A 72,089-nucleotide genomic window follows, 5' to 3' on the forward strand; every position below is an offset into this window, starting at 1 on the left:
CACATATGTATTTTCTATTAGTGAGTTAAAGGTAATGACTAAATTGGTTGCAAGTTGAAAATAACATGGACTAAATTAGCTGCTACCAAAATATAGAAACTAAATTGACTGTAACCTTAAAATGTAGGGGACCAAAATAAAGTTTTCACCTTTTAAATAACACTTGCATTTAGAGTTTATGCTTCTTTTGTTAAAAAGGAATATAACCTAAAGTAAAGTTTTAGACTAATAAGATTTTAATGATAATAAGTTGATAGAATGTAGGAACATATAGTAATTTTTGAAAAATATTTTCCAAATATAGCACAATTAAATTAATAAGATTTATCTATCTCAAAAAAAATTAATAAGATTTAGTATTGCATATAAATCATTAGCAACCACCCCCCCCCCCCCCTCCCACACACATATATATAAAGGTGTAAACATACTACCAAAATAATAGAAATTTGAATAAACCAAGCAATGACTATTATTCATTTATAAAATTGGAGTACATCCCAACTCTACCAAGTCCTCAAACAACAAACAAATTCCACTGAAAAGGAAATGCTTGACACTTTTCCAATGACATCTATATAATTTACATGATCAAATATATTTAGCATATACATTGAAACTATTTGAATATAGAGTTGATATAACCAAATTTGTAGGTGTCAATACCTATTAAGTGGACATTTTTGTCACATCGGTCACTCATATTTCAAATTTGTAAATTTTTTATTTAATCATGAATTAAATAATCAATCATTAATATATTTTTGATAAAAAAAAGAAGAAATCATTCAGTAATTTACTAATAATAAATAAATAAAAAATAAATAAAACAATTGTTAAAGTTCAAGCGTATGGTTGCATGTGCATCATTACTATTCGTCCAGCAACACCATATCCAGGCTCATAAATTATTTACTCTTCAGATTGAACACATGACACATCCCATAGTCACGTAACTCGGGCTTTAATCTTCAAATCCTAAGAAGAAGAGAAAAGTTCATTGGGTTTGTTGCAAATGGAGCCCAATGTGTCAGTGCTTAATATACAGTGCAAGGTTTATTAAACATTCATTTACTATTTTGATTAATTGTGCGTTTTGTTGTTGCAGGAGATGATGAGGCATCAATTAGACAATAACTAAAGTTCATAGGACAAACCAATAGGCATGGGTTACATGACTCGGATTTGGTGGGTGTTTTGTTTTTTTTTTTTTGGTCCATCTTTCTCTTACTTAACTGTAATATGGATCATGCTAACAAGTGTCTTTAGGGTATTGGTAAACATTAATTACTTTTTTTTCCCATAAAAACTTTCTTTAAATGGATTATTAACCAATGTCTTAAGGGCGTTCGTTAACATTTCCAAAAAAAAAAAAAAAATGTCATACTTAAATCATTATCGTAATTATATTTGTTGTTATAAATATTACAAGGAAAATACTAACGAATACTTTTAAAGTATTGGTTAATAATTCATTTAAAGAAAATTTTTATGAGAAAAAAAAATAATTAATGTTTTGACAGTTTTTTTCATTTTTCTTAAAAGTGATGTCAAAACTTTCCTAAAATGAATTGTTAACCAGTATCCTAAGGGCACTCGTTAGCATGACTATTTTCTTTTTCCTGTTTAGTTTGCACCTTAAACGTGGATCTCTATCTCTATTGTAATAATTATAATATTAAATATAATTTTGGTAATGATTTAAGTATGCCAAAGGTTTTTTTTCTATTCAGATGCACCTCAAACGTCCACATCTCTCTCTCTCTCTCTCTCTCTCTCTCTCTCTCTCTCTCTCTCCTTTAAACTTTTTGTGAATATTAAGTACAAAATGTTGGTGACAGACCTTTTTTTTTTTTTTTGAACAGACCATTAATTTAGAATCAATTCAAATAAATGATTTTATTCTATAATTAAATATATAACACAAGTTAGATGTGTTATATATGTCATGGACAAATTGCTATTTGCCATGTGGCATTATTTGTCCATATCATTCTAAATAGATTGAAAATTGTGTCAGTTGTTAGAGTTGTGTGCATCTATCAGTTGTGAGATCCAACTTTTATAACATAATAATAATACATTTGGAGAGAGGGAAAATGATAGCCTTGAGTGGAAAACTCTATCCATCCCATTTTATTTTTTCACCATTTTCACTCCAACCAAACAATAGAAAATCACATTTTCCTCTCCCATTTCCTTCCTCCATTATCCTGTCACTTTTCACCCAACCAAACATAGCATTTGTCACTTCTCAATTCAAATGAAATCCTTTTTAACAATTTTACAAGGACACAGTTTACAAAAGTTTTTGAAATTAGTAGAGTTGGGCTTGGCAAATCCTAAGGAAGACCCAAAAGAAGTTCTGGGCCTTTGGTATCACATTGGGCTTGGGAAATCCCAATAGAAGACACAAGACAGGGACAGAGATATCAAAGTGGGCTTGAAATTAGATTCTTTGGCCCATTATGGTTTCTTTCATTCATTTGAAAATTGAAACGCTTCTCAGTTATGATTTTTCCTCTCTCTTTAAAGGCTACTCTCTCTCATATTTGATTTCATTTCATTTATATGCTACCAGACTTCACCATTGATGTCATGTCAAAGAAAACGGAGTTGTTCTAACACCTGTACAAAAGTTGCTTCATTTCAACCACTACTTTTCTTATCTCTTCTTTCCATCATACAATATGAACTCTCACAAAGGAGAGAGAAAACAAATTAGGAAGGAGTAACGTAAACAATAGAAGAAAACAACAAACAATCACAACTGAATGTATCAATGCAAATGAAAAAAATGATATCACAATTAATGTAAAATCCTTTTTCTCAAAACACTGGAAAACACCAAAGCTTGTAAGACTAATCTTGTTTCTCCATTTTTCCCTTAACTTTGTGATTATTGAGCGTCATACACACTAGTACTGAGTCACTCTCTCACACTACAAGCCAAATATGTATACCTTCCTCAGCATAAAGTGCATAAAATTTGGACCTGAGTGTCAAAGAGTCTGAGACTGAGCGCTACTTAAGTGATAGAGAGAGAGAGAGACTTTGGAGACTTTGGCCTTTGGGGTAGGTATAGATTACTTGATCTGGTTGTGTCAATGGCTGGTAATTTTCCTGTGAATTATAATCCTTCTGACCCTTTTGCTAATGCAATGCAAATGGGAGGCATGTTTAACAACAACAACAATAATAACCAGGTTTTTGTGAACTACCCACCAGCTCCTCCAGCTGGTCCTGAAATGGAGAGTTCAAGTGCAAGTGCTTCTGCTTCAACATTTGCTGCCGTTAAGAGGAGACAACACTGTAGGCGATTTTTGAGAAATTCTATTGTGCAACCCCCATTTCATCAACCCATTCCTCAACCAACACCAATTCCCCGAGTAATTAAGTTTTCTTCCCTATTATGCTTTCTCTTCCGCTGCATGCATGTTTGTTTCAAGCCCTTTTAATTGTGTGTATTGTTTTGCTTTTGTGGCTTACGCTGTGAGCCAATCTCTATTTACAAATTGAGATCCCCCCTCCCACCCCCACCTTTTTCAGCTGTATAACCTCCTCTTTTTTGCAGCTTGTGTTCTCAGAAACATAAGGTTTTCATTGATGTCCTTTTTGTTTCTGTTTTCATAGTCAGTCTAAGTGATTTAAAATAATATGTGTTTCGAAAAAATTATTTGCAGTTATTATATACTAATAATTATCATTTATAACAGGAAAATTATTGTTTGTGTGAATAATAAATAATTTGAGCTAGGTTCATTACTGATAAGATGCTTTCATGGTGTGTAATTTCCTCTTTGATATAAAAAGCAACAACTTTATACATTTTCCCAATCTTTTCATTAATAAGTAAAGAGATTTTTATATATGGTACTTTTCACCTAGGAGTTAATTGACTATATACTGCTAATCTTTTTTCTTTTTCTTTTTTAAGAAAACTTATATATGGTGTCTAAATCTCTAGACAAAGAAAGTAGATCTCAAGTATGTTTATCTAGCGTTATGCATATATATATGCTTGTGAATTAATTGCTTGAGGATTTTAAGGAAGATTAACTAATTTTTCTATTTATATTATTTTTTCACCCTTGCTTTATCATTTTTTGAGTTTTTGATTGGTGTTCTTATTGCTTGATCTGTAATTAAAACTTAGAAGGATTACAAGGAGATTTACTTTATTTCTGAATACAAAGTTGCAAACACTCTTTTGATCTGAATATTCATAAAGTTTATAAGAACGATAATTTCCTGGCTGCGCAAGTAAAGTATATTTCATCTTAAATCTGATGATTATTTGCAAAATCACCGTACTCACAGGTTTGTGCAATGGAATCTACGACTATTTTCTTGTAAAAAGATTTCAAATTTTAGTTATGATTTCTTTTGATCTTATATTAATTTTGGCGCATAATTTGTGTTCAAATATTTGCAAATTAACTTAAGCCCCATGTCAATTACAACAAATGACATGTTTGGTAGACCAAAATAGACACTATAATGTAATAGTTATTCCTATGATTTAGTTATTCTTTAGTTTGGTTATGTTTTTATTATAAAGAATAGTCATTTTTTATGAATAGTTATTATTAAAAATAAAAAATAATTATTCATATTTAAAAGTGTTGTAATAACTATTCTTTAGTGGATGTAATAATTCCAAATAAATAAACTTTCAATGTACATATAACAATTATAAAAAAAATTTAAAAAATCATTAAAAAATAACTCACCTATCTCTCAAATTTAAAAAATATTATTATATGAGTAAGATATTTCTTAAAATAAATTTTAAGTTTTATTCTAACATTACAACTCAGCCAAATTTATGAATATGTTTAGTTATTCAATTACAACACATTTTATTTCCAATTATAAATATTATTATTCATGTTGTAATCCTCATACCAAACATATCCAATGATTTTGATACCTTCGTAACAATAGATTCCAACAAACTATGACGCAAAAAAACTCACGTGTGCAAGTACGAAAATGACGATTGATTACATTGTCGTTTTCGTGTTCCATGTTATTTGAGTCCATTTATTTTTTTTGGAAAGATATATTGATATTGTCAATTTAAACATGTCAACCAATTCTTTTGTATAAATTATGTTCAAACGTTCACAAATTATCTTACGCCCCGTGTCAATTGCGGCAAAGATTTTGACATCAACATAATAACAAATACCAACAAATTATGACACAAAAAATTCCTTGTTGAGAATATCACTTGATTATTTTGTCATTTTCATGTTCACACATCTAAATCCATTTTTATGGAGGGAAGAAAGTTTTTTCTTTTTCTCCAATATTATTTGTTATTGGATGTGTACAGATTTAACATCCTAGTATTGTGTTTCAGCAAATCGATCAATCAATTGTGAGGTTTCTCTTTGAGAAGACATTACGAAAAAGTGACGTGACAGTTGGACGCATTTTGATTCCTAAGGTTTGCATCTTCTCTTTAACTTGATACTGCTTTGCACTGTGATAAAAATTAGTTTGCTTTCACATCCACTCTTTGGAAATCGTTGATCCTAATTCTACATGGATGTTTCACCCTCAGAATGTAATCCGCAAGTATGAATATAAAAAATAACACCACCTAGCTATGAGATGCCTTGATTAACCTACATATTTTGTCACTTTGATCTTGAAATAGAAGTGGTAATCTGAGCAATGTTTGCTCAAACATCTTTCTCAAGAGGATTTAAGTGGTAGCTATAATTGAAAATAATATCATCATGACTCTTCTCCTTCTTCATTCAGATTGAAACTGAACTGTATATGCCTCGACTGGATTCAAGAAAGGGGATTATCATGAATTTGACTGATATGGACTATCAGCAAGTTTGGAGCTTCAGATTCAGGTTCGAGTTACTATACTTGCTATATCCTCGTACCAAAATTCACACGACAACAATGACTTTTACAAACCCCACAATATATAATTACAATCTTTAATAGCACCATCTATATGGAGGAATTATGAATTGAAAGTTTTAATTGTAATACTTGACCACCTTTATAACCTTGCTTGGTTTGTCCACAGGTTTTGGATCAATAATAGTAGCAGGATGTACTTATTTGAAAACACGAGTGAGCAATCTCTACTTTCACGTCATGATCAAAATTTTCTCCCTCTTATATTATATGTTACTCTTCTATTCTAAATGTGAAAATATGGTTGCCATCTCCCAGAGGACTTCATCAGGGACAAACACCTTGTTGTCGGAGACTCCATTATGATTTTCAAAGATGATCAGACCGGAAACCATGTGAGTTCGATATATACTTAATTAATTATGTGACAATTATCATTTTCTAAATTAGTCTGTCTCACAATTCACAACTAACCTGATCTCTTATACAATTTTTGTTTAGTTCATCCGCGGTATCAAGACTTTCATCCAACAAGATCTGTCTAATACAGCAAACAACACTGTGAATCAATATTTACCAGCTATGGATGAATATGTTTCTCCGCTTTATTATGAAAATACCATCATAAACAATGAAAACACCTTCCTCAATAACTACTCCGAACCTTTCTACGCTGGAGTGCAGCCAGAAATGCCAGACAGTCCAGAGCTTGAAACACCCTTTAATTGGCTTGACTTTATTAATTTCCCCGAATTTTGAAAGTCAAGTGGTTGATTGGCAGCAACAATTTATCTTCAGTACCACCCGTAGCTGCCTTTTAATGCAGAAGTTTATATCTATGTACTTCTTCGCAAATGATTTGCTTTTTGCTTTGTAACAAAAGACGTGTTGGTATGTAATTATAATCCTAAGGTCCAAGGATCTATATGTTTTTCTTATTTTAAAATACCGATATATAATTATATTTGTAAGAAACAAAGCATGAGCACCTCTAGCTCAATAACTTTTGTGGCCATTGGTTTGATCCCTATCTACATATGGACCATGGTAGATGAAAAAAAATCACAGGAAGCTTAACCAGTTAGAAAACTCATTTCCTTCTCCAAAAAAAAAAAAAAAAAAAAAAGAGGCAGATTTTTTTTTTTTTTTTTTTTTTTTTTAAATCGGATGGCTATAGTGGTATTTTTTAAGATAATAATAATTATAACCACCAAGCGTGGCCTAGTGGCTTGTCCACCACTGAGTAAGGCTTTGGGGTTCGACTGGGTTTGTTCCTCAGTTCGAGTCCCAACAATTGCAACACTTTGTAACTAGCAACAAGTTCCCACTACTAGCAGGGATTCGTCGAAATGCACAAAAGCTGGCCTGGAGACTCATGGGAAACCAAAAAACAACAACAACAACAACAACAATAATAATAATAATAAGGATTTACTAATGTGTGCCTTAGGTTAAATTTGTTATGTATAAGACAAAAATACCTTTCTTCGTCTTCTAACTCTTCTCAACTTTTTACACTATTTTCTCTCTGTCTCTAACGTCTGAAGCCTTCTCTCTCTTCTTCTCGTCTCACTCCTCCTTCTCTCTTTGGTCTCTCTAACATTTCAATCCTAGGAAAAAAAAAAGTCCACCAACACCACCGCAACCACCAGATCTGTAACCCACCCACCACCACTAGATCCGTCTCACCCCCTCTCTGCTATCTCGAATTTTCTCTCTCGTGTCAGCCATAGCCAAAGCCTTGTGCTCCACCACCATTTCTGTTAGCTGTGCTCACTGGCACCACCACCACCACCATTATAGCCATTGCGCTCTTCTTTCTCTCTTTACCTTTGGTTCTACTTTTCCTTCCTCTGCTTTGGGTTGTATCTGGGTTGCTTTGGTGACTAGGTTCAATTTGGAACGTGAAAAGCTTGATAATTTGGCTCGGGTTTGAAATTTGGGCATTTGGGTGGTGGTTTTTGTAGATCTAATAAAAAGAAAAAACTCAAAAAGTACAAATTGAGAAAATGTTTAGTTAAGGAAAGGAAGATGAAAGAACTTATATAGGTATTTTAGTCCTATTGTAAAATGCCCAATTTTTTATGCTTTACTGACACTTTAAGTGCTATGTTAAAGCATTCACACCCAGACTTGCAAATGCCATATGTTGGCATGTTTAGCATCAAAGCCTTAAAAATACCCCGTTACCCGAACTTATAAACCCAAAGAAATTTACAATTGTGCTACAGTATCTTTGCAAATTTGCAACGGTACTGTAGCACAATTGCAAACCAATTTAATACATTTTATTCCAAGCCTCTCTTCATCAATCTCTAATTCTTTATATCTCTTCTCTCTCTTAACAGTCTAAGCCTCTCTCTCTCTCATATCTCTCTCATAGTGGTGGTTTTTTTCTGGCGTGGGTCGTGGGTCCGATGTGGGTCTGGTGGCAGCATGGTCTGGTGGTGGCGTGGAGGTTTTTCTAGATTAGCGATTGGTGTGGTTGATGGGTCTCTCTCTCACGATGGTTGATGGATTTGTTGATGTGTCTCTCACAGCGATCGATGTGGCATGGAGGATCATGACCGGTGGTTAATCTTTTCAACCCCAAACTCTCAGCCTCTCTCTTCGATCTAGTGCCAAAATTCCTCTAAGCGGTGCAATGCTCACAGACCAGGTGGAGGTTGATCTCGTTGTGGCTGTGGTGGTGAACACTATATGCTGTGTTTGGTGGTGTTAAATCTTGTAGTGGTGGTGGGTCTTGCATTGGTGGGTATTTGTTGTGTTTATGGGTAAAGATCAAGTGGGTTTGTGGTGGTTTAGTGGTGGTGATTGTTGCAGATCAGTGGTAGGTTTCTTTGGAGGCAGGGGTTATTTTGGTATGGGTTTCTTTAAAGGCGTGGTTTAGGCGGTGAGTTTTTTTTTTGTGTGGGTCAGGTGGGTTGTGGCATGGAAATTGCTGTCCGATGTGGTGGAAATTGACGTGGAGCTGTGGTGGCTGTGGAGCTGTGATTGGATCTGATGGTGGCTCCGTTAATGGTTTTTTTCTGGGTTTGCTGGTATATGTGGGGTGTTTTGGTTTGGTTTGATGGTTTTTTTTTAACGTGTATTCACTGTGTTGTTATAGTTGTTTAGCGGTTGTTTGGCAGTTGTTTGGTGGTGAGAGCGAAATAGTAAAAAAAAGAATAAAAAATAATATTTAAATAAAGTAGCAAAAAATATAGAGTTAGGGATGTCGAGAGTGTTGTAAAATAATATAATATAAATGATAAAGTAGGTTTTGAGATGGTAAAATAGAATAATTTGAAGATTTCGAATGCGAATGCGAATGCTCTTACCATACTTTTTTGTTTTTTCTACTCCCAAAAAGCAACTTTACTTTATTATTATAAATAAATAAATAAATCTTAACGAGTGATATGTGTGTGTGTGTGTGTGTATTTTAGAATACTAAATATTTAATACATACGAGGATAGGAGAGAATGTCTTAAAGAAAGTAACTGTGGTGCATATTCAAAATAGTCTAACCTTTGGATACACAGCACAGGCTTTAAACCTCTTTAACTCACTCTCATTTTCCAATGATATATATAAATATAAATATATATATATATATATATATTGCCACAGTCATTAAAGGTTTGTCAACAAAAAAATTAGACAATTCTCTGGGTAAACAAATGACAAATTTCCTCCTCTCATATAAATATAGATCTTACTATGAATTTAATTAATACACCTAATTATTATGTGAGAGAAGATAGAGTAAGTCATTAACGTACACCAATTGCAATCATTTTCTTATATGATAACTGTCAATTGGGTATTGATGAAATAGAAATTCATCAATTATGCTTTCGTCCATAGTTGTCAGTATCGTACGATACGTATTTTCATCAATTATGCTTTCATCCATAATTGTCAGTATCGTACGGTACGCAATACATATCGTACAATTGTATCATATCATGTGTAAAAAGTTCCGTATTGTATCGGTGTCGTAAGTGCTCATGAATCGTACAATACAATGTGCGTATCGTATGAATCGTATTGTATCATAAAATTGTACGTTATCGTGTGTAAAAAGTTCCGTATTGTATCGGTGTCGTAAGTGCTCATGAATCGTACAATACAATGTGCGTAACGTATGAATCGTATTGTATCATAAAATTGTACGTATCGTTCGATACATAGAAAAATGCTTTAAAATGAGATTTTTTGTTAAAATTTGTACTTTTATTTGAATCTAACAAGTTGTTAGACTTGTTTTTAATACAAAATTATTAGTTTACTTAATTTGGCCTAATAAAATAACATATTCATAAGTTTTTTTCCTCTCTCCTTTTTCCATAAAATTTAAACCACAAAGTACACGCTTACACTTCACTTTAATATTTGCAAATTGATTTTCTATACTATGAATAATATATTAATTGACAATATAATTATTTTTTTATTTTTGTCATTATTGTTATAAGTCCAAGAAACTATGGGGCTGTTTAACGTTGTTCTAGTAACGTTGTTTGTATTTTTTGAAAATACATGTGGATGAAAAAGTATGTGAAAATACGTGTAATGTTATTTAAAAACTGAAAAGTGTTGCTCAAATAACCATACCAAACGGCCCCTAGAATGCCAAGAAGAATTTTTTTTTAATTATTAAAATAAAAAGAACAAGGAGAGATAATAAATGTTAATGACGATGAAGAAAATTTTAATGAAGAAATAAGTTTGCAAAATGATAAAAATGATGACAGCATTGACTTAGATGGGGTTTATTAGGCAATATGATGAAAAAAAATTATTATTTTTTGATCATTTGTAATATATTATCATTTTTAAATTTAAACCATTTGAATGTGTATGTTATAAACATAAGCAATTTCATGAGTCAATCTACAAAGAAAGATCACAAGTGGATAAAAAAGGGTGAACACCATTGTGGTATTGACTAAAGGCCCTCTGATGGTCAAGCTAAATTGTGATAATAATTTTCACTTGATAAAATCAAAGAGTTCAAATGGCTAAAAGTTGTAGATATCAAATTGTGTAACCTTCCATCTTGTAATCTCTAGATTGTATAGCTCTTCCCTTCATTATTAGAATGAATATTTGTATCTATGGGTCGGGAACCGTTGATAATAAATAGCAGACTCTTAATATTTTCAACGGTCATACGTCTATTGGGTCGTGCGTTACTCTTTAGCCTATCTAGCGTATTAAATGGCATTTATGACTTTGTCCATCCGTCTTATGGATGATGATGATAATTTTGTTCTCATCATGTATAAATAGAGATCAATCTTTCTAAGAAAGGACATGCACACATTATTAGAAAACTAGTTTCATTTCTTATCGATTAAACGGATATCTTCATGCTTGTAAGTGTGTTATCACCTCCCATGAATTATTAAGGAGTAGGTATCTGTTTATCACCACACACCTTCGATGCAATGGTCACTCCACAAGTATAAATGCTTGTATGGTGTGAGGGGCAAGGGCCGGGATTCAAGTCTTTAGGAGTGAACTTCACACACATATACACTTAGATTAAGATAAAGTAGAATTCTATCTTGTATCAAAAAAATAAGAATTTCTATTTTATTCCTCAAATCTTGGTTGTTTTTGTGCATTTAAGTCCTATTAAGTTAGGCAATGGCTGAGACCAATCCTTTTGGTGCGAAATACAGTCTCACATAGAGTTTCTTAGTGCGAACAAGGTGGGTATTTTAGTTTGTATTCCAAATAGGGATTATATCACTTCATCATTTAAGGCCGAGTTTGAAATTTGATTGTAACCCATCTTTCTCATCTTGGGAAATATCCCATAAAGGAAGGAATGGGTCTGGAGATCCCAGTGGTTGGCAGGGTTTCAATTACATTTCATTTGAGGTGTTAGATTGTTTCCCCACCAAGACTAGCTCAATTGCACTGAGCTGTGCTTCAGTCAATTCAGGGACGAATCTATATATTGATTAGGGGTGACCCCCCCCGGTTATTGATTAAAAGCCTTGAGGGAAGAGAGATTGGAGGTCAACCTCTAAGGCATCCTAGAAAGGAAAGTCAGCAAGAAGCTTTTAGAGAAACAGCACCAAAAGAAGAAACTATGAGAAACAAGGAAAAGACCAATCATCAGAATGGCTGGCACAACGTGGGCTCTGGTACCCAGGGGAGCAGATGAGGGGAATCAATGGTACCCCGAAACCATAGAGTGACACTATAAAAGGAAGAAGCAGCTATTATTGAAGAGGCATTTAGTAAGAGCAAAATCAGAACAGAATCATTGAGAAAACTCTATCAAAAACACAAAGAAAGTAGTAAAAGAAAGAGGAATATCACCCGGTATCCCGAAATAGCCACTATAGAACATACTTGGATTCAAAGGGATTCAAATCTTGCAAGTCTTAAAGGCTTAAATAGTCATCTAAGTCTGTAATTTTTGAGCTTATTTGGACATTGTAACACGACTTAGTGAGCACATTATAAATTACAACTAATGAAAGTAATGAATATTTCACAACGTTTTAAGAATCCTTAACATTTATTTTGTCTCTTGCTTTATTACATTGTCCCTTTACTATTTCTTACTGTTCAATACATATATTCTCGCTTGTTAGTATGTACATATTGTAGGATTCATGCTCTGTGCACCACTTGGTTTGTAAACAGCCTATTTAGTTGCGATAAACCAAGTCCAGTTCCTTTAAACTACAACTCAAAGGCCCAGGGTCTTGCTTTAGCTTGGGCCTGGACACTGTCCAAAAAAGACCCACACAGCCATTTAAAAGTTTTAAACAAAAATCCTTAGTGATAAAGTAGTAGAGTCAAAAGCCGGAGCCGCCGCAAACAGCTAGCAGCAGAGCTGCCTCCTTAACTCCAAGTCCTAACTCCGTCCTTGAGTCAATTTGCCACATTATTATTGTTTGCTAGGATGCCACCACATATGCATTTTATCCATCAATTTACAAATAACTCTCGACATCACACAAACTAATACTAGNCCCCCCCCCCCCCCCCAAAAAAAATATTTTTTAAAAAAATATTATTATATTAATAGATACTAATTTAGTAATTTTGTTCAATAAAATTACATTTTGCCCTCTTTAAAATTGCCATCAATTCTTTTAAGAGTAATGTTATAGTCACACACTTTTTTATAACATTTTTACAAACTATTGAGATAACAAATTCTTATTGGTTTGCATACTTGCATCACTTTTTTCTTAACAATAACCACTCACCACGTTAGCAATTTGTAAAAAAAAAAAATTGTAGTTTTAGCATTTTTCACCTTTTAAAGGCCATAAAAATTAATAGATTAAATCTAAAACAAAATATACAAGTCTAAAAAAATTAGCCCAACAACAAAAATTACCAATAATAAAGCTAAAACAAATTAAGCCCAATCAATCCATTTTACCCAAAACAAATGACTTGGCCGTTGTTGAGGTCTAAAAAATCATAACACCAAGACCCAAAATATCACAATGGGCGAACTCCATAGGAAGTAATATCAAAGTGGTTAAGCTCACCACAAGGGAAAAGGATGGTAAACCCAAAAGATTTGAAGCCCAAAACCCATGAAGGGGCAGGCCTTAGGGCCCATGAAATGAAGGGAGGAAAGAAAAAGGGCCCAGCCTATCCAGAATCAAAAAATTAAAGGGAGTTCACTGAAAGAACTGGGCCGAGATACCCAGAGGCTGCCAAGGCTTGGATCCTCGGGGCGTGCACCACAGCTAGGAGGAGATTGAGACAGTTCAAAAAGAAGGATAGATGCATTCTTCTCAATCGCCCTATGATGCAGAAAGGAATCGGAAGGCTTGGAAAGTAACAATTCATGAACAAGGGGCTCTCGACATCACACAAACTAATACTAGTTTATAGTATTCTTATCGACACTCATGTCATAAATAGAGCATTCGAGACTCTTAGGGTCCGTTTGGATATAATTGAAAACTGAAAACTGAAAACACTGTAGCAAAATAATTTTTAAATGTGTGAATAGTACTGTAGGGCCAATTTTTAATGAAAAAGTTGCTGAAAAGTGAAAATTGTAAGTCCATGAACAGTGCACAAATGCACTGTTCATGGACAAAAGTCAATAAGTGCGACTACTGTTCATTAAACAATAGCCGCACAGTAACTGTAAATAGTGAAAAATCAGCCTTTACGTCTTTGGGAACGCTGAAAAGTAAAAAAAAAAAAAAAGAGAAATGCAAACACGTTTCGCGCTTCCCAAACGCACACTAAGAAAGGAAAGCATTGAGGACATATTTAATTTGAAGTTTTGATGGCCTTAGTGAAAACATAACTCAGACCATGGATCACTCGAAATAAGTGGTGGTGGTAGAGATACTTTTTTCCGCTAATAAGTTAGACATGTTCATTGAAATATTCAATTTAAAATCTTCAAATTTCAATGTCAGAAATTTGGGTCACTTTAAAATAAATAAAATTATAAAAATTATTATAAAAAAAAAAAAAAAATGTATAGGAGAATACTTTAAAGACCCTGAATAGGATAGGAATAGAATAGGTGAGCCCAAACTGAGATTAAGCTTAAGCCCCAAAATTGTGTCTTTTTACTTTACATGGGCTTTAAAAATATCCTGATACCTGAGACGCCATCCAGTATCCCTCAAAAAGTCTCAAAAACATTCACGAAAAAAGCAAAGAGGCCTATAGGGATACCCAGAATATCTCATTTCTGATTCTCTACTTTCCTCCGTACCGTACACTGGTTTTCTGCTATTGCCATTTCTGATATCTTAACTTTCGGAACCCTAATCTTCCTTGTCAAAGCTTCACATAATTTATTTTACATTTAAAAAAAAAAAAAAAATGTAATGTGAATCCCTCTGTTTTTATTATCAATGGCGCTGGCTTCCCTTGGACTTGCATTGAGCTCACACCACACTATTCGTCTCCCTCTGGCTTTCTGTGTCCGAAAGGTTTTTTTTTTTTTTTTTTTTTGCACCCTTTGTTTATGGTTTCGATATTAAATGAGCTCACACCACACTATTCGTCTCCCTCTGGCTTTCTGTGTCCGAAAGGTTTTTTTTTTTTTTTTTTTTTGCACCCTTTGTTTATGGTTTCGATATTAAGATATATTTAAGTTTGAAACTGATCGAAATATTCAAGCAATGTGGTTAGTTATTTGTTGAAGTCCCACATTGGATTTTAATATAACATAATTGGACCCAAACTCGTAGGTTATATTAACTTCTCAATCAGGTGTTATCTCCCAGCAGAAACTGTAAAGTTTCTTATTTTTTATTTTTTTAGTACATCTTCAATGCAATTTGAATTATTCAACTTTAGCCACAATTCGCAGGTACGACATAGTGGGTCTGTTGCCGCGGTTGAATCGGTTGTTGAACCAGTGAGTCTAGTTAAGGAAGAGGGTGAGGGAGGTCATGTTCCAGTTACTAAACATGGAGGTAGTGATAATTTTATTGGTGCTAAGCTAATTGCTTTTTCTTTTTGTATATTTGAAAATAAGTTGTCTTGCTAAGTCCACAACTGATTGCTTTGAATTGTGTTGTGACAAAGTAGCTGGGAGAGATAGCAAGGGACATCAATGGAAGAAGTTGAGTTCTGAAGAACTTGGGATTTCAACAAAATTGATATCAAAGCCCACGAAGACCGTTCTAAATGGGCTACGGAGAAAAGGTTATCTAGTTTCCTTTTAACTGTTGAGCTTAGAATTGTGTGGTCTTTGTCTTTATGCATTAAGTTGATTGATTATGTTTGATAAATCTGAGAGAAAATTCTGTTTTCAAAGGGCTGTTCATAAGTCATAGTAATGCTATTGCTACATTTTTGCTGCATTTGTATTTTCTGAAGAATGTTTCTCACACAATAATATGACGGATTGAAGTGACCGTTACAATAGTTAAAGGAACAAAGATTGCTGTGTCTTTAGCTCTATGGCTTCAAAGTTCTATTGTTTTAGTTGCTGTTGGTGAGAAACAGTTTGATGCTTGTCGTAAATGAGCTTTAACTCAACTGGCCCCTCGTCTCCTAAGTTTTAGATGGAGTGTAAGGTCGTGGGTTCAGACCCATTAGGTGCATGTGTAACTTACCCATCAAAAAAATAAAAAAAAGGAACAGTTTGATGATTGTGGTTTTGAAACACGAGCATTTATGAAATGTGAATTGGTACAATATGTAAATTGTATGATTCGATTTTGAGTTTCAATATTCCTTTTTGTTGTTTCAACTGCATGAATTCTTTCTGTTGTATTTGATTGATTCTTTGCTGACCTTGTAGGGTATGAGGTTTACCTTGTTGGAGGTTGTGTACGAGATCTTATTCTGAAGAGAACTCCAAAAGATTTTGATGTCATAACTTCAGCAGGACTTAAAGAGGTCTTCTTGGTCTATGTTCATGTTCATATTTGTGGTATTTTTAACCCAGTTTTTTCATTTTTTTTGGTTAATTTTTTTACAAGTATACTTTTACCCCGGTGGTTAACAATATTACTTTTTAATTATTGATAATAAAGACACTAGATTATTGGTTTATTTTTTCATTTTTTTTAAAGGGGATTATTGGTTTCTATTCTAGTTAAACCAATGCCTGCTGTTTTCCACTTGGTAGTTCATAATCTTTGAGTGGTCAAGTTTTGAAGTAGTACTTTGTATTAATTTTATATTCATTTATTCACAGAGGTAACAACTTCTGTACTTTGCAAGAGACTCCATCTTCTCCATTATTGAAAAGTAGCCTAAACCCAAAGTTTTGACATTAATGTCACTTGGAAGTGAGGACACCCTTTGAATATCGTTAAAGCTATAGCTAATTGGAATCTTGACTTCCAATTCGTGATTTAAGGAGTTCCATTATATAGAAATTGACCGTATCAATTTCCTGATTGAGCCACTATTTCCCTGTATCTAAACATTGTAGTCATATTGTTATGCCACTAGATTATTGGTTTTTTTTTTCTTTTCTTTTTTAAAGGGGATTATTGGTTTCTATTCTAGTTAAACCAATGCCTGCTGTTTTCCACTTGTTAGTTCATAATCTTTGACTGATCAAGTTTTGAAGTAGTACTTTGTATTAATTTTATTTATTCACAGAAGTAACAACTTCAGTGCTTTGCAAGAGACTCCATCTTCTTCATTATTGAAAAGTAGCCACAACCCCCAAGTTTTGACATTAATGTCACTTGGAAGTGAGGACACCCTTTGAATACCGTTAAAGCTATAGCTCATTGGAATCTTGACTTCCAATTCCTGATTTAAGGAGTTCCATTATATAGAAATCGACCATATCAACTTCCTGATTGAGCCACTATTTCCCTGTATCTAAACATTGTAATCACAGTGTTATGCCATTGCTTATGCAATAGTGTTACCTTCACATAATCTGACACTTGCTTAAAGGTTGGAATAGGTAATGATAGAGCGTGTCTTGCTTTTGGTGTAGTCAAGGCTACTAAGGTGGTCATCCAACCTAAAAGTTCCATACACTATGAATGTACTTTTAAACCCAATTGGATTCTCAATGCTCAGATCCTTGCATTTATATATTAGAACTTGCAACATCCTTGCTAATAGCCTTTGGGCAACTCCATTGTTACAGCCCTACGTGTGTGCATGAGTATATTACATATAAAATAAATATTAAAAAAAAAAAAAAGATTTTGCAACTATCTTCCTTGAGGAAATTGCAAAAGATTATCAGGAAGCTTTTTTATTTTATTTTTTAGAATTCTCAGTTTGGACTCTGTGCAATTTGTTTTCAAGGTGTAAATTGATTAAATCTGGACATCATTGATTAATTAAAAATTTTAGTTGTTTATTTTGTATTGTAAATGAACTTAATAGCTGGAATACTAATTCACCAAGGTCTTCAACTATTTGCAGGTGCGGAAAACTTTTTCGCGATGTGAAATTGTTGGCAAACGATTTCCCATATGCCATGTTCATGTCAATGACACCATTGTGGAGGTATGTCTACTGAGTTATATCTTTTAATTAACTTCTAGATATTGATTATTTTGTATAGGTGCATGATTAAGTCAAACTTGAAAGCATATTGTTGACTTAATTAAACAAGTGTAGTATCTTTTCAACTAATTTCTAATCTTTCTTAAAATAAACAAGATTGTCTCATGATATAGGTTTCGAGTTTTAGCACCTCTGGCTCTGGAAGCAAGTCCAGTTGCAAGTTCGGTAATTATTTCAGTAAACCGTCTGGCTGCAACGAGCATGATTATATTCGCTGGAGGAATTGCTTACAGCGGGACTTTACTATTAATGGGTTATGTATTTGTAATTGGATGTTGGGAATAATATTAATTTATTAAATGATTTGGGTTTCATGAATGTATTATGTTATTACCCCTGTTTCTGTTTTTAATATTGCTTAAAATTCTCCTTTACCATTGCAGGTTGATGTATGATCCATATACAAAGATAGTGTTTGATTATATGGGAGGAATGGAAGATATTAGAAAAGCTAAAGTACGCATGAATTACATAGTTGTTAAAGTGCTAAAACTTGTTATTTACTTAAAGTCCCTGCATTCCTCATCTCCTCAAAATTTTATTTGTAGGTGCGCACTGTGATACCTGCAAATGTTTCTTTTGTGGACGATTGTGGTGAGCATATGTTTGCTAGTTCAAGAGTTTAATTTGTAAGCTTTAAAGTTTTTAGGGTCAGTAATTTGCCTAGCAAAAAATTGCTGCTTACTCTGTTCACTAATAATTCACAGCTCGCATTTTACGTGCGGTTAGAATTGCAGCCCGTTTAAGATTTCGTTTCACTAGAGAGATTGCTCTTTCAGTAAGAGAATTATCTTCCTCGGTGTCAAGACTTGATAAGGTATATTGGTTACCTGCCAAATGACCAAAAAAGGTATCTTAGTTTCGGGTGTTAGTTGTATGGTTGTATTGATACTTCAGCTTGTATTTCTCTTTCTTTCCAAATGCTGTAGGGAAGGATCCTTATGGAAATGAATTATATGCTGGCATTTGGGTCAGCAGAAGCTTCCTTGAGGTTGTTGTGGAGATTTGGACTTTTAGAGATACTTTTGCCCATCCAAGTAAGGAATTTATGTCCATAGGTTTATATTAATTTAAAGAATATTTTTTATACTATCTTTTTCTTCTGAAGATCTTCTAATTATTTACATCATCCAGGCATCTTATTTTGCTTCACAAGGTTTCCGGAGACGTGATGAGAGATCTAACATGCTTCTTGTAAGTGCTTATATTATTCAACAGTATATGTTGTTCTGTAGTGATTATCTATAGCAGCTTGTTTGGGAGGAAGGGAAGGAATGAAATAGAATGGTTTTAAAGTAATTTTTTAGGAATATTCCATCTCTTCTCCTGTGTGGGAGTTTAGTGGGAAGGAATGGAATGGCTTAGAGGGAATGCTCATTCCATTCCATTTCCTCGTAAGAATTCCTCCCAAAAGTGGTAGAAACACTCAATTCTTTCATGAGATTTTATCCCTATTTAGAGAAAAAGACAAATAAAAGGTGAAGGATATAGTAGTAGAATTCTTACATTTCCTTCCTTCCCATTCCTCATTATAGCAGCTATTGAACCTTTCCTTCATTGTTCTGTAAAATCAAGCTGCGATACAGTATCTGACATTAATTTCATTTCCCAAACTGATGTTGCATTATTCTGAGAATCTAATATAGATGATTCATATCCTCATGATGTGTTTACCTCTGCCCATTTTTCCTCAATGCAGTTTATTTCTTATTAAATGTTTGATCTCTTTTGCATTAGTATTAACATGATTGCCTCTTCATATGATCTTCTGCAGTCTTTGTTTTCCAACCTTGATAAACTTGTGGCACCTAATCAGCCATGCCATAGTAGCTTATGGTGAGAACTCTTTCAGTGGTTGAAGTCAATTAGTATTGCGGGATTTGTTGCAAGAAATTCAAAGTTAGTTACTCTAAATAAAATGTATTGTCAGCATGCTGAGGTTATGTTATTCTGCAACCTTGAATGCTTTAGTTGCATTCCGAACAAGTTTCAGTAACTGGTTTCAATTCAGATAATTATTTCATTATTGCAGTGCTTGATTAAAGTTGGTCTTGTAATTTGTTGCAGTTGTTAGTTGAAGGGTTAGAATTTAAATGAAGGTTGGAATGACCAAGTTTGCCACTTAACCAGTTGCATTGCAGCATTAGTAGCCAATGAAGGGAAAATTGTTTGAATTGAGAAACTTTGTCTTATAGCCAAATGCCCTGGAGTCCTAGAAATTTCTAAATTGTGAACCATGAGTCATCTAGTCAATCCCCATCAGTTGTGAAAAAGGTTATGCTCACTTGACATTGAGTGCTGGGCAATTTAAGGTTATGCTCATTTGTTAGGGGGATATGAAAGTAGAAATTTTTCTCATTGGACGACAAATAGTCTTCTGTTTCTTTTTGTAACAAATGACGTTTATCTTTACATTAGTTTAATTTGGAAGCACTAGCAAGCTAATAATGGGCTTTTTAATTCAGGATTGCTATCTTAGCATTTCATAAAGCTCTGGTTGATCAGCCTCGTGACCCGTTGGTTATTGCTGCATTTAGTATTGCTGTCCACAGTGGTGGATCCTTATTTGAAGCTGTAGAAATTGCAAGGAGAATCTCCCAACCGCATGACCAAAGCTTTGATGAATTATTAGACCCTAGAGATTTAGACTTCAACAATGCATTGATCGACCATGTTTTTGACCTTGCAGCATCAGTCAAAACCGTATTATGCAAGATGACAGATCCATGTTATGTTTCCCAAGCAATGTCCAAATATCCACAAGCACCATGCTCAGATCTGGTAAGGTCTTGATGGCTTGATGCTTCACTTATACCTTTTTGGTGAGAATAGGAAATGAGTAACTAAACATTTTCTAAAACAGATCATGGTTCCTATTTGAACATGTGTTGCTAGTAATATCTAGATCTGTTTTCAAAGAAGTGGGATGCAGTGGGTGGCCTGGTTCTCAGGCATGGGTTTATGGCCCACCTTTTCATCAGCATTACTTTTTTTTTCATCTGCATTACTTGAATTCTCTGTTATGGATGTCAACCGCTTCTGTGTTACATAAAAGGTCTATTTTATTTATTTATATTCTGTATGTATACTCTCTACTATTGGCTTGATTTGGTCTACTTGTGCTTGCATTTGGGCGCAATAACAAATAAAAGCAAATAATTTACTTTTAAACCAATGCTGTTAGTGGGTAGAAAGAGGGTGGGAAGAGACTGTGCAGTCCAAGGAAAGTCCCATAAATACTCTCAACTAAGATGTAACCCTCATTCCTCTTCCTTGTCTGGAATATTAACTTTGTAGAGTAACTTTGCAATTGAACTGCAAACTTCAAAAAATATTAATTGTCTTTAATTAGACTGCCAAGATACAATGCAATGAAATTCACTCATGGAAAATCATATACTTGGGGGGGTTTAGCTTTATTCCGTGTGTGCTACACTAATTTGGCTTAATATTTTACTTTTTATATTCTTTGGATACCAAATAATCCTCTCTTTTTTGTCTGTCTTTTTTCACAGGTTTTTATCCCATGGGCATTGTCTCTGAGGGTATCCAAGATTTTTGAATGTGTCATAAGGGGCATGGAAAGGGGATCTGTACCCAGAAGGGGGAAAAAGATTAACTATGAGTCTTTGGCGTTGGGGAGCCTGAAAGAGGTCCGACATGTGTTTGCAAGGATTGTTATTGACACTATTTACCCTCCTAACCCAAACAGAAAACATTTTTCTACATGAAAATTCTTCTTAGTCAAATTATATTTATCCTAGTAATAACCATTTAAGAGATTTTTTACTTTTGAGTCAAACCATCTCTCTCTCTCTCTCTCTGTGTGTACATGTGTCGGAATTGAGTTAAGGCTTGGCAAAATAGATAGTATCATTGCCATTGGTACAACTAGGATGAAAGTTAATCAATTACGACGACCAGTGCAGTTCGATTTTCATTTTCTTCTTCCAAGGCAAGCTGTTGATGCCATATAGTGAAGTCCTTTCTAATATCAAAAGAGCACAAGGTAATCACATCTGTTAATATAGGATTTCCGGTTGGGACCATAATTTTAAGTGTTTAGTGATGGATGTTGGGCAATGTCAGAATTATAGTTATCAAGAAAAGAAAAATTAAAATCACTACCAGGCATTGAAATCAGTTCGCAGCGAAGAGATTCAACATAATCGTGATAAAACCAAGCGTTCTGTGGATGTGCATTAAAAGGCTACTATCAATTTCACAATAATGTCTTCTCCAAAAAAAAAAAAAATCACAAAAAAGTATGGTCGGATGGTAAAAGTTAATAAGTTATACTAGGCAAAATCTTGTTGTCCAAAATCAAGTTTTTAAGTCACGATTTTGTGTGTATAAAGGTGCATTAATTAACGTGTGTGCAACAAGTTTTTGCCTTTTATAAAACAATAAGTTTAAAGTCTCCTCTTTCGTGTGTATATTAAAAATATTTAGTATTTAAAAAAAAAAATTAGGATCATAATTTTTTATTAAAAAAAAAAGTTTAGGGTCATAATATGTTTCACAAAATTTCTCATAATTGTTGTGGTGGCTAATTATAAATGTTAGATAATAAAGCAAATCCAACAAGAATCAATAATAACTTGGTATCATGAGTTGGAAAACTTGTTATAAAACAATTGTGTACTTTACATTTCCAATTATAAAATTGAAGTTTTTTTTTTTTTTTTTNTATATATATATATATATCTAATATTGATTTATGCTTGCACTTGTCTCTCAACTCCCTTGCATTTTATTTTTTTTTTGAGAATGAAGACTAATATATTATTAAAAAAATCAGCCGGGGTCGGCAAAGAGTACATCATGGAGATGAGGTGGGATATCCTCCACCCACATCGATAAACCTCTAACATGTCTCGCATGTTTAGCTAGGTTGTGTGCTACTTTGTTACCATCTCTGCGGATATGTGTACAAGCAATACATTTACTGGTAACAAGAGTAGAATTGGCTGAATCAAGGAGGTGACCATAAGATGTCAATGAAGGTTGTGTGCTACTTTGTCTCTCAATATTACCATATTCCTTCATTTAGATGCGTTTTGTATTTATCAATTTTCCCAGACTAGAATGACATGTGAGCTGGGACCCACCCTTGTAAATCGGTTATATTAGGCCTCCACTCCACTACATGTGATGGATGGCTCGTGCTACATGCAAGACGCATTTCTCACCAGACTTGGATATTGTTATTCACAGCAGAGCAGCCTGAGCTAGACAGCTAGTCTTGTTTGTTATTCTCATTGTTATGCACTGACCCAAAATTCTTATTTTCATGCTAATTTTCCTCTATGGTTTTAGGCACTTTTTGGTTTTTGAAATGAGAGAAAATGGATTTTTGAATGAATGAAATTACACCAGTTCACTCCTTGCTTAGCTGAAGGTCTCAATATGTTTTGATGTGGTTTTTGCCCTATCTGATTCCTTGAAATCACTCTCATATTGTTAAGCATTTTTTTTTTTAAAATGACTAAATGGTGTCTTAGAAATAGTCAGGCAAATCTTAAGTCTCTGTTTTGTTTCCCCATTTGAATATCTCCTCCAGTTCATGATGCAAGCATTATTTTTATGAGTATCTAAAAATTTATGTGCAATCTCAGGTCTGGAAAATAAGACCCAGAAAGTGGACTCAGTTTTGGCTTCAATGGAAACTTTGCTTTCTGAATATTATTATCGAATCTTTAAGGAGTTTTCTCATATATGTGAAATGGATATGCTACTGAACCTGATGTATTGATATTTTTACTTCTTGTTTTCTCTTGTTGAGAGAAAATTTTTTTTTTTTTTTTTGTGATTTTTGTCTCTTGCACTTCCATGACATGGTTGTTTGGTATTATGAACTTATCTTATTGATCATTTTCTTTGCAGGATTACACAGCAAAACTCTCAGATTTTGGGCTTGCAAAGGATGGTCCTGAAGGAGATGATACACACGTTTCCACTCGTGTTATGGGCACCCAAGGCTATGCTGCTCCCGAATACGTCATGACTGGTAATTAATTTATTAGACACATTTTTTTTTTTAAAAATTTTATTTTCCCGGTAATTTAATTGCCAATGCAAATGTGAAGGCATATTGACTTTCGACTTGTTCCAATTACAACTTTAATTCTCAACTTGCAAAATAATAAAGCTAAGTTATTTTGCTAAAAAAATAATTAATAAATTAATATGATAATAAATATGATTAGTGCCATTTTAACAACATAACAAATAATAACTGTTTAAACCACATATTCATAATTTTTATTATTATTTTGATTTCAATTACATTTTCATAATCGGTAACATATAAGTTTGTAATACTTACATAAATAAATAAAATGCCTAAAATTAATTAACATTTGTTTAATGTTCTTTCTCAGGTCACTTAACAGCAATGAGCGACGTGTATAGTTTTGGAGTAGTACTCTTAGAGCTTCTAACAGGAAGAAGGTCAGTAGACAAAAATCGTCCTAGCAGAGAGCAAAATCTAGTAGATTGGGCAAGGCCAATGTTGAATGATTCCCGGAAACTTGGCAGAATTATGGACCCAAGATTGGAAGGACAATACTCAGAAGCCGGGGCTCGAAAGGCGGCTGCATTGGCATATCAATGCCTAAGCCACAGACCAAAGCAAAGACCATCAATGAGTACTGTGGTTGAGACTTTGGAGCCCCTTAAGGATTATAATGAGATCCCCTTTGGCCCATTTGTGTACATGGTTCCTTCTGAAAATGATTTAAATGAGGAACATGCTAAAGACTTGGAAGGACAAAAGGAATTGAAAAGAGATTCCCAAAAGAAAGAGGATGGGCACCATCATGGCCATAAGCGTCAACATAGATCATCAAAGTCACCGAAAATTCACTCACAAACCGATGTGCGCCAAAATTGTAGAGATCATTAAGGGATGCACTCTCCTTTGCACCATATGGGCAGGGCAGCATAGACCAATAGTAATGTAAAAATCATACTGTAAATGTAAATACAGGTTTGTTCAGGGTTTCCTTCATATTGCATAGTTTGTCTCTTTATTTTTTTAGTCCAAGTGTAAGTTTTTGTTTTGTTGGAGAGAAGAACTTTTTCTTTAATTGATTTTTTTTTCAAATGTGTACAGGAAGTATTGTTTTTGAATTGTATGTGAAATGAAGCAGCGTTTTAAATGTTTTTTTTTTTAATAAAATATAATAGAGGAACTTTTGTTTTCAATTGTTTGTAGTGCAATGAAGCATTTATATTTATGGTTTTATTTATAAAGAAGGTGAAGACCATTCAAAACTAGCCCACTAGATATTTAGATATGTTTATCGAAAGCAGACTTTCATCATTGATACAGCTACGCAGTTTGAATTTATGCAACGCGGATTCCTTGTTAGGTGATGAAGTGAAGTGCCACTAAGCAATTTCACTAATAATTATTATTCTTAAGCAGCCCTTCTCATGGATTTATCGTAAAATATAAATTTGAATTTGGCTTTTACTTTAAGTTTACTTTTTCATTAGATGAGACACAGACATGACACATGCCTAACTAACTAGCTGTTAGAAAGCCAAACTTGATTTACTGTCCCAAGACTTTTTATTTTTATTTTTATGTGAACAATAAGACTTGTGTATATGATTAACGAGCGGAAGTGAATTATGAGAGACAATATCTCAACTGCAGACTTATTAGGCTGTGGACATTTGATATTTTTAATGATTTTCTTTAGTGTTATTCACTACACATTTGCTTTGTCAAATTGTCCATTATTTTTTTTTTGAGAATGTAGACTAATATATTATTAAAAAATCAGCCGGGGTCGGCAAAGAGTACATCATGGAGGTGAGGTGGGATATCCTCCACCCACATCGATAAACCTCTAACATGCCTCGCATGTTTAGCTAGGTTGTGTGCTACTTTGTTTCCATCTCTGCGGATATGTGTACAAGCAATACATTTACTGGTAACAAGAGTAGATTTGGCTGAATCAAGGAGGTGACCATAAGATGTCAGTGAAGGTTCTGTGCTTTGAAGGGTGTTGATAACTGCAACCGAGTCACCTTCAAGCATAAATTCCTGAAGGCCAAGTTCCTGTGTGAAGGTAATCGCTCTTGCGGCCGCCATGGCTTCCACTATAACTGGTGCAAACGGTAAGGGAGCTTGCTCTGACAGTGAAGCAATAGCATTCCCATGACAGTCGTGGACCACAACTCCCAATCCAGCCTTGCCCAACTCTGGAAAAATGGCGCCATCAAAATTCAGTTTGACACAATTCGCCGGAGGAGGACGCCACTGGACCCGATTCTGTGGTCTTGTTACTGCTGCATTGTTAATGATGGAGCACTGACTTTGCTGGAACGTTGAAAGGGCTTGCATTGCTTGCTGAAGGACCTGAGTTTTTGGGAAATCCACTGTGCGTACTTGAAGCTGATTTCGCCGGTACCAGATAGTCCACATCACCATCGCCATGAGGTCCACGTTTTTCCTTCTTTCGTGAGTCAGCTTGATCAGGTCTGTGATGCTTGATGTACCTAATTGGCTTCGGTCTTCAAATCCTTGAGTGCTGTCCCATATTTCATCAAGTGAGGAGCAGTTCCATAGTGCATGGGCAGCTGTTTCGGCCTCCACTCCGCATTGTTCACACCTGTCTTCATTAAGTATCTTCCTTCGCATTAGATTATGCTTGGCTGGAATGGCTTCTTTACAAACCCGCCACATGAAGTTCCTCACTTTATTAGGAACGTTGAGCCCCCAAATGAGATTCCACACCTCATTTTGCTGCTATGGATTACCTGCAGAAATGAAAATAGAATTTAATTTATTAAGGAACTTAGAGCCCGAGTTAACCGTGTAATTACCTGAGGGGGTGAAGGGCCAAATAATTTTGTCCTCCACTGGAGTTCGGCTCAATGGAATACTAAGGACCATAGCAGCTTCTTCAGGTGAGAACAAGCCAAGGACTAAATCTGTTTCCCATTTTCTTGTACTCGGATTGATGAGGTCCGAAACTCTACCATCTTCAAAACCTGGAATAATATCTGAAAGGATCCGTGGATGCTTCGGAGATGGTAGCCAAGCATCATTCCAAATACTGATATCCTCTCCACATCCCACCCTCCATCTTGCACCCTTTAAAAGGACGTCTCTTCCTTTCAAAATGCTATGCCAAGCGTGTGAACCCGAGCTAGAATCTTGGGCATCCCATATACTGCCGTTTGGAAAGAACTTTGTTTTAAAGACTCTATAAAATAAAGAATCCTTATTATGAAGTAATCTCCATGCTTGCTTAGCCAAAAGAGCATCATTGAAGTTGGCGAGGTCTTTGAAACCCATTCCACCTTCTTTTTTTGGAAGGCAAAGTGTGTCCCATTTCACCCAGTGAACTTTCCTACGGTCTCCTCTTTGTCCCCACCAAAATCTTTTAATTAGACTCTCAATTTCTGAACAAAGCCCTAGAGGGAGTTTGAAGCAGCTCATGGTGTATGTTGGAATAGCTTGAACTACTGCTTTAATCAATATTTCTCTCCCAGCTTGTGAAAGGAGTTTCTCTTTCCACCCTTGCAATTTTTTCCAAACCCGTTCCTTTATGTAATTAAAGCTTGCTTTTTTGTTTCTGCCCACCAGCGAAGGTAAACCAAGGTATTCCTCATACTGAATAATTTCTGGAACTTCCAACGCCACCTTAATTTGATTTCTAGATTCAGCCTTTGTGGATTTACTGAAGAAAATCGTCGTCTTACTACGATTAATCTGTTGACCTGAGCACTTCCCATAGACATCTAGTATGTTCAGAACTCTTTGGCATTCCTCGATGGTGGCCCTGCAAAACAACAAACTATTATCTGCAAATAAAAGGTGGGTTAGACGTGGACTATTCCTACAAAGAGAGTAGCCTTTGATATGTCCTTGGTTGGCAGCTTTGTTGAGTAACCCATTGAGACCTTCAGTACAAAGTAAGAAAAGAAAAGGGGAAAGTGGGTCGCCTTGTCTGATGCCTCTTGTTGGTGTGATCATGCCTTTTGGTTCCCCATTCACCAATAATGAGTAGGTCACTGTTTTGACACATAACATCATGAGTTTGATCCAGTGATCTGTGAATCCCAGTTTTTCCATGACTGATTGTAAATATGCCCATTCGACTCTGTCATATGCTTTGCTCATATCCAGCTTGATTGCCATGAATCCTTCCTTTCCTATGTGTCTTTGCATACTGTGTAAAGACTCAAAAGCTACCAAAATATTGTCAGAAATAAGACGACTTTTAGTGAAAGCACTCTGATTTTCTGTAATAATATTTGGCAAAATTTTCTTAAGTCTATTTGCTAGAACTTTAGAGAAAATTTTATACAAAGTATTGCACAAACTAATAGGCCGAAATTCAGATGCAAATTCAGGATTTTTCTTTTTAGGGATGAGTGTAATGAAAGTGTGATTCAGGTGATCAGGTAAAGAGACAGAATTAAGATAATGCAACACAGTATTTGATATATCATCCCCAACTAAATTCCAATAGTGTTGATTAAAGAGAGGAGGCATACCGTCTGGCCCAGGGGCCTTAAGTGGGGCCATTTGATTAATGGCTTGCTTTACCTCAGAAAGAGTGAACTCAGAAGTTAATTTCGCATTCATCTCCTCAGTAATCACTGTCTGGATAGAATCAGTAGCCGAGGTGCAAAATTGCTGGTTTTCCGAACTGAGGAGAGACTGATAATAATGCACTAGACATTCAACTATCCCTTCATTATCCTCAATCACACGACCTTCACTATCTTTCAGCCTCCTGATCAAATTTTTCCTCTTTCTTTGTGAGGCTTGGCTGTGAAAGTACTTTGAGTTTCTGTCTCCAAACTTTGCCCACATGACTTTGGATCTCTGAAACTAGAGTCTATTCTCTTTGTCCACCAACTCACCTATATCCTTCTTCAAATCTCTGACCTGTTGGTTATTCCCCGATCTCATGGCAACTTTTTCAGCCTCTTTTAATTCCTTTCTCTTTTGTCTTAACACTAGCTTGACATTGCCAAAACAATTCCGGTTCCAAGCTCTCAACTCTTTTCGGCATTTCTCTATTTTGCAGATGACATGATCGTGAACCTCTCCATCTTCCCTTGATAACCACACCGCTTCTACAATATCTGAACAACCACGATCCGAGAGCCACATTTCTTCAAACCTGAATGGTTTAGAAAAGGAAGGAATAACCAAATCATCTAGAGTAATCCACAGTGGAGAGTGATCTGAGGAATCTGATTGTAAGTGTTGGACTTTGGTTCCTGAAAATTTCATGAACCACTCATGGTTGGCCAACCCTTGGTCTAGTCTCTCCCACAGTGAATGGCCATCAGAAAAATGTTTTCTCCATGTGAAACGATCACCCACGTACCCAAGGTCCAGAAAACCACACTCATCAATGACATTCCTAAAGAGTTGCATCTGATTTTGGCTTCGATTATTACCTCCCAATTTTTCAAAGTGTCTTGTGATTTCATTGAAGTCGCCAGCGCACAGCGAAGGGAGGTTGTGTTTAGTATTGAGTAACCGAAGTTTGTTCCATGCTTCAATTCTCCTATGAGTTACTGGCTCTCCATAAAAGCCTGTGAACCTCCATGCTTCATCACTTCCTTTATCTATTATGGAGTCAATGTGGTACTTAGAAAAGGAATCCACATGGACATCAATGGAATTCTTCCAGTATAGGGCTAAACCCCCACCACCTCGAAAATTTCTTTCCACGTAGAACAAATTATCGAACTTGATATTTCTTTGAATTTTTTTTAGCCTAGCTTCATCCGCCCATGTTTCGGCTAAAAACACAACGGAGGGATCTTTTGCCTGAATCACTACTTCAAGCTCCTTTCCTGTACGCAGGTTCCCAAGCCCATGACAGTTCCATACTAAGAAACTCATTGTGCTTGGCGGGGCTGCTGAGCAGCCTCCACCATTGAATTTTGTTGACAATCTTCCATTGAAACCTGTAATTTCTTGGAGGGTAACTCAGGAAGAATTTCCATTTCCTCTTCTCTATTTCTTTTGGTGACCGAAGGTCCTTGCTTTATTTCCGTTTCCATATTGTTGTCACGGGCCAACCTTTTCCAAGTGCGGGTTGTTTTGTTTGCTGGAGGGGGTATACTGACTGTCACGTGAGTTGCATGCTCTTGAATGATTTGCTTGGGGGCAATATGGAAGGGAGATAACGTGGCTGTATTTGTGGTTGAGTCATAAGAGGCACTATTTGGTTTGGGTTCCACGATATTTAGTGAGTCATGTGGGGTAGCATTTAGGGTGGGATCCACATTCTTTGCTGAGTCATGCGGTGTGGTAGTTATTTTGAAGCTCACGTTACTTGCTCGGCTGTCCAGTGCAACGTCTAATTCCTGATCCTGCGCATCAAAATCAGCGGAATTAAAATGGCAAGTAGGTAACTTTGATTTTTGAATGATTACCTCATTTATTTCGGTGCCTTTATTGTGGGATTCTGGCGTGATTTGCGCCTCTGTTTCAGCTGTTTCCATATCTGAAACGTTCAGCCGATCAGCCATCTCCGCTTCGCCGGCATCAGGCCTTGCCGTTTTCCTTTCCGTTGTCCTGTGTGCCGTCTCAGTTTGTGCTTTGGACTGGTTTGTGGTTCCCCCCAAACCGTCACCCATACCAGCGACCACTGTGAATAGGACTTTCCCCGGGTTGAAAGGCGTTGCTCTCAACCATGCTCCGTACTCGTGAGGTTCATTATTTCTAGTGTCCTTTCTTGCGAGCTCGATGTCGCAATCCTTTCCATCGTGCGATATGAGACCGCACCAGTAGCAGAAGTTGGGTAGTTTTTCATACTTAAAAGAGATCCAAATCTCTTCCTCATCTTCCAGTGCGACTCGACGACCTCGGCAGAGAGGTTTTGAGACATCAATCTCCATATGAACCCGTAAGAAATCGCCTCCCACCAACTCATTATGATTCTCGCATGGAAACACCTGACCAAGAGTTTCTCCTATTTTGATTGCCATCTCTGGATCCAACATACGTATTGGCAGACCGTATATTTGCACCCAGAACTTCAGTTTCGTGAACCTTAGATATCTCGTTGGTATTGACCCATCGAACCACTGGAGAAGGACAGCATGTTTGTCGAACGTCCAGGGTTCGTTGGCTAGAACACGTTTTGCATCTGCTTCAAGTTCGAAAACAAATAGAAGAACGTGATCTCCCGCTTCGCGCACTTTAAATTCCTTTTTTGCTCTCCATAGAGGTTTGAAAGTGCGGCCAATAGCTTCCACGTTAAGAGCTCTTTTGGTAAGGAATTTGGCCGCCAATATGTACTCCTTGTGTCTTGGATTTTTGGATCCTGAAAGACTTAGTTTGGCGTCTTCTTCCTCCATCAAAGATAGTTTCTTCCAGTCGTATAATATTTCATCCATGAGGTAAAACGGTTTTGAGAAAAAGGGGCTAAGAATTAGACCACTCGTATGGAGGACGGAGGTCAGAGGGACCTTACTGCTATGGAAGTTTAACAGAGGGGAGGGAATATCATTCCTAGGAAGATAATGGAAATTCTACGCTCTAGTATCTCAGAGAGAAGCTAGGGCGAGAAAGAAAATTCTTAGAAGTGCAAGGTAAGACTAACCTTGTCAAATTGTCCATTAGAAGTCCAATCATATAAATGTCGCTATAGACCAGGCAATATCTTAGACCATGAGTTGTCAATCCAAAATTAACATAGCTTTTTTTTTTTTTTTTTTTATTTTTTATTTTTTATTTTTTTAAATTTAATTAATTTTATATATATATTGCCAAATTGTGGAAACCACCTTTTGGGGTTTGGAATTGTTTGCAAATTGAGCCCAGATTTTTGCACCTCTAATATGGGCTGAACGGGGTCCACCTACTTCCGGTTCTATCATCCTCTTACTGTCTCATATTTTTTTCCCCCTTCTGAGCTTGGGCTCGCAAAACTTTTTTTTTGGGCCTAGACGGTTAGTAACAATTTCTTGATCCATTCCCTTTATTTGTTCTTTGCTCCATTCTAGGATTTCTGATTTCCTTTATTCTTTCTTTTCCTCGAAAACATTTAAATAATACTAGACTCATCACATGTGTGATCTTTTTTTTTTTTTTGAAATAAAATTCAACTAATACTAGCCTCATTACATGCGCTTTGCACATGTGATGAGTCTTTTTTTTTTTTTTTTTGAGTTTAATATAATTTTTTAATTTTATATATTGTTAGTGAGGTTATACGAGAATGGATTTTTATAAAATTAAAATTTAAGATTTAAAATTGAGTAAACTACTGGGTTTAGTGTGTGATAGTTTTTAGAAAAAAAAAAAGTATCAAAAGTATGTGAGATATGTTTAGATAGAAAGTGTGCTAATTTTTAGGAAAAAAAATTTATTTGGTAGTTTTTTTTTTTTGAATTTTGTTGAATTACAATTTTAACCCTATTTTTATTATTTTCTTTTTTTTAAGAATAAAAATTACCTGATTAAATTAGAGGTATTTTTGACATTTTTTAAAGTCATAACTAACTTTTTAAATTCTTTTAATATATAGAGATAAACAAGCTAATATTTATTTTCAATCCTTCGTAAATATCCATAATTTCCATTCCAAATATATTCTCGCAATTCCCAAGTTCCCAACTTACATAACAAGAAAAAAAAATTGTAATCTCGTATCAAAGAAATATTGTAATCATTTGAGAAATTCCAAAAGAGGTTATGACCAGTTCATTACTCAAACTTGTTGCTCCCGGTACATCTATGGTTCTATTATTTGGGAGGGAAATGGAAATACAAAACCCACAAAAATGTAAAATAGATAACGCTGTAGCTCAATATCAACAAAAATGATCCCACATCTGGTTATCCATTCTTGTTGCAAATTACACAACTTGCTGCAGTATTATGTAAAAATACACTAGACTGTAGCTTATGCAACCCCAAAAAAAAAAAAAAAAAAATATATATATATATATATATTACTACCATATAAGATGTAGCTTGATGGTAGAAATTATTATCCCAATATCCAAAGAGGAGGGGTTCGAGCAATAGCTCCAACAAAATTAGTGTGGTACACATGGTATTAATTATTGTCGTCACGTGACATAAGGTCGATGAGTTCACACTGAAGACTCTTTTTATATTTAGCATATATATATATATATTGCTATTTTTTATTCACTCTTTGCCTCTCTCTCCTCTCTAGACCACCAATTTGCTACTGCCAATAACCATTTTGACGGTCATCACCAGCCATTGTTGTTAGAAGAGGGGAAAAAAAAAAAAATCATAGATCTGTGGTTTGTGCGATCTAATTTGGGTGGCAAATGACGATTTCGTTTTGGGTGGCAACTTCGATGTGGGTTCAGTGGGTACTTCATTTGGGCGGCGCCGATGTTTCTTTTTTTGGGCATTGTCAACAAAGATGAATGGTTTGGGTTTGAGTTTGCTTTGGATTTTTGGGTTTGTTCTTAAACTTAGCAATGTGCGGTGGCTTGGGGTTTATGTTTGTGTTGTGATATGGAGGGGTTTGTGGTGATGATTAATTTGTGGGCTTGCGGTGGCAGGGGTTGGTTGAGTGATTTGTCGAGTTTTTTGGGTTCAGGTGTTGGTCTATGCAAAAGATATATTATTTATTTTTAATGTGTTTATTGCAAAATAAAGGATGGATCTGTAAAAATAGTTATGTAATAGAGTTCACATCAATGTAGCTATTTAATATTTTAACAAATATATAGCTAAAATTTTTAAAAAATAAACCCACGCATTAGTCGAGTCAAACTAGTTCAATATACTTAGCTAGGAACAGTGCCTCGCCCCTTGTGGCGAGAGATTTTCCTCGCCAAAGCCGAATTTTTATTTTTATTTTAAATTATTTTTCTGCCTCAACTAAGTGGAGGAAGACATTGTGTCTAATTAGAAAACTTAAAAAGGTAGGCTGGGACTCAAGAGTTGGGACACGTGAAAATAAAAACAGGGTGCCTTTTCTTTGGAATTGTAGCTCGATTATTTTTTCTAATACTTAATGCATTTTTATCAAGCAAATCCTCATGTCACTACCTTAGCTACAAATTCTCATCAATTTTTTTTTTCTTGTTGTATACAATGGTGTAGTGGTGGTAGTGTCATGACGTGATGGTTGTGTTTCAATTTAATCTTGGGTTTTGTTGTTTTTGGTGGTGGTGTGCGGTTGTGGCTGGTTGTGGTGTGATGGTGGTTGTATATATTGAGAGGAAAGAAAGGAGTGAGGAGAGAGAAAAAATAAATATTTAAATTAGGTAAGAAACAAAGTATTGAGTTAGATGTGCATGCGTAAAAAACATAGACAGCTAAACTATTAGAAAAGTGTTACGTCCATAACATTTTTACAACAAATCATAAGTGATTAGTTGTTATTGGTTCAAATTTGAATCTATCACTAAAATTACTTTTTTACTCCAACAATAATAACGACTAATAACTTGTCACTTAGAATTTGTTGTAAATATGTTGTGAAAATGTTGTGAACATATCATTTCTCAAACTATTAAAAGTAGAAGTTTTTAGGCTAATTTAGCTAAAAATTTGAGGAGGTTGATATGAATGCTCTAATATAGATAAAGTGACTTTTTTGGTAAGACAAATTTTGTTGATTACTTTCAATTACAACACCATTCTCTATTTGCCTGTTTAATCCAGCAGCAGCTAACTAATAAGATATATATATATATATAGTTTAAGTTATATATATTATATTATTTAAATTTAATTCCCATTTTTGTAAGATTTGAAAGAGATAATTGGGAGACAACTTTATTTCCATTTTTTTGAGAGACTGATTCCCATTGTAAGAGCATCCACATCAGTCTGTGTAATTTACACATCCATTTTTATACTAAAAACCTACTTTTTCTATTTTACACATTCACTTTTACAAAATACCCATATCAGTTCATCTATTTTACAAGATATTTCAATAAAATATTCATTATACTCCATTTTTTTTTATTATTTCTCTCTAACTACCTCTCTTTAATACGCGCTCTCTCTCTCTTTCTACCCATTTTTCTGATTTCTTGCTCTCTCTCTCTCTCTACACCAATCTCTCTGGCCTTCATCTTCCAAATCACAAAACCCATCCACCTTCCTCTTCCACCACCATCACAAAATCTCAGCCCCTACCAAATCTCAACCACACACTTATCCTGACCCACCAAATCCGATCCACCACCAAATCTCAGTCACATAGCCACTACCCACCGCAACCGTCATTCACTCCCACAACCCACCACCAACAAAATGACCCACCACCACCACCACCATCTCCCCCAAACGACCCCTGAAATCTAGTAACCCACATCCCCAAAACCCACCAAAAATCTTCGATCTCAACAGCTGAAACCCACCAAACGCCAAACGCTGAAACCAATCTCCGAGCACTGATCTATCTGATCTACGAGCTGATCTATGCCACCAAACGCCACAGCTTCGAACCACCGCTCCGATCCACGCTTCGATCCAAACTCCCACATGCTCCGATCCACAGCTCCAAACCATCGCTTTGACCACGCTCTGATCCATAGCTCCGACCCACGCTCCGATCCATAGCTCCCACTAGCTCCGATCCACAGCTCTGATCAGGCTCTGATCAGGCAAGACCCATACCCACGAGCTTCAATCAAGCGAGACCCACAGCTCCGATCCACAGTTTCGATAAGCACCGATCTCTCTTTGTTGTTTGTCCGTTTGGGTTTGTTTGTGTATCTTTGTGTGTGTGTGTGTGTGTGTTTTTTTTTTTTAGCAAGTGTATCTCTGTGTTGATTTGTCTGTGTGGATGTGTTTGGGTTAATTTTCAGTTGATTTTTGGGTTAATTTTCGGGTTGATTTTGGGTTAATTTTCAGTTAATTTTGGTTAATACTCTGTGCTAGATTGCGGTGTTTGGTGGTTGGGTACTTAATTTGGCACGCTGAGTTGTTGTAATGGTTGGAGAAGAGAGGTAGTTTGAGAGAGGAGAGAGAAAATAAATTAAAAAAATCGTTTACACGAGCTACAGTACCCGTGTAAATATACATGGATACTGTAGCTCATGGAAATATATACACGGTTTTACATAGTTTTACACCCACTGATGTGAGTGTTTTTTTGCTCAAAATGTGTAAAATTTGCATTGTAGTTCTATTTTAGAAGACTTTAGCCGAGCAGATGTGAATGCTCTAACACCCTATAATTTTATTACTAATTTCTTTCTTATAAATAAATTAAAAAGGAGGCCCACAAGTAAATGGATTTAATTGATTTGGGCCTAAAATAATTAAATCAGATAATTATTATGGTATAAGAGGTTCAAGTGAGATAGCATAAGTGTGTGTATATATATATGGCCTTAATAAGTTTTAAAAACCTTAGTCTTTTATAAAAGGGTTCTTTTTGTTTCAACCGCAACACACAATTGAGCTTTTCTTTTCTTGTTTGCAGCTGTGCCTCAAAGCTGCAGGTATGGTTTTCTCTTGCTCTAAATTTATGAAGTTTGAATATTCAATAGCTATCAATTGTCCCACGCTTACAGGAAAGACATGAGTTTGTGCATGAATTTATTTTAGTACCTATAGGCGTCAGTTCGTGAACCTAATCTATCATTATCTTAATGGAAAGATGTCCTATAATTGTTATTATATTAGAATAGGAATGATGCATATGGCTGTATGTTAGGAAAGGGGTACTCCATAGGCTTTGAGATTGATTGGATAAAAAATAGTACTTGATAGAGTAATAGGCTTGGACTTTATCAATTTAAGTTTGTCACCATGTGAATGGGAAAAGATTGCTTTATGATTGCTAGGTTCTGATTCTACTAATTTATTGTGACTCAAGGGTGGTTGGTTTCATTTTTGCAATTAAGAGGTAAGTGGTATTTACTAATTTGAGGGTTTTCCCAAAACAGTTTTGATTATCAAACTATTTTTATATCAAAGAAATATGTTGATATTCTATAAATATATTGATATTCTATAAATGTTTGATGTGCACATTGTATGAAAACGTTGACTACTTATTATATGAAAAACTTGTGGGGCTACCTAAACTTATTTAAACTTATATGTGTGGATAAATCTTTGTATTTTTTTGAGTATTATGATTGGATTATTTGTTGTGAGCATCTTGAATTTGTTTTGAATCCTATTACAAGTCGTGATTAAAAGCTCAATGTTGTATTTAGTCCTTAGTAAGGGACAATCATGCTGTAACTAGTCCTTAGCAAGGGACGGTCCTAGAGAAGGGGACAATGCACATTTGGTAGCTCCTTAGCAAGGGAGTATACCATTAAGGATCTAAAAATGGAGCTCCTTAGTAAGGGAGTGTAACTTTAGGTTCCAAAGGAGCCACCCTTAAGAGAGGGGATGAAAAGGGAGTTTTAGTCCTAAAAGAGGACAGCACAGCACAACTCTGTCAACAAGGCGTAAACGTTAACCACGAGAAAAACCTAGAAAATTGTTTGTATAATGGTGTTGGTAAATCATAATGGCTCACAATACAATGATATTTTTATATAAAATATTTGATGTTAAAATATTGATGGGTTATAAGTTATAACTTTGTTGTATGAATTATTTATTTAAAAATGTTTGTTTTCACACCCCAATGTTAGTGAATTTCACTTATTGAGTTATCTCACCTCCATTTTTTGTCCTCCTTAGCAAATACATTCAAAGGATCATTAGAGTAGAGATTTTTGGAAGATAACAGTTACAAAATTATTTTGTGGAACTGAGGGTTTTATGATTATTTTTATGGTATTAAATATTATACTGGAGAATTATTTTGAGAATATTTTATTTTTGGTAAGATTAGAGCTCTACAATTGTAATGATATTTTAGGTTGCTGGTTGCATTTATTTAATATTTTTATGGATTATTTAGCTTGAATAGATTTTTATTATTTATATTTTTTGGGCGTTATACCCGTGCTTGAACCCATGACTTTGTCTTTACTCATCATTGCACCAAGATTCGAAGTAGGTGAAACCGTCCCTACAATGTCCCCTTTGAAGAACGAGAAAAACACACTTAATTGGAGTAGGATGGGAAATTTTGCCATTGATTAAACTGGTTATATTTTCTTTTACCAGTGTTTTATGATATGGCAACACCCCCTAAGAATTATAAATGTTGTTAAGTTAGTAAAACTTTTGGTTTATTTCTTAAATAGAAGGCCCAGCATATACATGAATAACATTCCCTAAAAAAAGAAATGAAAAGACATTTATTCATGACTACGACCCAATTATTTTGTAGCTTGGAGTAACAAGAAGGTCGGTAAAAGAAAATATATTGCATATGAAATTAGCAACTAATAAAGATGAAGTGAGAGTCTAGGCTCCATCACTGCAACAAGTGGGAATTTACGGCATGTTGTGAGTCCATAAACTTCATCCATGCTCAACTCTTCACATTTCATATTGTCTGGTAATTTCCAGTTAAACCCATGTAACATATTTGCCAAGGTAGAGCTAACGACCTTTCGTCCAAGGCTGTAGCCAGGGCACATTCTCCTCCCAGAACCAAACGGCAATAGTTCAAAATTTTGTCCCTTCACATCGATATCTTTCTCCTTCCTTCTTTGCCTTGTGTTCATCAAATACATGGTCAAGGAATGGATCAAATTTTTTCCTTAAACCCTTCATTCGCTTCACGTACCCTTGCAAGTCCAAGAAATCGAGCCACGGTATCCAATCTCCTATATTAAACACCGCATTTAGCAACAACAACTCGTCTAACATTTCTTGAAATTCTTCTGGTCTCACTATCGAGGTCTCGTATTTGGACTCATCACTAACATACTTCTTACCCAATGCAATTCTGCTAATAATGCTTAGAGTAAGACGAAAGAGATGGTCTTTTAGCATAACTGGCTTCCCTGACAAGATGCAAAGGCGTGACAAAAAAACACGCATTTCTTCGACACGAATGTATTGATAAGACTCGAGTTGTTTTGAGCTAAAAATTTCAGAGAGGAAAATCTTACGGCCTTGTCGCCAGTATGGACCATAGGGTGACCACGTGATGTTGTGATAGTTATAAGCTGTGTACTTGCCAGCGGCAGATTTTGGTCTAGAGGCAAAGACATGGTCATGAGTTTTTAGGAATTCCTTTGCCATTTCGGCAGATGAGGCAACCACAACAGGGAAAGATCCAAACTTTAGTTGCATAATTGGTCCATATTTTTGGGCTAATTTATGAATGGATTGGGGGGGATGGGAACCAATAAGATTTAGATTGCCTATGATTGGCCAAGGTTTGGGACCTGGGGGAAATTTTAGCTGGTGGGATTTGAAGGGTAATAATTTTGAGAGAAAGGCTAAGGCTGCTAGTGAAGCCATTACTAAAAGAGCCCAAGAAGAGGAAAACTCCATTTGGTGACAGTTATGGAGAGATGGTGGTGAGAGTTCGAGGTGGATGATGGGGTTTATATACTTGAATATATTTGTCTTTGTACCTACGATCTATGCACATGATGTGCCTGTCCATATTTGGCGTAGTAAGACATAGGGGCCCAACATTGAATTATGGGGTTTGTTGATGTTTATTATAACAGAGATTTCCCTCAATTATTTATTGTACTGTTATGGTAAGTGTCAACAAAATATAGTACAAAAAATATTCCGCCGCCCATCCCCCACCCCCCCCCNAGTTTAACATCATTATTCGGATCATCAGCCAGCTGCAATAATAAATCCACCGTATCCTTTGGCATAAAATCATTCCCTCCTTCCTTCTTTGCCTTGTGTTCATCAAATACATGGTCAAGGAATGGATCAAATTTTTTCCTTAAACCCTTCATTCGCTTCACGTACCCTTGCAAGTCCAAGAAATCGAGCCACGGTATCCAATCTCCTATATTAAACACCGCATTTAGCAAGAACAACTCGTCTAACATTTCTTGAAATTCTTCTGGTCTCACTATCGAGGTCTCGTATTTGGACTCATCACTAACATACTTCTTACCCAATGCAATTCTGCTAATAATGCTTAGAGTAAGACGAAAGAGATGGTCTTTTAGCATAACTGGCTTCCCTGACAAGATGCAAAGGCGTGACAAAAAAACACGCATTTCTTCGACACGAATGTATTGATAAGACTCGAGTTGTTTTGAGCTAAAAATTTCAGAGAGGAAAATCTTACGGCCTTGTCGCCAGTATGGACCATAGGGTGACCACGTGATGTTGTGATAGTTATAAGCTGTGTACTTGCCAGCGGCAGATTTTGGTCTAGAGGCAAAGACATGGTCATGAGTTTTTAGGAATTCCTTTGCCATTTCGGCAGATGAGGCAACCACAACAGGGAAAGATCCAAACTTTAGTTGCATAATTGGTCCATATTTTTGGGCTAATTTATGAATGGATTGGGGGGGATGGGAACCAATAAGATTTAGATTGCCTATGATTGGCCAAGGTTTGGGACCTGGGGGAAATTTTAGCTGGTGGGATTTGAAGGGTAATAATTTTGAGAGAAAGGCTAAGGCTGCTAGTGAAGCCATTACTAAAAGAGCCCAAGAAGAGGAAAACTCCATTTGGTGACAGTTATGGAGAGATGGTGGTGAGAGTTCGAGGTGGATGATGGGGTTTATATACTTGAATATATTTGTCTTTGTACCTACGATCTATGCACATGATGTGCCTGTCCATATTTGGCGTAGTAAGACATAGGGGCCCAACATTGAATTATGGGGTTTGTTGATGTTTATTATAACAGAGATTTCCCTCAATTATTTATTGTACTGTTATGGTAAGTGTCAAAAAAAAATAGTAAAAAAAAAATCCCCCCCCCCCCCCCCCCCCCCCCACATTTTGGATTCTGAATTTCAAACTACTACAGAGCCACTGATGTACACCAGATTTTGATATTGCACCAAGTAATTAAAACTTGGATGGAAAAGTTTATTGATTTCCTTTTTGACTTCTACATCTCATAAACATGTTGTAATTGAATTGTACAATAGAATAGCGGCATCCCAATCCCCCTCCACCAGTAATAGGCCTTTTGGTGCTCCTGAGTTACTTACCATTTATCAAGAAACTATTCGGAACCACAGTCACAACTTTGTAAAAACACAAACTGAAATAAGCTAAAATCCCCTTCCTAATTCGAATCATACTTTCCCCTCAAAAAACAAATCATAGTAATTGACTAGAACACAACAGATTAAGACAAAATCGTTTCATTCTCAATGAGACACAAAATCGTTTATGGAAAGGGCGGGCTTGATGAAATTTTAAGCTTTAAGGCAATAATGAGATTTATTGAGAGGAGAGAAAAAATATATTTAAATAAAGTAAAAAATAAAATGAAGTAAAAAATAAAGTATTGAGTTGGATGTGTATGTGTAAAAAACATAGACAACTAAAGTATTAAAAGTATAGGTTTTTGGGTTAATTTAGCTAAAAATCTGAAGACGCTAATGTGAATGCTCTAATATAAATAAAGTGACTTTTTTGGTGATGGGTTCAGAGTTTTTATAATATGTGTTAAAAAATGGATGAATAAATATGTGGTATTTACTATTTAGACAACCACAAAACTGGTTTATTCCTAATGCAAACCAATTCAATTTAGTATTGTTTTAGTTAAGATTCAATTTTATATGAAGTTTGCCAATGATAAAAAATCAAAGCTAGTTTTAGTTAACATGCATGTTAACATTTCAAATTTTAAATTAGATCTTTATAAGAATATCTATTTGGAATCACAAAGGAATTTTAAAAAGTTGATTTTGATGGCAAAGTTCATTTGAAACCTAACGATAAAACTAAATTTTTAAGAAAATATATTTGATCCCATTTTTGAACTTGTTTATTTATTTATTTTTAATAAAAAAATATCATGAAACTAAAACTAAGGATAAAATAGGGTGAGACTAGGTTAGAGCTATATATATATAGTACATCTTAGAACAACTTGTAAACCTTATTATGACTGTCCCTCATTGGTTGTCCGCAGATTCCATTATCAAGAAGTGTATCCACAACTTCTTGTACCAGTTTCTCCTGACACATTACTAATTCCCCTAGTGTCGATCTACTTGCTGCTAATAAATTGATAAGAGTATTGTTCTGATAAATAACTCTTCTATAAAGTTCATTAATATCCAATCTCATTAGATTACCCCCATCTATTTGAATGATCTATCTCAACTCGGGAGGAAGAACTAGTAATAGACATAAAATCATCCATTTTGGTTCTATATTTGTTCGAATAAAATGCTTAGCTATTTCGATGCGTCTAACCAAAAATCTTTATATATATATATATATATATATATATGAGATTGGTTCAAGTTACGTCTGGTGTAACTTCACAAGAGTTACAAATTTTTTGGACCATTGATTTGTATTAGATCTAAGGGTGAAAAAAAACACTTATAGTCATGTATTTATTATTCCCTAGAAATTAGTAACTAAGTCATTAATTCTTTTTATTAAAAATAGAAAAACAAAAAACAACATTAACTCTCTGTCCATGATCATCTTTATCTTCTCTCCCTCAGTCTTGTGTTCAGGAAACAAGTGAATTTTTTATTATTATTTTATGTCTGGGAGTGTTTGATTGCTTCGTTCATTTGCTACCACCTGTGAAGCTGTTCTTTCATGGGGCCATGCTTTCTGTGTTGCACCACTAGTGACAGAGTGTTTGATTGCCTCATTCATTTAGTTATTATATTATATCCATTCTTTTCTATATAATTGAGTGCTGAGTTAATGGCAATGATGCAGGAGATGATAAAGAAGGAAGTGAGGAGTTATATGACTGGGTTAAAGGAGCAAATTGGAGCTAGATCTAGGATTTGTATGGGTATGAATATGGGNAGAGAGAGAGAGAGAGAGAGAGAGAGAGAGAGAGAGAGAGAGAGAGAGAGAGAGAGAGAAGAGGATTTTTAGAAGGGACTTTGATGGAGCAGAGTATGAACTTTTTTTTTTTTTTGAGAGCTGGTTTAGGAAACAAGAAAAACATGCTGCCGCAAAGGAACAAAGAAGGAAAAAAAAAAATGGAAAAGAAATTCGATATTTTTGTCCAATTATCAAAAATTTATCGTTTTGGGACTTTTCTTCAATCGTTTTCTTGTTTATTTTTCTCCATCTTGTCCTTTTTTTAATTATATTTTGTTAAAGTTTAAAACTTGAATATGAAAAAATCTAAGTGTTTAATATATAAATGGAAGGAAAAAGAACTAGAATGCAGCTGGACAATAGGACAGTGGAATAGACATGAGTGAATTTTTGTCAACAATGATTTATCATATTTTTTTATTTTGACAAGGCATGATATATACTTTCGGTAAAGGACAAAAACAGAAACCATCAATTGTCAGTTACTGCTCATGCCATGTGTACAAAGGCAAGTTAATGGCTAGGAATGGTAGATCATATCACGCATGTCAATGTGTAATTTTAATTAGGGAGTACAATGATTTTTTTTAATCAATTGTTCGAGGCCAGGGCTGTGTCGAATTGGGTCGGTGAATGTGATGCTTAAATGGATAACATTCATCGAGTTAATGCTGATGATGGAGAGTGGAGAGTACAAAGTTAATGCTGTTTTTTATTTTTTTATTTTTAATAAGAAGAGTTAATGACTTAATTACTAATTTCTTGGGAATAATAATGACATGACCATGAGTTTTTTTTTACCCTTAGATCTAATGCAAATCAATAGTCCAAAAAAGGTGTAACTCTTATAAAGTTACACTAAGCGTAATTTGAACCCATCTCTCTCTCTCTCTCTCTCTCTCTCTCTCTCTCTCTCTCTCTATATATATATATATATAGTTACATTTGGTGTAACTCTGAGCAATATTATATCACTCAATATTTTTTTAATTGAATGCGAATTTTGAAAAATCCACCATTATATTACATTATCTTTGTATATTTTCCATACTTGCAAAATTTCAAGGTGATCAAACATTAGTAGTTATTACTACTAGAATTTTTTTATTAGTGTAATTCAAATTAGCACTCAAAATACTAACAAGCTAATCGACCAATTGAGCATTGTAAGGAAGAATTAATGAAGAGAAATTGAAGCGAGAGCACTCGGTAATGGCAATGAGTATTGAGTAGAGTCTTTTGGGTGACTATAAAGTGCAAGGGGATATTGTAATAGTTTTGTGAAATTGCAAAACTTAAGTATAATATCTAAAGTGTAATACTTTAGATTTTTCAATTAAATTCAAACACATGTTTACCATGACAAATAAAATACAAACAATATTCTCATTTAAGGACAATTAAATTCAATACAAAATTTAATTGGGAAATATAATGTACTACACCTCAATTTTATGACTTTATTCTATTAGGAAAATTGAATGAATAAAAAGTGGTAAAAATGAGGGGTAAAACTGTTGTAAAGGACATGGACATGGACATGAACATGAACATTAGGACATGGGACATGGTCTTAGCCTCTTAGCATAAAATAATTAAATAAATAAAAAGGGATCTGCCAATGGCTGTGCTTTTAATGGAGAATGGAAAAAACAAAATGAATGAATCTTTATGGCTGAAAAGTGGGGATTTGAGACGAGGGAAGGGAGTTCTTGTGGTTGACATATAGGAGGGGGGGCCAAGTTTTTTACCTTGCGGGGGCTAGTTATTAAATCAAAGGGACTGAGAACTAGTTCTCCCTACAATAAGAGAGGATTTAAAAATTTTTGGAGGGGCCATGGCCCCCCCCAATGCATTACTTAGCTCCGCCCCTGGTTAAACCCATGTAACATATTTGCCAAGGTAGAGCTAACGACCTTTAGTCCAAGGCTATAGCTAGGGCACATTCTCCTCCCAGAACCAAATGGCAATAGTTCAAAATTTTTTCCCTTCACATCGATATCTTTACCCAAAAACCTCTCTGGTTGGAACTCTTCTGGTGCATCCCATATAGATGGGTCTCTCCCTATACTCCACGTGTTTATGAAGACTCTAGTTCCTTTTTTGATTTTATTGCTAACACTGTGTTTGGTTTAGCAGATTTTAGGAGGGATGGAAAATATAGGAGGGAAAATGGGATAGAAAAGTGGGTTTTCCATTGTTTGGGAGTGGAGGGAAAATAGGGGGAGTGGAATGCCCGGGAGAAAATTTTCTCTCCCGGGCCCACAAAATTTTTCCTCCCGATTTGGGAGGAAAAGCAATGAGGGAAAACTGCAAATGATGCAGTTTTACGGTAATGCCCTCCACCAACCCGCATTTATGCCTTCCACCTACACCCGTGATGACTTTTGCCCCCACAACATACTTATCACTTTTCTCATCTATCAGTGACCATCTTTTCCTGTCATGTTGTGATCAATTAAATAGTTAGCATTTGTATATTTTGTATTCTAATGAAGCTTCGTTCTTTTCGCATTATGGGAAAGGACATATTTTTATAACAACTTTTCTTTTATTTGTATTTTGTATTCTAAAGAATTTACATTATAATAATAAAAATAATAATATAAATTTATATATATGATGTGGTAAATTTTATATTATTTAATGAGTACAAATAAATCTATTTTTTACATATTATGTACCAAGGGTATAATAGTCAATTTATATAAATTACATTTTCCATCTTTTCCTTTTTCTCTCTTGATTTTATTGCTAACACTGTGTTTGGTTTAGCAGATTTTAGGAGGGATGGAAAATATAGGAGGGAAAATGGGATAGAAAAGTGGGTTTTCCATTGTTTGGGAGTGGAGGGAAAATAGGGGGAGTGGAATGCCCGGGAGAAAATTTTCTCTCCCGGGCCCACAAAATTTTTCCTCCCGATTTGGGAGGAAAAGCAATGAGGGAAAACTGCAAATGATGCAGTTTTACGGTAATGCCCTCCACCAACCCGCATTTATGCCTTCCACCTACACCCGTGATGACTTTTGCCCCCACAACATACTTATCACTTTTCTCATCTATCAGTGACCATCTTTTCCTGTCATGTTGTGATCAATTAAATAGTTAGCATTTGTATATTTTGTATTCTAATGAAGCTTCGTTCTTTTCGCATTATGGGAAAGGACATATTTTTATAACAACTTTTCTTTTATTTGTATTTTGTATTCTAAAGAATTTACATTATAATAATAAAAATAATAATATAAATTTATATATATGATGTGGTAAATTTTATATTATTTAATGAGTACAAATAAATCTATTTTTTACATATTATGTACCAAGGGTATAATAGTCAATTTATATAAATTACATTTTCCATCTTTTCCTTTTTCTCTCCAACCAAACAAAAGAGTTTTCCACTCTCCCACTTTTCCACCTCTCTAACCAAACACATAAGAAGGAAAACTAAATATTTTCCATCCTCCCACTTTTTCATCCTCCCACAATTTTCCATCCTTCCAATTTTCCACTCCTCCATCCAAACGGACCCTGAATGTGGTGCAAGTAATCCAGCTACAGGGTGCTTCCTCATTGTCTCTTTCATAATTGCATCAATATAAGGAAGTTGTGGAATGTCTTTCTCTTCCACCCATCTCTCTCTCCCAATTACTCTATCCAGCTCTTCAGTGGCCTTTTTGATAAGGTGTGGTTGCTTTACTAGCTCAGACATTGCCCATTCTATAATTGTTGCAGAGGTATCCGTTCCTCCAGCTATTAGGTCCTAATTTTGATGCACATGACCACAGAAATTTCAATATATGATATTGGGCAATCTGAAATGTTAGCAATGGTCGACAAATAATATGGACAAACTTCGTTTTATTATTTCCCTATGATTAGCCTGTTTATTATTGTTGGGTAAATTGTAACTATCCACGATAAATTGCAGGTAGATTATGAGTAATTAAGGCCATGTTTGGTTTAGTGTATTTTTTCAGCACCTATCACTTATTTTTCATAACTCAATACTCGCTTTTTGTGGGCCCACACCAAATGAAGTTGTTTGATTTAGTTTTCATTCTCAATTTCTATAGCTCATAACTCAAAAAACTGAGTTAGAGTTGAGGAAAATGAGAAGAACTTTTAAGAGTTTTCAAGTGATGAAAACTGAGTTAAAATTACATTTTTGTAAATAACTCTACTTAAGTGGGGCCCAACACCAATGGACATATGTTTATGACCACAAAAAAGTTACATATATTCTCTCTCTTCATTATCACAAACTGATTTCTTTCTCTCTCTTTTTTTCTTTGCACTTCACAGACGATCATGGACTCTTGTAGTGGGGTCCAAAACCAAGAGTTTGGATTAATCCAAGCATAGAGTGGAACACACAAAATGACACCTCATGGTATTTCTAACAAATATATCTAAGATTCAAATTTCTGGTTTCCTATCTATTGAATTATATATAAAAAAAAATGACAGATGTTTCTTATTTTGTGATAAGCTTAATTATTTAACCACTTCAATTCTCTAGGGTTATAAATTTTTTGTAACTCTTTTTGTGTTTCACTTTATACTCTATTAGTCATAGCTTCCCTTGTTTATGTTTTACTTTCCTTATAAAATATATCAGAGTATGGCGTGGCACAGCTAATGGAGCATGAACAGAAAAGGTAGGGCAAATATTTTTTATTTTAATCTCCTTGGTTTATTAAAAAAAAGGTATAATTTACTAGTTAAATCAAATTGGTAAACATATCCACCCGCCAAAAGAAGAAAGTAAAACATGAGGCAAAATAGAANCCCCCCCCCCCCCCCCCCCCCCCCAAAAAAAAAAAAAAAAACCTCAAACGTTTCAACTTTCAAGTTAATCAATTTAACAAGTTAAATATTAGAAGTATTTCCTTAAAATTTAATAGCCACACGCAGTCCTCTTAGTAACACACTCAATAGCTTATGGCCACACACAAAAAAGAGATAAGAGTGAGTGAGAGTAGTCTAACTACAAATCCTTCATCTCTCTCAAATAAACATTTGTTGAGGTTCAAAATTAAATGGCCACAAACTAAGGCCCAAAGAAGTAAAAAAATGTTGAGCCCATTTCACACAAAAATAAATAAATAATAAAACTGGAAAGACTAAGCTCTCATAATAAAAATAAAAAAAATAAAAAATAAAAATAAAAAAGAGAGAAGAAAGAAAGTAAGGGGAAGAAGCCCAGAGGAATGGAATCCAGAGATCCACGAAAAAAAGCCCAAAACAGGCAAAACCAGAGAACCAAAGAAAGCCCAGAAAGAAGAACTGGGTCGGGATCCCAGAAAGCCCCAGAGTCAAGGATCCCTGGACGCGCGAAGTGAGATTAAAGCAAATTCAAGAGAGATAAAAGACAAAAAGGCATGCGGGTCTCATGCTCTGATGATCCAGACATATAGTGGGATCAGGAAGTACAAAGCAAAAAATGCATGAGCTGTGATCCCAATCATTTGGAGAAAGTAACAAGGAAGAGTACAATTGGGAAAAATGGCTGGAGCGCTGAGAAGAAAAAAAAAAAAAAAAAAAAAGCTTCAGACAAGCCAACGGAGAAATCCGGAAATAGAAAACTAGCTAAGGGACTTTCACTTAGTCAGGCAAAAAGCAAGAAACTATGAAGAAAAGGGAAAAGACATGACCCTGCGCAACCTGGCACGGCACGAGCTCTAAGGGGCAAAAGGGAGAAATCGTTAGTACCTCCAGAGCCCGAAGTTGTGCTATAAAAGGAGGAAGGGGTCCATGCTACAGGGGACGGGGGGGAATTCAGACTAAGGGATAGAGAATTCATTTACAATTGTCTTTCTAAAGTCCCATGAAAATATAGAAAAGGCTCTGTAAACTTAAGAGAAAACAAGGGAACTGTTCCCAGTATCCCAGAGGCAGCCACTATAGTACATGCTCGGATTCAACAAATTCAAACTTTGCAAGCCTTTGAAGCTTGAAAAGCTATCAAAGTCTGTAACTTTTGAACTCAGTTGAACCTTGCACCACGTCTTAGTGAGCACTGTAATAACAACCAAGGGAAATTAATAAAATACACCTCATTAACTAGAGGATCCCTAACTTGTTCTTACATTATATTTCATTTTATTGTGCATCTCTTTACTGTTAAAAGTCATTCAATACAGATAGCTTTGTTGTTAGTTATCTGTATTGTAGGAAGTTTGTTTTGTGCACCACTCGGTTCTAAAACAGCCCTCTTAGCTGTGGTGAACCGAGCCCAGTCCACCAGAAATATTTTCTTTTTTCTTTTGACCCAGGATCCTCGGGCCACTTATGTGCTAAGAAAAAGGCACTCTCACATTTTGGCGACTTCACTGGGGACTGGTAAAGAAAAGGGAAGAAGCAATCCCTTCGCAAAGCATGCCTCCAAGACCAAGGAACAGTAAAGGTGCTAATATGCCACCCACGGCCTTTGAGCCCGTGGGAGAAAATGAAGTGGCCTTCACACAAAGAGGCGGGGTGCCCTAACAGAACACGAGGCCGTGTCAGAACAAAGAAACGCAAGACAAGAGTTGGACCCCATGGCTCAGATGACTGCAATGTTGAAAGACTTGCAGTAAGAAGTTCGCCTCCTCAAGGAAGGCAAGACACATGAAGTCAGAGACAATGCCCCCCATGTAGGCAACCAAGACAGAACCCAGCCAGAGGGAGGGTCAGCAGTGGGAGGAGGGCATAACCCCTAGTACTTAACACTGGCAGATGTCAGTGCCCTCTTGAGCCAAGAAAGGGAAAAGCTTTCTGGGTTCCTCAAGCAGTTTGGGGGAGGGGGGAATGCTTAAGGTATGAGCTTTTCTTATTTTCTCTTTGTTTACATATTTTTTTTAATTCTCAATCAGTAGAGCTATAAGGTTTGAAATTGATGAAACATTTGAAAATAATTAAATAAATAACAAAAAGAACTAATGGAAACATTAATTTTTATAAGATAGTCTTATTTAGTTACAAGTCAAGAAATTTTTTAACATATGTTTTGCCTCTCCTAAGTCTAAAGTCTAGCGCCGTCCCTACACATACCCCTGCGAGTCTAAGAAATCAAGCCACGGTAGCCAGTCCCCAATATTAAACATCCCATTTAGAAAGAATAACTCGTCTAACATTTCTTGAAACTCTTTAACTGTGATTATTGGGGTCTCATATTTGGACTCGCTAGCATACTTTTTACCAAATACAATTCTGCTTATAATGTTTAAAGAAAGATGAAAGAGATGGCCTTTTAGCATAATTGGCTTTCCTGACAAGGTGCAAAGGCGTGACAAAAAAGCACGCATTTCTTCAACACGAATGTATTGATAGGAGTCGAGTCGTTTTGAGTTAAACAACTCGGAGGCATAAATCTTACGGCCTTGGCGCCAATATGGTCCATAAGGTGCCCATGTAATATTGTGATGGTTATATGATAAATACTTGCCAGCAGCAGATTTGGGTCTAGAGGCCAAGACATGGTCATGTGTTTTTAGGAATTCCTTTGCCATTTCAGCAGATGAGGCAACCACAACAGGGAAGGATCCAAACTTTAGTTGCATAATTGGTCCATATTTTTTGGCCAAATTATGAAGGGATTGGGGAGGATGAGAGCCCACAAGATTTATATTGCCTATGATTGACCACGGTTTTGGACCTGGTGGAAATTTTAGTTGGTCGCGTTTGAAAGAAAATAATTTTGAGAAAAAGGCTAAAGCTGCTAGCAATGCAATTACTGAAAGAGCCCAAGCAGAAGAAGAAGAAGAAGAAGACTCCATTTGGAAGGAATTATTTTGGGGTTTGTATTTGTTGAAGTAATGAAGAAGAAGACTGAAAAGAATGCTGAAGCAACGAAGAAGAAGAAGACTGAAAAGAAACAGATTGAAGAGGAAGCATAAAACGACTGCGTTGTGATTAAATCAAACGCAGCGTTTCATACTACACGCACCGTTTCACTTAAGTAAGGACTTCTTCAGGAAATGCACCGTTTCACTTAAGTGTTGCCTTCTTCAGGAAACGGTGCGCTTTGGCTTGCTTTGGCTTGCTCCAGTTTTTAAGCTTCAGTGGTGAACCAAATGTAATTAGTTAGCATTAACAGAATTCCTAAATTCAAGGGAAATTAGTTTACAGTTAGTTGAGTTTGTTAACTTAAGTTCTTAGGCATTCTCAGATTGTATAAATAGATCAGTAAGCACGGATGGATCATTATGCAGAAAATATAGAAATTGTATACAAAACTTTACTATTCATTCTCTCTCTCTCGTTTATTCTGTTTCTATCTTACTTCCTTGTTCATTCTCTCAATTTCTAGGGATTTCATTTCTCTGTGATCTTTGATTCTTTGATTGTACAATTGGTGATAATTGTTAGAACTCAGATTACTCGTTCTTGAGTTTTTCTACATGGTATCAGAGCAAGCAACTGCTGCTGCTACTCAATCTTCAACCATAGCAGCCTCAAGCTCAACAATGGCTTCGTCTTCATCAACTTCCTCAGTGTCATCCAATCTGGTAAATCAACCTCTTTTGCTTCTCTCTAGTATGTCCAATATGATGACTGTGAAGTTAGAAAATACAAACTATATTGTATGGAAACATCAGATTTCCATGGTTCTTGAAACATATTCCTTGTATGAGTTGCTCGAAGAGCCTCAACTTGTTCCTGAGAAGTTTCTCAAGGATTTGTCTGGATCATACACTGCAGTTGTGAATCCAGATTTCTTGATTTGGAAATCAAAGGAAAAAGCATTACTTACCTTTATAAGTTCAACTTTGTCTCCATCTGTGCTTGCCATCACTGTTGGATGTGCAACTGCCATAGAAGTCTGGAAGATATTGGAAAATAGGTTTTCTTCAGCCTCTAGGTCTCACATTATGAATCTTAAGGGTGAACTACATAATTTGAAGAAAGGAAGTGAGTCTGTGGATGTGTATCTGCAGAAAATTAAAGTTGTAAGAGACAAATTATTGGCTGTTGGAGTTGTTGTGGATGATGAGGAAGTGCTTCATATTGCAATTAAGGACTTCCAAAGGAATTCAATGCATTTAGATCAGCAATAAGAACCAGGAGTACTCAACTTGGTTTTGATGAGCTCTCAACTCTATTAACTGCAGAAGAAGAGTCCCTCAATGATGGATTAGAGGTTAAAGACTCTATTTTTGCTATGGCTGCATCAGCTAATCAGAAGTCAAATGGTAATACTTACAATCAACCGTTACTGCCCAGAAAAGAAAAAAAAAAAAAAAAAACAAAAAAAACAAAAACAAAAACAAAAACAAAAACAAAAAAAAAAAAGGGAAAGGCAACGTTACTTACTGCATAGGGAGAAGAAAAATAAATAAAGGCATGTGTACATGAGTATTTTTGTCAATCAAGAAAAAATTTATCCCCACTCAGTTTTTTCTCTATTTTGGAAAGAAAATATTTTGGTGGGTCCAGAGAGAAAACACCTGGGCCTCACCAGTTATTTTCCTTCTTTTCCATTCAATTAAACACACTCCAAAAAAGTTTTCTTTTCTATTTTCTCTTCAAAATTTTCTATCCACTCTATTTTACCTCCAAACAAACCCACCCTAAATGTTGTCGACGTTGTAGCTACAGCCTGAGCCACATCGTTCACGTTGCACTATGATCTGAGTCCAAACCTTTTCACTCCACATCCTTTATATTGTCCCAGAGGGTCGAGAAAACAACTAAACTTTATCTTGGTTTGGAGTTTAGTGCATGATTTTTAATTTTAAGTAGTTGCTAATCTGTTCTATGCACCCAAAAACTACTTTGAATGAGATCTGAGTGAGACTCTTTTAATGTAAAATGATATATTTATTCTTCCTCTCTTTATCCTTTTTCTGAATTTTATTATAAAACAAAAGGAATCATGTGCAATGCAAATTAAATAAGGTAAAACTTTAGGTATGACCATATGATACCTTACATGCAGTATATTAGGTTCATTAATTAAATTCAAACATATCTTTTTTTTTTTTTTTTAATTTAGTTAGAAAACATAATTTTATTGCTTCTAAGTTTTGTGCCCAGTCAAAACATGAAAAAGCTAAACCATTGTACACATAGACCGTTTTAAGATTTACAATTTTATATTCAAATAATAATAAATTTGAACTAAAAGCATTAAAAATTTTATAGCTCAATTCTCAATCAACCTACAATCACCTCCCTCCCAGACTATTGCATTTTTCAGATTCAGACTCTTGATCTAAAATTCTCATTCTCTTTCCCCTTGAAAATTCAATGTTCTTTGAAAATTGAATTGAATTTCTAATATAAATTTCAAAGTCTCAACCTCAGTCTATCTGTCTCAGTTCCAAGCCTAAAACTTGCCTTTGGACCAGACACAATTTTTGGCAAGCAATATGCAAACTAACGCAAGCCAAATACAGTTTTTTGATATTCGGATTAGAGCACCTGAGGTACATATCCAACTGTTTCTAAGCAATCAATATTATCGTGACAATACAATAGAGTGTCCGTTTGACATGATTAATTTTGCTTACTTATTTTACTATTCAGTTTATTTTTGCTACTATTTATGAGTTCCACTACACTTTTTGGTATTATTTATGGATCTCACTAACTATTTCAGCTAACTTTTACCTTTATCTATAGTACTATACGTTTGGCAAAGAATTGGGTAGACGCCAATTTGGGGTCACTATGTTTGGTAGCGATATTTAAACAACAGTTTTTAGTGTTTAAACTAGTATTATTGAACCCAACCTAGCTCAAATAGTTGGATCAATAATCTGGTGACTTGGCACATAGACTAGTCCAAGTCATCAATTGGATCGAATGTGCATAACACTTGGTCAAAACCGGTAAAACCCGATGGGTTCTAAGAAAACCGTGTGACCCGGCTAGGTTTTAATAACTTAGCTGAGTTTGTGAATTATGTAAAATTACATATGTTATTTGAAATATGGTACCAAACACTTTTTTTTTTTTTTTTTGGCATTATGAATACATTAAACAAGTGTTTTTATAAAACTTTTTAAATCAGAGTTTTCTCAAAGATCTGTGATAGGTTTTTATTTATTTATTTGGGTTGTTTGCATTTTTTATTTATGTTTTGTAATGAGTTTTTGATTTGATTTGGGTTTTTTTTAGACTTGTAGTGGTGGTTGGGTGATGGTGGGTTGTGTTCTAGTGGCGGTGGTGGATTTCTAGTAGTGTTGGGTTGCGAATTGGGGTTTTACGGTGGTGGCGACTGTGGCTTGTGGGTTTATGGTGGTGGAGTGTTGTGGGGCGTGGTTGTGAGAGAGAGAGAGAGAGAGAGAGAGAGAGAGAGAGAGAGATGTAAGATAGCGTGTTATAGTAGATAAAGTAACTTTTAATGTGTTAAATACTAAATTTTTTAAAAGAGCTTATGCTAGTGCTCGTCGATAGGGTAAAACAACCTTGCTTTGGTAATATTTCGAAACAAGAGAGTTAAAGTCTGAAAAAGAAATTTTATTCCGATGTGCATATAATTTCTAATAGATTATTACGTGGAGAAGCTGCTTCCAAGATCATAGAGGTAAGTACTCATTTTATTTCAATAAAAAAGAGGTATTAGTTAGGAAGAAGTTATGATTTCTGGTGTGAATATTATAATTCATTCCTCAAACTTACTCATGCATATAGCTGTCCTATTATTTGGGTGGAAGATGGCTCATTAGGAGGAATTTTATCTTTTTTGGGTAAGAAGGAAGAGGCTATATAATGTGCGGTGGACAATGATATTCAATCCCTTTCAAAAGTGGGATGGACAAATAAGAATTACAAATGTAATTGAGTCAAAAAAGTTTTAGTTTCTTACTGCACATTTTACCTAGCTCATTCGCCATATCGCAAGATAGAGCCCTGAAGTAACTTCTTTTCCAAGATTTTATTTATTAAGCAAAGCCCATAGTACATAACTACGACACATTTATATCGTCGAATGGTAGCAAGGGCATACAACATAAGTAGGAAGTGATTCAATACAGAAAATTTGTTAAAAGAAAAACAAACAAACACACGCGCGCACACACACACACATATATATATATATATGTATGTATGTATGTATGTATGTATATATTATTCATTACACATCAAATTCACAACTAATAAAGATGAAGAGGGAGTCGAGGTTCCATCATTGCAACAAGTGGGAATTTGCGAGATGTTGCAAATCCATAAACTTCATCCATGCTTATATCTTCATTTTTCATATTTTCTGGTAGTTTCCAGTTAAATCCATGTAACATATTAGCCAAGGTAGAGCTAATCACCTTGAGTCCAAAGCTATAGCCAGGACACATTCTCCTCCCAGAACCAAATGGTAATAGCTCAAAACTTTGGCCCTTCACATCAATAGCATTACCCAAAAACCTCTCTGGGCGGAACTCTTCTGGTGCATCCCATATTGTTGAGTCTCTCCCTATACTCCATGTGTTTATGAAGACTCTAGTTCCTTTCTGGATTTTGTAACCAGCTACATCACAATCTTGCACAGCTAAATGTGGTGCAAGCAATCCAGCCACAGGGTGCTTTCTCATTGTCTCCTTGACAATTGCTTCAATATAAGGAAGTTGTGGAATGTCAATCTCTTCCACCCATCTGTCTCTCCCTATTACTTTATCAAGCTCTTCTGTTGCCTTTTTGATGAGATGTGGTTGCTTTAAGAGTTCGGACATTGCCCATTCCAGAGTCGTTATGGTTGTATCTGTGCCTCCAGCTATTAGGTCCTAATTTTGTTTCACAAGACAAAGATTAATGTCTAGAGATCAAGCTGAAACTCTAACAAACGGCTTTCATATAACATGATTAAAGTCTAGCATATTTAAAACATATTGGTTTTTGTCTAAAGTCTTACAACTCAATTACCAAATCTCATATTGTAACTATCAAATTTATTAAAAAAAAAAAATATATATATATATTACTCAATTACCAAATCTCATATTGTAACTATCAAATTTATTAAAAAAAAAAAATATATATATATATATATATATAGGAGTCTTTTTTTTATTGAATTTAAAATATGAGTTAATTGTAGATATCCACAGTATATTATAGGGAATTTTTAATGATAACCATAAACTACAGAATTTAGCAATTAACATTCTAATTCGGTATTAATGTCAAAATTAACAAATTTATGGCTTGTTTGAGGTGAAAATTGCAGATTAATGTGAACTGGTTTTTTAATGTTGACATCTTAATATATATACCTTAGCAACTACCAAACTTACTTATTTTTTTTAATTTCAACTCTAATTTTTGTTGGAGAAATTATTATTGCAAATGAGTCTTCAATTAGAGTGTTGATTGAATAATATAATACTGAATGAGTCTTCAATTATAATACTTATTGCATATAATATAATTAATAATACCGAATTGATATTCCAAGTTTGCAACATAAAGCAAAATATGATTTTAAAATAATAAGAAGAATGGTTTTTAAATAAGCGAACATAAATAGCTGAATATTATTATTTAATTGATATGATATAATTTTTTTTTTAAGAAAAAAGAAGAAGAGAGAGGGAGAGAGAGAGAGAAAAGTCTAATATAAAGTTTGTAAAGTTGTTATTTACAACTATGTATTTTGTTGACTTTTATTCCATGTCAAATTTGATTGTAATTATTATCAATCGTTTATACCTTATATCTATTGTGAGATTTGTTGTAAGGGATGTGTGATAGAGAAAGAGTGTGAAAACTCAAGCATTTGAAGGCTGAAGTATTCTCGCGGGTATGTCGCGACCTAGCTTCCCGCGAAATGAATCACGTGCCATGCACATGCTGGAATGCGAAGAGTCAGGCCAAGTGGAGACAGCTGTATCTCACGAGTATCTCGCGAGTAAGACCTTCCCGCAAGACACCCACGAGGCATTCTGTTCTGCCAGCTTGTCCAGTCTAATTCACACCTTCTGTGCCTACACTATTTATACCCACATTACCCACAAATGTTGATGAGGCTATTCAGAGAGAAAAACCCTAGAAAGGTTTTCTAAAACACACACACCCATCTTTTGAGAGAGAGCTACTCATCCTTAGTGAGAAATCATTGTAGTCTCTTCTCTATCCCTCTCCCATTATCATAACTTGAGAGGAGATTTGTACCCAAACACAACCCACACAAATTCAAAGTGTAGAGAGTGTTTCAGAGTTGCTGGAAAGCATTGGAAGAAGTCAAGGATGGCAGATGCAACATGAGCTTGTTGCGGGATCCGGAAAACTAAGACAAGACACGGTTCCGAGAAGCTTTAATGGAGTAGGAGCTTGGAGGGCTTAGGTACATCGGGTAGATTAGGCTTGGAGGGTTTTTGGCTAACCCACAACTGATTGTCTAGTGGATCGATTTTCGCTTGGAGGGCGGCGGAGAGGTTTTTCGCTGAGTTCTTCGGTTTCCTCTTCGAAAACACATCTTGGTGTTTTCTGTGTTTGCATCTTTCTTCCCTACTCTTTTATATTCCATTACTGCTGTATTGCTTAGTTTATGAATTAGAGTAGCTTATTTGTTCATCCGTTCGTATTTACACTATTCCGCACTTTGTATTAAGTTAGTGTAAAATCTATCGAGCCGTAACTTTAATTGGGGGGTCTAAATTGCTCTTGTATTTTCAACACATTTTCGAACTTTCAAAGTTATTATCTATGCCTCAATATTTACTGAGCCAAGCCAACAGGCGCTACTACTGTGACTACAAAAAAAAGGCATGCATGCTTCCACAGTATAATGCATGCTTGCTTAATAAAAATTTGGAATACAATTCTAAAATCTTTTATAGGTATTCAAGTAATTCATTTGTGGGATATTAACTTGGAAAATGTTAGAGTTATAAGTTATTTTGCAAAATATTTCACAAGAAGTTGATTTGGTGAGCGACTATTGAGAAGTATAAAAGTGACATTAGCAGTGGATTGAAATAAGAACAAATGTTGTAAAATAAGTTGTCACTAACATTGTTCACAATGTCTTTGAAAGACAAGAACAAAAAAAGAAAATGAAAAAAAAAAAGAAGGAAGTGAGAAACACGAGCAAAATATAAAAAATTGAATTAAAAAGACAGTGGTATTACCTGAATGAACGCCTTAATACTGTCATAGGAGAGCTTAGTATCAGCATTAGGATCATCAGCGCGCTGCACTAATAAATTCACCATCTCATCCTTTGGCACAAAATCATTCGCTCCTGCCTTCTTTGCGTTGTGTTTATGAAGGATATGGTCAAGAAATTTATCAAATTTCTTACCTAAAGCCTTCATTCGCATCACATACCTCTGCAAGTCTAGGAAATCAAGCCATGGTATCCAGTCCCCTATATTAAACACCCCATTTAGGAAAAACAACTCGTCTAACATTTCTAGCAACTCTTCATGACTTCATGTGTCACTATTGAGGTCTCATTTTTGGACTCACTGCTAACACAGTTTTTACCAAATACAACTCTGCTTATAATGTTTAGGGTATGAACAAAGAGATGGTCTTTTAGCTTGAGTGGCTTCCCTGTACCTGACAAGGTGCAAAGGCGTGACATAAATGCACGCATTTCTTCAACACGAATGTATTGATAGGAGTCGAGTCGTTTTGAGTTAAGCAACTCGGAATAAATCTTACGGCCTTGACGCCAATATGGTCCAGCTGGGGCCCAAGTGACATTGAGATAGTTATAAGATAAATGCTTGCCAACGGCAGATTTGGGTCTAGAGGCAAAGACGTACATGGTCATGCGTTTTTAGGAATTCCTTTGCCATTTCGGCAGATGAGGCAACAACAACAGGGAAGGAACCAATCTTGAGCTGCATAATTGGTCCATATTTTTGGGCCAATATATGAAGCGATTTGGGAGCATGAGATCCCACAAGATTCAGATTGCCTATGATTGGCCAAGGTTTGGGACCTGGTGGAAATTTTAGCTGGCGGGATTTGAAGGGTAATAATTTTGAGAGAAAGGCTAAGGCTGCTAGTGATGCCATTGCTATAAGAGCCCAAGAAGAAGAAGACTCCATTACTTGGTAGGAATTAGAGGATATGGCAGTGAGAGTTTGAAGCGGACTATGGGGTTTATATAGCATTAAGGGCACGTTTGGTAGACTGTAATAGACACTGTAATGTAATAGATATTCTTATGACATAACTATTCGGTTGTTTGATTATGTTTTTATTACAATGAATAGTTAATCCTTATGAATAGCTATTCTTCAAAATGATGAATAAATATTCTTTATCAAAAGTACTGAATATCTATTCCTTCACCTTATGTAATAACTTTTTAAAAAGATTTCTTAAAAAGCCATTAGTTGGCACATCTTCAAAATGAAAGAAAATAAATTTTCCTTCTTATTACTCACTCCGTCCCACTTTGTTTGTCCTCTATTCCATTTTGGGATGTCCCAAAATATTGTCCTATTTTTAAAAATAAAAGTCATTAATTTATTAATATTCCTATTATACCCCTATTAATTTACTAGTTCAATTTTTTAATAAATTTATTTAAGGATAATTTTAGAAACTTATACATTTTTAAAAGGTGACAAAACAATAAATGATATTCCCTTAAAAAGTTTGACTTTTCAAATATGACAAACAAAGTAAAACGGAGGAAGTAATTATTAGCTCTATTTTAAACACTCTAAAATAAGTGTATTTTAGGAAATTTGACAATTGAAATGATTTAATTACATTTTTTTTTTTTTTACTCTACTAAATTATGGATGCATATTCAGGATTCTATTCCTAAATGGTCATCAAACTCATAAATAGTAATACTTATTACATTCTAACTTAATGTATTTTTTATAATATTTATTCTTATTTTTATGTAATAATCATTACAATGTACCAAACGTGTGCTAAATATATATACAGAATTTATGCACGCGATGTCCTTGTGTTTTTTGGGGAGTAAAACAGACTGGCCCAACTTTTAGTTACGTATTGCACTTGCACACATATGAAAAGTGCTCTGGAAGAATCCAAAACGACAAAAGAAGAGTTCTAAAATTCTTTCCTAATATGACCCGGTTTGGATAGCACGGTTAGTTACTTAATTCAACGTTCCACGTTTTGCACTGGGGGACCCACGCGCACTACCTGGAGAGGAAACGCAGGTCTGAAAACGCAAGTTTTTTTTTTTGCCGGTTTTGTTGACTTTTGAGACAAAAATTACTGTGCGTGCACTGTTCACATAATATTTAATATTAAAAGTGGGTCCCACAATACTATTCACACATTTAAAAATTATTTTGCTACAGTGTTTTCAGCAACAATCAGTTTTTATTAACTTTCAGCAACAATAAGTGCTATCCAAACGGACCCTATATCACTTGCTTTGTTGAAGCTACAACTATTCGGTCCACATTGAATCCAGCCTCGGCCACATTGGTCACGTTTCACCGTAATTTTGGGTCCAACTCTTGGATTGAGATCAAGTGCAGCTACTGCACTTGATGCAATAGCTTTCAATCCTAGCTATTTAAATAAATAAATAAAAGTTAGAAAAAGTTAGAAATGAAAATTTAAAAAATGAGAGAAATTAAAACTTTTTGTGAGCAAAGAATAGGATAATTGCATCCAGTGTTGAGTGTTGCACCGGATCCTAATCTCCAAATCCAAACTTTCGCACTATGCGGCCAATTTGGATGGAAGGATAGTACTAGACTAGTAGAGTACTTGACACTTTGTATAACTAGTAGTTAGCAAAATGTTAGAATACAGTCTATTTTCAAAATTTTCAGCAAAAGAACATTGTTTTAAAACTATCTAGTAAAATACCACATTTTTTGAACTTGATATTATGAAAATCGAGTTCTACAGATATTACCGCTATCAAATTCCATGCGTGCTTTGTCATTGTGACAGGCGCTAATGTGGCTTTTCTAAATAAAAATGCCACATGAAACTTGATATTAGAAGAATCAAGTTATGTATAATTTTTTTTTTAAGTGAAACTCACTATTATTAGTATTAGTATCGAGTTCTTTGCAAATTTAAATAAATTATAAAAAAAAAAAAAGAAAAAAAAAAAAGAGGTGGAACTTGACTTTTTTTTGGGGGGGGGGGGGGGGTGAAGACATGACCATCGCCGTAACCATTCAATTAAAAATTGCAATTACTGTCCTAAGAGGACACTTGAGTGATAGGGGGCTAAAATTGAGAAATTTCTTTGGGGTAAATTATAAAAATTTCTTTTAAAATTTGAAGGAATAACACTTTTGCTCAAAATTGAAAGAAAAATGATGCGTTCTTTTTTTAGGCTTAAAGATTAGTATTTTATTAATGGAATAATTTTGAGAGAAATTAAGGCTAAAGCTGCTAGCAATGCAATTACTAAAAGAGCCCAAGAAAAAAGAAGAAGAAGACTCCATTTGGTAGGTGTGGGGGGAAAAAGCCCAAAGCTACCTAACGGGCCCGGAACCGCCTGTTAAGGACTATTGTATTTCTGAGGATTAATAGGTGGTTGGGGCGGCCCATCTAGAGCAGGAAGCCCAGAAGCAGAAGGGGAGTGTCGTCCGAAGAGGTCACCATTGGTCCGAGGATGTCTTGCTCCTCGGCTATGACGAGCCTTGATCAAACGAACGTGTGGAGGGTCCGACTAATCTTCCCAATGGCAATGATAGACCCTAGGTGGATCCGAAAATGATCAGAACTAAAAGATATCTGAAGGAAAAGCTGGTACCACCGCATTTAATGCGCTGCAACAGCTTTTCTGGCCGCATTTATGTGGAGAAGACCCCTGAACAGTGCAACCTCAGCTACCGCCACTCACAAAGAACTAAAGTAGACACACGACGTGACATGCACTCGAGTGGATGCGTGGATGAAGAACAAGTGGACGATGGAGATGATAGGAAGGGATGCTATATAAAGAAGAAGGGTCCCTGATCATATAGGATCGGAAAAAAGAAAGAGAAAGAGAGAGAAAAGCTTTACTGTAACTCTGAATATTGTGATCACGGTTCATTCAATAAAACGCCTCTTCGGACATTCATTCATAGAGTTATCTAAACTTCAGTTCATGTTGTCATCACTGCACGTAACCTAGCCAGCTGTTCTGTGCTTCATATCCAGCCTAGCTCTTTCGATCCACTCTCTACAAATTCATTGTTCTGGGTTCGTTGGGCCTTTAACCCATATCCTTTGGGTTTGGGCAACAAAAACTGACCTTACAGTAGGAATTATTATGGGGTTTGTATTTAGACCTGAAATATATATATATATACACCATTCATGCACACGATGCCCTTCTGTTTTTTGGGGCGTAGTAGGATTCTGAGAGACAGGTGGAGCCAATGTTATTGTAGGCATACGGCAAGTGTCAGTAAGAATCCGAAACAGTTGGATACATTTCTTTATCAATACACTTTTTTTTTTCGCTTTTCGATTAGGTTCAGTACTATAGCTCACGGATTTGATACAGCCTTGCCTTGGCTTTTTGCACTATGATCTGGGTCCAAACCTTTTCACACCACATCCATTATATTATCCCAGAGGACCCAGAAAACAACTAAACTTTATCTTGGTTTGGAGTTTGGTGCATGATTTTAAATTTCAACTAGTTGCTAATCCGTTATATGCACGAAAAAACTACTTTAAATGAGATCTAAGTGAGACTTTTTTAATATAAAATTATATATATCTTCTTCCTCCCTTTATCCTTTTTTTACATTTTATTATAAAACAAAAGGAACCATGTGCAATGCAAATTAAATCAGGTAAAACTTTAGGTATTGTTGAATAAGACAAACCAAACGGTGTCGTTAAACTAAAACACAAAGCAAAACATAAAGTTAAAGAAGATTGGCCCAAATGTCCATTACTAGTTTGTTTCTACACGGATACTTTTAAAGTAATAATTAATAATTTATTTAAAAAAAAAATTTATGCAAAAAGGAAAAAAAATAATAATAATGTTTTGACATTTTTTTTTTTTCATAAAAATAATGTCAAGACTTTTCTAAAATAAATTGTTAACTATTGTTCTAAAAATATCTGCTAACACAAGATCCTTATATATATATATATATATATATGCACACGATGTCCTCGTGTTTTTTGTGGCAAGTGTTTTGGAAGATTCCAAAACAGCAAAAGCAATGTGCAAGAATATCTGATTCGCAGCAAAAGAAAAACACTGTTTCTCAACAAAAGAAGAGTGCTAAAATACTTTCTCTTGCTTTGTTGAAGCTACAGCTATCCGGTCCACATTGAAGCTAGCCTCAGCCACATTGTTCACGTTTCACCATAATTTTGGGTCCAACTTCTGGATTGAGATTAGGTGCACTGCACTTTCATAAAATTATAAAATAAAATAAAAAGTGCAGCTACTACACTTGAAGCAATAGCTTTCAATTACAACCATTTAAATAAAAAAAAAAAAAAAAAAGGTAAAAATGCATTTTTAGTCCTTATATTTTTGGCCGATTCTTGCCTAGCTAGTCTCTACTTTTTAGCACACATACTCTAGTTCTTGAAAACAAAAACCATTTCTATTTTAATCTCTGCCATTAACCCACTAATAGAAAATTCATACGTGGCAAACAAAGCGCTTACGTGTCAAGCCTATCCATTTAAATATTAATTAACTAATCCTACGTGTACTAGATGAATATTACATGACCCCCACGTCAGCTTCCCGCCACAAAGAGCTCCACACAATCCCCACGTGCTCTGCTCATCAACTACCCACCTAAACTCCCTACCTAAACACATGAAAAACCTTAAAACACTAAAAGAGTTGCCTCTACCTTACCCAATTGAAGCTCGCCTCTCCAAATTGTTCATCATATCTGTTCCAAATCATGATCAAAAGAGGGAGAGTGGATGGAATCAAGCTCGGCATCATCCAAGGTAAGCTTGAGGAGGAGAGCACTACGCATGTGCTACTGCCCCTACCTTGCTAAATTGGTTCTAGTGGAGTCTTGGATGGAAGACAATCTTGGTAGAAGGTTCTATAGGTGTCTCAATTACTCAGTACTGTTTGATTTCAAACCAAGTTTTGGGTTTTTTTTTTTTTTTTTTTTTTTTCCTATTTAAAATTGGGGTTTTTTTTTTCTAGTGGGTTGAATCTTAAACAATTTTGGGAATAATTTTGGGTATTTTTAGGGGTGTCAAATGGGAAGGTTTGGGTGGGTTTGGGGTGAGCATAATTGGGTTGAGTATATAAAACTCATTTACCCATTAAAACTCATTTAACTAATTGCTTCTAACCTAAATCTAATCCAACCCAATTATTATGGGTAAATCCCAACTCACCTAATTATCAAAATTACCAAAATGCCATTAAAGTGAAAATGACAATTTTGAAGCTTTGAGGTTGGAGGATCTAGTGGCGCCGATACTTCACATGGACAGTCCGATCTGATAATCTGAGCCTTTGGATTTGATCATATCTGAATCTTGAAAGCCAAAGTGAGCAATGGTACGAGAGCCACATCGTGACTCGCCGACATGGAACTCAGTGTCGAGACTTAGATAATGGAACTCACCGATTCAAGTGACGAACTCAATAGGGTTAAGGATAAGTCTAGGCACTCGACGGATGAGACTTGCTCCGGTATTGGAATTGGACTTGGCCTCAGAATCGATCTCAATGAGATCCCCTCGCCTTCTCTCCATGAAACCCTACCCAATTCGTTCAAAGTCGTCCGGAACTTCCACGACAACCCTCCGCCAACGCTAGGAGGCCTTGCGGAACTCCTTGGTGCAGAGAACAATGCCGATGCCGACAATATCAACCATGCGTGATGGCTGTGAGAACGACTTCCACATCAGTTGTGCTAGAGTGAGAGCTGGCCACCAGGTTTTGAGCCACGACAAGTGGATTTGTACGAAGTGTGAGTGTAGTGGTGTGAAAAGCTAGAGAGAGAAAGAGAGAGAGAGAGAGAGAGAGAGAGAGAGAGCAAGTGAGAGAGAGAGAAGTGTTTGGAGGCCAAGAAAATGAAGGAAAATGAAAACCCAAGTGAAACACTGAGGGCTGGGTTTTTTATTTATTTCTTTTTTTTTTATGGGAAAGGCTGGGTTGAATTTGAGTATATTGTTTTTGGGTTAAATGGGCCTCAATGAGTTTTTAGTTAAAACCCAATAATCACTAGGTCTAATTGGGTTGATGCCCATTTAACCCAATGTGAGGGTATTTTTTTTTTTTTTTTTTACAACTAATTTTATTTGAGTACCACCTATTTATTTTCAAATACTACTAATAAGTTATTGGGTTTTCCCAAATATTTTTTGCTTTATTATTATGTTAACAACAAATGTTTCATATCTCATTGCTTAAATTTGGTTATGATATAAATTATCACAAAAAACCCAAAAACTCATATTTTATCTAATTTTATTATCATCATTTACCTAAGCCCAAAATCGGTCATATAAACCCAATTAACACATCCTATTCTATTTAAAGCTCAAAAATACTTATACCTGACAATATTTGAAAAGCCAATGATTCAAATTCATGGCAAAAACAATTTTATCAATGGAATTCAAATCCACAATCAAAGTTCGTGGTTTAAACCCATGGCAAATTATTTATCCGAAACCCAATTCACATTAACAATATCAAAGCCCAATTCTCATTGGCAATATCAAAGCCCAATTCTCGCCAACAATATTTAAAACCCAATTCTCATTGGCAATATCAAAGACCAGTTCTCATTGGCAATATTTAAAGCCCAGTTTTTATTGGCAACATCAAAGCCCAATTCTCATTGGCAATATCAAAGCCCAGTTCTCGTTGGCAATATTTAAAACCCAGTTTTCATTAGCAATATCAAAGCCCAATTCTCATTAGCAATATCAAAGCCCAATTCTCATTGGCAACATCAAAACCCAATTCTTGTTGGCAATATCAAAGCTCAATTCTCATTAGCAATATCAAAAGCCCAAGCTAACTACTTGGCACTATTTTATCGAAAGCCCAAGGTTATCAATACTTGGCAAAATACTATATCATAATTATTTCACTTAAAAGTCCAATAATGATCAATACTTTAGATTGTTAAATCTATTTCTATAATATTACAAGCTCATGGAATTTATGAATTATCTACTCCCAAAACCCATGGCGATCATCTTATAAAAGCCCATGGAAAGATATGATTATTAGACCCATGACATTTATTTGTTTCATATTATAAACTCATGTTCACTATCTATCTTACATCACAACATTCAAAACTCATGGTAATTATTTATCCTACATGTCCATTAGAGAAACTCATGGGAACATCACATTATTCCATTATAGTGGTTGTTACCATATTTATTTAAAACCCCTAATAAATATTATTCTCAAGAAAAATATTGGAGGTCATTATTTAAAAAGCCCCAAAGAAAATATCATTTACAAAGTAATCTATGGCAAAAATTATGAGAAATTATACAAGTTGTTATTTATAACCCATGGAAATTAATACCCAAAATCTATCATAAATATATATATATATATATATTAAAGCTCATGAATTCATTTTATTTCTACTAACAACTAAAGTCCATGAGGAGTAAAAAACTCAAGGCAAAGCATGTCTTTAATGCTCATTTTGTAGGCCCAAGAATCTCATGGAGTAGGGAACAAGCTCAAGCAAAGAAAGGGCCATGTGGCCCAACTAAAAGTGCTAAAATAGAGCAAAATTCCAGCCCAAATTAAAAAGGTCCCCAGCAAGAGGTTTAAAAGTGGGCAAGCAACCCTTATTCATCCATAACCAAAAAACTAGAGACCCCTACAAGAGAACCAAGCCTTTGGGGATGAACTAGGGGTTGTCCCATCAGTTTTCTGCCACCATCTACTTGACGTGAACAGTACCTGAGGGCTATCATATCAGCTGAAGGATAAAGGATGATGGAACTCCATCATCTTCCTCAAGACTGTACCTTAAGCGGAAGGAGAGCTGAAACCAAGTTATCCAAACTTCAACAAATTGATGCTATAAATATTAAAAACATTCAAGACATGATTCATGTTCCAAGCCCATTAATCATAAAGGGGAAAAATTGGGAACATATGGTTTGGAGAGCATAAAGGAATCTCCAACAAAACCCTCTGAAGTGGACTTAGAGCTTGACACCTGGCTTAGGGTGTTAAATCTTACTTCTTAGGGGTCCGAATCTCAGTTGCAGCATTAGGATTTGCTCTTGATATACGCCTTAATCACATTGATTAAGCTCAGCCCCAGAAATCCTAGCATTTAATGCAAAACACTCTAAAATCCCATCATTACCCAAAGAAGCAAGGCAGCCCCTAAAATAAATCTCCTACTTATGACCAAAAATCCCTGGAATATTAACCTTGATTCACTACCTCTGATTAGTCATACGTTTTTTTTAAGATTTTTGTTAATTAATGCTTCTCTAAAACTCCATTATAAAAACATACACATCTCAGTCCACAAGGGAACAGCTACCCTCTTTGAAACTCTAGGTTTGTTTACTACTTTGCTCGTGGTTTAGCTTCCCTCAAGCTCACCACTCACCATTTACCATTTTTAGCCCACACTCATCTAATCTCAGATACTCTTTTCCTCCTTTCACACAATCAATGCCCATAAATGTCTCTCAACTAGTCATAAACAGCCCACCTCTCACAAAAAGCCTTAACCTCAGTGTTAATCCCATTCCACTCACTTAAAATAGCCCACATTACCTCATTCATGTCTTATGCAAACACACACCCACTAAAATCTTAGTTTAATACTTGCTGCACTGAGCTGGGATCTCTCTCTCCCTCCATTCTATCCTATTTTTCCTCTTTTAAATGTATACATATGTGAAACTCCTTCTAGAAGCTTGAATCTTGATCCTTACCCTCTACCTCCACAAAAACTTATACTTGTAGAGTGACCATTATATCAAAGATGTGCAATAATGTTTTTGAAATAATTATTCCTTGCAATATTAGTCTGACTGGAACCTTATTTTGGATTGCCCTTATAAGGCTGGCTCTTCCACCAGATCACTCAGTCAACTGTCTATGGGCTTCAATTTTTTTTTTTTTTGGAAAAAGTCTATGGCCTTCAAGTAGAAGCCCCCTAATTTTGGTCACATATAATACAATACTATATTTATATTGCAACATATAGCAAAATCTAGTTCCCAAAAAACAAGAGGAATAAATTTAAATATAGAAAGTGAAATAAATATTACTTAATCGATTTTTTTACATTTATTAAGTAAAAAAAAAAAAAAATTGAAAAACACTTCGGAAATCTTTAGAAATACTCTACGTAATTCACTAGTGGGATTATAACAATTTTGTTCAGATAGTTAACTTCCCCCCAAAAAAAAAATGTAAAACAAGAGGAAAATATAAACACTAGAATTAAAAAAGATCTTCTCCCAAAAAATAAAGAAGAAGAAATAAAAAGGTAATGGTATTACCTGAATGAATGCCTTGATATTGTCATAGGTAAGCTTAATATCAACATTAGGATCATCAGCGAGATGCAATAATACGTTCACTATGTCCTTTGGCACAAAATCAGCGAGATGCAATAACACTTGCACACATATGGAAAGTGTTTTGGAAGAATCCAAAACGACAAAAGAAGAGTTCTAAAATTCTATCCTAATGTATCACTTGCTTTGCTGAAGCTACAGCTATCCGGTCCACATTGAAGCTAGCCTCAGCCACATTGTTCACGTTTCACCATAATTTTGGGTCCAACTCTTGGATTGAGATCAAGTGCAGCTATTGCACTTGATGCAATAGCTTTCAATCCCAACTATTTAAATAAATAAAAAAAAGTGAGAAAAAGTTAGAAATGAAAATTAAAAAATGAGAGAAATTAAAACTTTTGGTGAGAGAAGAATAGGATAATTGCATCCCGTGTTGAGTGTTGCACCGGATCCTAATCTCCAAATCCAAACCTTCGCACTATGTGGCCAATTTGGATGGAATGAGAGCACTAGACTAGTAGAGTACTTGACACTTTGTATAACTAGTAGTTAGCAAAATGGTAGAATACCATTTATTTTCAATATTTTCAGCAAAATAACATTATTTTGAAACTATATAGTAAAATACCACTTTTTTGGAACTTGATATTGTGAAAATCGAGTTTTATGTAAAACTTGATATTACTAGTATCAAATTTCATGCGTGTTTTGCCATAGTGGCAGGCACTAACGTGGCTTTTCAAAAAAAAAAAAAAAGCCACGTGAAACTTGATATTAGAATAATAAAGTCCTGTATAATTTTTTTTATGTGAAACTCACTATTACTAGTATCGAGTTCTTTGCAAATTAAAAAATAAAAATGAAGTAGAACTTGACTTGTGCTAAGTTTAAAAAAAAAATTATATATATATATATATATAATTAAAGTGCTGATGTTTTATTCAAATCCGTTGCTATTTTATTTGATATTTTCTATCTTTTAATCAATGTGAGGGTATTTTTAGGGGTGTCAAATGGGAAGGTTTGGGTGGGTTTGGGGGAGCATAATTGGGTTGAGTATATAAAACTCATTTACCCATTAAAACTCATTTAACTAATTGCTTCTAACCCAAATTTAACCCAACCAATTATTATGGGTAAATCCCAACTCACCCAATTACCCAATTATTAAAATTACCAAAATGCCATTAAAGTGAAAATGACAATTTTGAAGCTTTGAGGCTGGAGGATCTAGTGGCGCCGATACTTCACATGGACCGTCCGATCTGATAATCTGAGCCTTTGGATTTGATCATATCTGAATCTTGAAAGCCAAAGCGAGCAATGGTACGAGAGCCACATCGTGACTCGCCGACATGGAACTCGTGTCGAGACTTAGATAATGGAACTCACCGATTCAAGCGACGAACTCAATAGGGTTAAGGACAAGTCTAGGCACTCGACGGATGAGACTCGCTCCGGTATTGGAATCGGACTTGGCCTCGGAATCGATCTCAATGAGATCCCCTCGCCTTCTCTCCATGAAACCCTACCCAATTCCTTCGAAGTCGTCCGGAAATCCACGACAACCCTCCGCCAACGCTAGGAGGCCTTGCGGAACTCCTTGGTGCAGAGAACAACACCGATGCCGGACAATATCAACCACGCGTGATGACTGTGAGAACGACTTCCACATCAGTTGTGCTAGAGTGAGAGCTGGCCACCAGGTTTTGAGCCACGACAAGTGGATTTGTACGAAGTGTGAGTGTAGTGGTGTGAAAAGCTAGAGAGAGAGAAGAGAGAGAGAGAGAGAGAGAGAGAGAGAAGAGAGAGAGAGAGAGAGAGAAGTGTTTGGAGGCCAAGAAAATGAAGGAAAATGAAAACCCAAGTGAAACACTAAGGCTGGGTTTTTTATTTATTTATTTCTTTTTTTTTTATGGGAAAGGTTGGGTTGAATTTGGGTATATTGTTTTTGGGTTAAATGGGCCTCAATGGGTTTTTAGTTAAAACCCAATAATCACTAGGTCTAATTGAGTTGATGCCCATTTAACCCAATGTGAGGGGTTTTTTTTTTTTTTTTTCAACTAATTTATTTGAGTACCGCCTATTTATTTTCAAATACTACTAAGTTATTGGGTTTTCCCAAATATTTTTTGCTTTATTATTATGTTAACAACATGTTTCATATCTCATTGCTTAAATTTGGTTATGATATAAATTATCACAATAACCCAAAAACTCATATTTTATCCAATTTTATTATCATCATTTACCTAAGCCCAAAACCGGTCATATAAACCCAATTAACACATCCTATTCTATTTAAAGCTCAAAAATACTTATACCTACAATATTTGAAAAGCCCATGATTCACAAATCGTGGCAAAAATTATTTTTATCAATGGAATTCAAATCCACAATCAAATCGTGGTTTAAACCCATGGCAAATTATTTATCCGAAACCCAATTCACATTAACAATATCAAAGCCCAATTCTCATTGGCAATATCAAAGCCCAATTCTCGCCAACAATATTTAAAACCCAATTCTCATTGGCAATATCAAAAGCCAGTTCTCATTGGCAATATTTAAAACCAGTTTTTTATTGGCAACATCAAAGCCCAATTCTCATTGGAATATCAAAGCCCAGTTCTCGTTGGCATCATTTCGTTGCAATATTTAAAGCCCAATTCTCATTGGCAATATCAAAGCCCAATTCTCATTGGCAACATCAAAACCCAATTCTTGTTGGCAATATCAAAGCCCAATTCTCATTGGCAATATCAAAAGCTCAAGCTAACTACTTGGCACTATTTTATCGAAAGCCAAGGTTATCAATACTTGGCAAAATACTATAATAATTATTTCACTTAAAAGTCCAATAATGAACAATATTTAGATTGTTAAACTATTTCTATAATATTACAAGCTCATGGAATTTATGAATTATCTACTCCCAAAACTCATGACGATCATCTTATAAAAGCCCATGGAAAGATATGATTATTAGACCCATGACATTTATTTGTTTCATATTATAAACTCATGTTCACTATCTATCTTACATCACAACATTTAAACTCATGCATGGTAATTATTTATCCTACATGTCCATTAGAGAAACTCATGGGAACATCACATTATTCCATTATAGTGGTTGTTACCATATTTATTTAAAACCCCTAATAAATATTATTCTCAAGAAAAATATTGGAGGTCATTATTTAAAAAGCCCCAAGAAAAATATCATTTACAAAGTAATCTATGGCAAAAATTATGAGAAATTATACAAGTTGTTATTTATAACTCATGGAAATTAATACCCAAAATCTATCATAAATATATATATATATTAAAGCTCATGAATTCATTTTATTTCTACTAACAACTAAAGTCCATGAGGAGTAAAAAACTTATGGCAAAGCATGTCTTTAATGCTCATTTTGTAGGCCCAAGAATCTCATGGAGTAGGGAACAAGCTCAAGCAAAGAAAGGGTCATGTGGCCCAACTAAAAGTGCTAAATGGAGCAAAATTCAGCCCAAATTAAAAAGGTCCCCAGCAAGAGGTTTAAAAGTGGGCAATTAACCCTTATTCATCCATAACCAAAAAACTAGAGACCCCTACAAGAGAACCAAGCCTTTGGGATGAACTAGGGGTTGTCCCATCAGTTTTCTGCCACCATCTACTTGACGTGAACAGTACCTGAGGGCTGTCATATCAGCTGAAGGCTAAAGGATGATGGAACTCCATCATCTTCCTCAAGACTGTACCTTAAGCGGAAGGAACTTCTGGATTGAGATCAAGTGCACCGCACTTTCATAAAATTATATAAATAAATAAATAATAATGAAAAAATAAATAAATAAAGTGCAGCTACTGCACTTAAAGCAATAGCTTTCAATTTCAACCATTTAAATAAAAAAATTTTTAAAAAAAAAAGGAAAACAAAATGAATTTTTGATCCTTATATTTTTGGCCGATTTCTGTCTAGTCTCTACTTTTTA

At 35.2% G+C, this 72,089-nt stretch overlaps 5 protein-coding genes and 1 pseudogene across 6 annotated transcripts; 2 read left to right on the forward strand and 4 right to left on the reverse strand.

Moving 5' to 3' along the window:
- Window positions 1-14,487: 14,487 nt before the first annotated feature.
- On the forward strand, window positions 14,488-21,683 carry LOC111988755 (uncharacterized). Of its 2 annotated transcripts, none has more exons than XM_024020542.2 (14): window positions 14,488-14,823; window positions 15,207-15,312; window positions 15,425-15,544; window positions 16,146-16,243; window positions 17,747-17,830; window positions 18,004-18,143; window positions 18,274-18,346; window positions 18,439-18,484; window positions 18,598-18,707; window positions 18,820-18,927; window positions 19,025-19,084; window positions 19,665-19,726; window positions 20,356-20,671; window positions 21,406-21,683. In XM_024020542.2, exons 1-14 carry the CDS (start codon window positions 14,746-14,748, stop codon window positions 21,619-21,621), a joined length of 1,617 nt encoding a protein of 538 aa, XP_023876310.1. In that variant the 5' UTR covers window positions 14,488-14,745; the 3' UTR covers window positions 21,622-21,683. The 2 variants fall into 2 exon arrangements, with proteins under 2 accessions (XP_023876310.1, XP_023876311.1); XM_024020543.2 differs by having other exon boundaries at window positions 14,489-14,823; window positions 15,428-15,544.
- Window positions 21,684-23,749: 2,066 nt separating this feature from the next.
- LOC136069161 (serine/threonine-protein kinase RIPK-like) lies at window positions 23,750-25,053 on the forward strand. The gene is made up of 2 exons (XM_065777381.1): window positions 23,750-23,900; window positions 24,274-25,053. The coding sequence occupies exons 1-2, from the start codon at window positions 23,858-23,860 to the stop codon at window positions 24,795-24,797; spliced, it is 567 nt and encodes a 188-aa protein (XP_065633453.1). The 5' UTR covers window positions 23,750-23,857; the 3' UTR covers window positions 24,798-25,053.
- Window positions 25,054-38,420: 13,367 nt separating this feature from the next.
- LOC136069152 (flavonoid 3'-monooxygenase-like) lies at window positions 38,421-39,307 on the reverse strand. The gene has a single exon (XM_065777360.1). It carries the CDS (start codon window positions 39,255-39,257, stop codon window positions 38,421-38,423), a length of 837 nt encoding a protein of 278 aa, XP_065633432.1. The 5' UTR covers window positions 39,258-39,307.
- A 141-nt stretch (window positions 39,308-39,448) lies between these two features.
- Window positions 39,449-40,465, reverse strand: LOC111993015 (flavonoid 3'-monooxygenase). The gene has a single exon (XM_065777361.1). The coding sequence runs from the start codon at window positions 40,412-40,414 to the stop codon at window positions 39,449-39,451; it is 966 nt and encodes a 321-aa protein (XP_065633433.1). The 5' UTR covers window positions 40,415-40,465.
- A 4,122-nt stretch (window positions 40,466-44,587) lies between these two features.
- On the reverse strand, window positions 44,588-50,491 carry LOC111993012 (trimethyltridecatetraene synthase). Its single transcript, XM_065777362.1, has 4 exons — window positions 49,763-50,491; window positions 46,258-46,494; window positions 45,741-45,751; window positions 44,588-44,849 (listed from the first exon to the last, which is right to left on the reverse strand). Exons 1-4 carry the CDS (start codon window positions 50,489-50,491, stop codon window positions 44,588-44,590), a joined length of 1,239 nt encoding a protein of 412 aa, XP_065633434.1.
- A 4,099-nt stretch (window positions 50,492-54,590) lies between these two features.
- On the reverse strand, window positions 54,591-58,728 carry LOC112003146 (trimethyltridecatetraene synthase-like; annotated as a pseudogene).
- Between the last annotated feature and the right edge of the window lie 13,361 nt (window positions 58,729-72,089).

This window comes from Quercus suber, unplaced genomic scaffold (assembly GCF_002906115.3).
Source record: "Quercus suber isolate HL8 unplaced genomic scaffold, Cork oak 2.0 scaffold_154, whole genome shotgun sequence".
Taxonomy (NCBI): Eukaryota; Viridiplantae; Streptophyta; class Magnoliopsida; order Fagales; family Fagaceae; genus Quercus; species Quercus suber.

Coding starts and splice junctions, on each gene's coding strand:
- LOC136069161 (XM_065777381.1), top strand. CDS start 23,858: ATGGGCACCCAAGGCTATGCTGCTCCCGAATACGTCATGACTG. Junction 23,901..24,273: donor TCCCGAATACGTCATGACTG/GTAATTAATTTA, acceptor GTTCTTTCTCAG/GTCACTTAACAGCAATGAGC.
- LOC136069152 (XM_065777360.1), bottom strand. CDS start 39,257: ATGGAGTTTTCCTCTTCTTGGGCTCTTTTAGTAATGGCTTCACTAGCA.
- LOC111993012 (XM_065777362.1), bottom strand. CDS start 50,491: ATGGAGTCTTCTTCTTCTTCTTCTTCTGCTTGGGCTCTTTCAGTAATT. Junction 46,495..49,762: donor TCTTAGACTCGCAGGGGTAT/GTGTAGGGACGG, acceptor CATCAAAATTAG/GACCTAATAGCTGGAGGAAC.
- LOC111988755 (XM_024020542.2), top strand. CDS start 14,746: ATGGCGCTGGCTTCCCTTGGACTTGCATTGAGCTCACACCACACTATT. Junction 15,545..16,145: donor AAATGGGCTACGGAGAAAAG/GTTATCTAGTTT, acceptor CTGACCTTGTAG/GGTATGAGGTTTACCTTGTT. Junction 19,727..20,355: donor CCATGCCATAGTAGCTTATG/GTGAGAACTCTT, acceptor TTTTTAATTCAG/GATTGCTATCTTAGCATTTC.